Source organism: Cucumis sativus, unplaced genomic scaffold (assembly GCF_000004075.3).
Source record: "Cucumis sativus cultivar 9930 unplaced genomic scaffold, Cucumber_9930_V3 scaffold127, whole genome shotgun sequence".
NCBI classification, from domain to species: Eukaryota; Viridiplantae; Streptophyta; class Magnoliopsida; order Cucurbitales; family Cucurbitaceae; genus Cucumis; species Cucumis sativus.
In genome coordinates, this window is record NW_022279531.1 from 1161 (window position 1) to 73249 (window position 72089).

Sequence of the window (72089 nt, forward strand, 5' to 3'; positions counted from 1 at the left end):
CTCGGCGCGCATTTTACTTGACCTAAGCGGCTGGCTTGGCTCCCTTTTTTTTTTCTCTCCTCTCTACCGGCTGCCATGCTGGGTGAAGAACTCTAAGGACCTACTAGGCGGGGTCGGGTTTTGCTTAGGCAAGAAAAGCGGAGAGGATCCCCACGAAAATTCTGAAACCGGGGATCTCGGCGCGCATTTTACTTGACCTAAGCGGCTGGCTTGGCTCCCTCTTTTTTTTCTCTCTCCCTCTCTACCGGCTGCCATGCTGGGTGAAAACTCTAAGGACCTACTAGGCGGGTCGGGTTTTGCTTAGGCAAGAAAAGCGGAGAGGATCCCACGAAAATTCTGAAACCGGGGGATCTCGGCGCGCATTTTACTTGACCTAAGCGGCTGGCTTGGTTCCCTCTTTTTTTTCTCTCTCCCTCTCTACCGGCTGCCATGCTGGGTGAAAAACTCTAAGGACCTACTAGGCGGGTCGGGTTTTGCTTAGGCAAGAAAAGCGGAGAGGATCCCCACGAAAATTCTGAAACCGGGGATCTCGGCGCGCATTTTACTTGACCTAAGCGGCTGGCTTGGCTCCCTCTTTTTTTTCTCTCTCCCTCTCTACCGGCTGCCATGCTGGGTGAAAACTCTAAGGACCTACTAGGCGGGTCGGGTTTTGCTTAGGCAAGAAAAGCGGAGAGGATCCCCACGAAAATTCTGAAACCGGGGATCTCGGCGCACATTTTACTTGACCTAAGCGGCTGGCTTGGCTCCCTCTTTTTTTTCTCTCTCCCTCTCTACCGGCTGCCATGCTGGGTGAAAAACTCTAAGGACCTACTAGGCGGGTCGGGTTTTGCTTAGGCAAGAAAAGCGGAGAGGATCCCCACGAAAATTCTGAAACCGGGGGATCTCGGCGCGCATTTTACTTGACCTAAGCGGCTGGCTTGGCTCCCTCTTTTTTTTCTCTCTCTCTCTCTACCGGCTGCCATGCTGGGTGAAAAACTCTAAGGACCTACTAGGCGGTCGGGTTTTGCTTAGGCAAGAAAAGCGGAGAGGATCCCACGAAAATTCTGAAACCGGGGGATCTCGGCGCGCATTTTACTTGACCTAAGCGGCTGGCTTGGCTCCCTCTTTTTTTTCTCTCTCCCTCTCTACCGGCTGCCATGCTGGGTGAAAAACTCTAAGGACCTACTAGGCGGGTCGGGTTTTGCTTAGGCAAGAAAAGCGGAGAGGATCCCCACGAAAATTCTGAAACCGGGGGATCTCGGCGCGCATTTTACTTGACCTAAGCGGCTGGCTTGGCTCCTTTTTTTTTTCTCTCCCTCTCTACCGGCTGCCATGCTGGGTGAAGAACTCTAAGGACCTACTAGGCGGGTCGGGTTTTGCTTAGGCAAGAAAAAGCGGAGAGGATCCCCACGAAAATTCTGAAACCGGGGGATCTCGGCGCGCATTTTACTTGACCTAAGCGGCTGGCTTGGCTCCCTCTTTTTTTTCTCTCTCCTCTCTACCGGCTGCCATGCTGGGTGAAAACTCTAAGGACCTACTAGGCGGGTCGGGTTTTGCTTAGGCAAGAAAAGCGGAGAGGATCCCCACGAAAATTCTGAAACCGGGGGATCTCGGCGCGCATTTTACTTGACCTAAGCGGCTGGCTTGGTCCCTCTTTTTTTTCTCTCTCCCTCTCTACCGGCTGCCATGCTGGGTGAAAAACTCTAAGGACCTACTAGGCGGGTCGGGTTTTGCTTAGGCAAGAAAAGCGGAGAGGATCCCCACGAAAATTCTGAAACCGGGGGATCTCGGCGCGCATTTTACTTGACCTAAGCGGCTGGCTTGGCTCCCTCTTTTTTTTTCTCTCCTCTCTACCGGCTGCCATGCTGGTGAAGAACTCTAAGGACCTACTAGGCGGGTCGGGTTTTGCTTAGGCAAGAAAAGCGGAGAGGATCCCCACGAAAATTCTGAAACCGGGGGATCTCGGCGCGCATTTTACTTGACCTAAGCGGCTGGCTTGGCTCCCTCTTTTTTTCTCTCTCCCTCTCTACCGGCTGCCATGCTGGGTGAAAAACTCTAAGGACCTACTAGGCGGTCGGGTTTTGCTTAGGCAAGAAAAGCGGAGAGGATCCCCACGAAAATTCTGAAACCGGGGGATCTCGGCGCGCATTTTACTTGACCTAAGCGGCTGGCTTGGCTCCCTCTTTTTTTTCTCTCTCCCTCTCTACCGGCTGCCATGCTGGGTGAAAAACTCTAAGGACCTACTAGGCGGGTCGGGTTTTGCTTAGGCAAGAAAAGCGGAGAGGATCCCCACGAAAATTCTGAAACCGGGGATCTCGGCGCGCATTTTACTTGACCTAAGCGGCTGGCTTGGCTCCCTCTTTTTTTTCTCTCTCCCTCTCTACCGGCTGCCATGCTGGGTGAAAAACTCTAAGGACCTACTAGGCGGGTCGGGTTTTGCTTAGGCAAGAAAAGCGGAGAGGATCCCCACGAAAATTCTGAAACCGGGGGATCTCGGCGCGCATTTTACTTGACCTAAGCGGCTGGCTTGGCTCCCTCTTTTTTTCTCTCTCCCTCTCTACCGGCTGCCATGCTGGGTGAAAACTCTAAGGACCTACTAGGCGGGTCGGGTTTTGCTTAGGCAAGAAAAGCGGAGAGGATCCCCACGAAAATTCTGAAACCGGGGGATCTCGGCGCGCATTTTACTTGACCTAAGCGGCTGGCTTGGCTCCCTCTTTTTTTTCTCTCCCTCTCTACCGGCTGCCATGCTGGGTGAAGAACTCTAAGGACCTACTAGGCGGGGTCGGGTTTTGCTTAGGCAAGAAAAGCGGAGAGGATCCCCACGAAAATTCTGAAACCGGGGGATCTCGGCGCGCATTTTACATGACCTAAGCGGCTGGCTTGGCTCCCTCTTTTTTTTCTCTCTCCCTCTCTACCGGCTGCCATGCTGGGTGAAAACTCTAAGGACCTACTAGGCGGGTCGGGTTTTGCTTAGGCAAGAAAAGCGGAGAGGATCCCCACGAAAATTCTGAAACCGGGGGATCTCGGCGCGCATTTTACTTGACCTAAGCGGCTGGCTTGGTCCCTCTTTTTTTCTCTCTCCCTCTCTACCGGCTGCCATGCTGGGTGAAAAACTCTAAGGACCTACTAGGCGGTCGGGTTTTGCTTAGGCAAGAAAAGCGGAGAGGATCCCCACGAAAATTCTCAAACAGGGGGATCTCGGCGCTCATTGATTAACTCATTGTTAAGATTATGTTAGGTATATTTCGATTTCACACTAAGCCAAAAAATTCAAGAGCGATAAATTTAAAATTTGGGGATAGGGATCAACAAGTTATTGAAAATTTTTTCCTCGCCAAGTAGAATTGCTTTATCAATGATTCGGTGAATGTATATATGTTCAGTTCGTGTGTGTACATGTATGAATCAAATTCATTTCGTTAGGATGGGGATCATCAATTTAATTAGGGATCGGTCTTATGATAAAACAATTCATTGCATTGATCAAATCCAATATAAAAAACCATTTTACCTATACTCATTAGATAAATCCAGTTCCTCAATGAGCCCTAAGCCCTAAAAGCCCTAAGCCTTAAGCCCTAAGCCCTAAGTCCTAAGCGCCCTTAGCGCTGTAAAAGCCCTAAAAGTCCTAAAAGCGCAAAGCACAAGCCCTAAAACCCTAAAATCCCAAAGCCCAAAGCACAAGCCTTAAAAGCCCAAACCCTAATCCCTAAAAGACCTAAAAGCCCTAAGCGCCCTAAGCCCTAAAACCTAAAAGCCCTAAGCGTCGTAAAAGCCCTAAAAGCCCTAAAAGGCCAAAGCCCAAGCCCTAAGCCCTAAAATCTCAAGCCCTAAGTCATAAGCCAAAACCCCTAAGCCCTAAAAGCCCTAAGCCCTAAACGACTTAAGCGCCCTAAAAGCCCTAAACGCCCTAAAAGCCCAAAGCCCAAGCCCTAAAAACCCAAGCCCTAAAAGCCCAAGCCCTAAGCCATCAGCCCTAAGCCCTACAAGCCCTAAGCTCTAAGCAATAAAAGCACAAGAACTAAGCCCTAAACCCTAAACCCTAAACCCTAAACCCTAAGCCCTAAGCCCTGAGCCCTCAGCCCTAAGGCCTAAGCCCTAAGGCCTCAGCCCTAAAAGCCCTAAGGCCTCAGCCCTAAAAGCCCTAAAAGTCGTAAAAGCCGTAAAAGCCGTAAAAGCCCTAAGCCCTAAGCGCTAAGCCCTAAAAGCCATAAGCCCTAAAAGCCCTAAGCCCTACAACCTAAAAGCCCTAAGCGTCCTAAAAGCCATAAGCCCTAAAAGCCCTAAGCCCTACAACCTAAAAGCCCTAAGCGTCCTAAAAGCCCTAAAAGCCCTAAACGCCCAAAGCCCAAGCCCTAAAAGCCCTAAAAGCCTAAGCCCTAAGCCCTAAGCCCTAAAAGCCCAAAAAGCCCTAAAAGCCCTAAAAGCCCGAAAAGCCCTAAAAGCCCGAAAAGCCCAAAGCCCAAAGCCTTAAAAGTCATAAGCCCTAAGCCCTAAGCCCTAAGCCCTAAACCCTAAGCCCTAAGCCCTGAGCCCTGAGCCCTCAGCCCTAAGGCCTAAGCCCTAAGGCCTCAGCCCTAAAAGCCCTAAAAGTCGTAAAAGCCGTAAAAGCCCTAAGCCCTAAGCGCTAAGCCCTAAAAGCCATAAGCCCTAAAAGCCCTAAGCCCTACAACCTAAAAGCCCTAAGCGTCCTAAAAGCCCTAAACGCCCAAAGCCCAAGCCCTAAAAGCCCTAAAAGCCTAAGCCCTAAGCCCTAAGCCCTAAAAGCCCAAAAAGCCCTAAGCCCTAAAAGCTAAAAGCCATAAGCGCCCTAAAAGCCCTAAAAGTCCTAAAAGCCCTAAAAGCCCTAAAAGCCCTAAAAGCCCAAAGCCCTAAGCCTTAAGAGTCATAAGCCCTAAGCGCCCAAAAAGCCCTAAGAGCACTAAAAGTCCTAAAAGCCCAAAGAGCCCAAAGCCCGAGCCCTAAAAGCCCAAGCCCTAATCCCTAAGCCCTAAAAGCCCCAAAAGCCCTAAATGCTTTAAAAGCCCTAAAATCCCTTATCCCTAAATACCCTTAAAGCCCTTAAGGCCCTAAGCCCTAAGCCCTAAGCCCTAAAAGCGCTAAGCCCTAAGCCATAATCCTAAAAGCCCTAAGCCCTAAAACTAAAATCCCTAAGCGCCCTAAAATCCCTAAAAGCCTAAGCGCCTAAACCCTAAACCCTAAACCCTAACCCTAAACCCTATACCCTAAACCCTAAAGCCATAAGCCCTAAAAGCCCTAAGCCCTAAAACCTAAAAGCCCTAAGCGCCCTAAAAGCCCTAAGCCATAAGCCCAAAAAGCCCTAAGCCCTAAAAACCCAAACCCCAAACCACTTGTAGCCTAGTTTCTTCATGGAAGATTGTTTGCAAAGATCCCAAGTTTGGTTATATTTCATTTCTTTTTATTCCTACAAAAAGAAAACAAGAATTTCCATCGAATTTTATTCAATAGGTTAAACTAAAAATTTTAGAAAAATGAGCGGAATTGTTTAAGCTCGGTTGCATTTTCTAAGTATCACTTGAATTATCAAAACGACCTAACAAATATTCAATACAAGTTCATAAGTCATAAACTAGCAAAAAGTTCAAAATTTTTAAAAAAAGCACTCCAAAACCCAAAATGTCAAGTGTGTAAGTGCAACGAACTTAGTTCTATACAAACCTAACAAGTATTCAAAACACGTATAAGTTTTCAAGCAACCTAACAACGCTTAAGTGTAAGTTTATAACTCATAACTTACCAAAAATTTCAAAAAGTGTGAAAAAAAATCTTTCAAGACTCAAAATGGCAACCATGGCTGTATGTAAAACTAACTTAGTTTGTAACAACCTAAAAGGTGTTCAAAAAATGTTTAAGTATCACTCGAACTTTAAAAACGACCTAATAATGCTTTAGTCTTACTTCATAAATCATAACCTACCAAAATGTTCAAAAAATGTAGAAAAAGCACTCCAAAATCCAAAATGGCAACCAAGTGTGTAAGTGCAACAAACTTAGTCTCAACTTTAAAATTAGTGCGAGTTGAGAAATGTATTAACTCAAGCATGATGTACAAACTTGAAACAACTTAAATATTTATTCACCATCACATAAAAACAGTAATTAAATATAGATAACATGTGTAAATAAAGGGAGAATCACCTTTCTAGCAGTAGCTTTTGAGTAAGACCAAACACCATCCTCCTACTTGTAAATCTGCTCGATTGTCTACACTCGTCATTTCACCGTCTCAGGCCATCCATTGAATTGGCCACCCAGCCTTGGCATACAAGAGTATGTCTCAGCCTGTTAACAAATACCACTAAAACTAAGCAAGACAAAGAAAAAAGTTTTCAAAAAATTACCTAACTTTTAGGTTTTCATGTGACCTTTAAGTTCTTCTGTCTTCTCCTTCAACTCTTTGACAGATTGATGAAATTATGTGTTTCTGCAATGTTTACCAGAACATGAAAGATTCATTACGAAAATAAATACCATGAATACAAACCATGAAGAAATAGTAAAACAGTCAATACAAGAAGAAAAAAGTTCACTTCAAAACGACCTAAAACAGTATCACTTGAACAAAATGTGTCTAAGTATCACTTGAACTTTCAAAACGACCTAAAACAGCTTACGTGTAGATTCGTAACTCATAACCTACGAAAAAGTTCAAATAGTGTGAAAAAAGTACTACAAGACCCAAAATGGCTACCAAGTGTGTAATTGTAACAAACTTAGTTCAAACCAACCTAGAACGTGCTCAAAACGTGTCTAGGTATTACTTGAGTTTTCAAAACGACCTAGCAAATCCTAAATGTAGGTTCGTAATGATCTACCAAAAAGGTTGAAAAAAGCATTTCAAGACCAAAAATGACAACCAAGTGCAACAAAATCAATCTAACCTAAAATGTATTCAAAACATGTGTACGTATCACTTAAACTTTCAAAACCACCAAACAATGCTTAAGTGTAAGTTTGTAACTCACAACCAAAATTTCAAAAAGTGTAAAAAAAGCACTTCAGACCCAAAATGGCAACGAAGTATGTAAGTGCAACGGACTTAGTTTCAAGCCATCCTAAAAAGAGTGCAAAACGTGTCTAAGATTTCAAACCGACCAAACAATACTCAAGCGTAAGTTCGTAACTCACAATCTAAAAAAATTTCAAAAAGTGTGAAAAAAAGTACTTCAAGACCCAACATTTCAATCCAATGTGTAAGTGCAACAAACTTAGTTTCAAACCAACGCAAAATGTGTTTAAAACGACCTAACAATCGTTAAGTGTAAGTTCGTAACTCACAAACTAACAAAAAAATCAAAATGCGTGAAAAATGCACTTTGAGACCTAAAATGGCAACCAAGTATGCAAGTGAAACAAACTTAGTCTTAAACAAATCTAAAAAATTTCAAACCGTGTTTAAGTATCACTTGAACTTTCAGAACGACCTAAGAATGTTTATTTGTAAATTCATCACTCATAACCTACCAAAAAGTTCAAGAAGTATGGAAAAAAAGGAAACACTACACGACCCAAAATGGCAACCAAGTGCGCAAGTGCAACAAACTTAGTTCCAAACCAACCTAAAAAGTGGTCAAGGCGTGTCTAAGTATCACTTGGACTTTCAAAACAACCTAACAAAGTTTAAGTGTAAGTTGGTAACCCATAGCCTACCAAAAAGTTCAAAAAGTGTGAAAAGGGCACTTCAAGACCGAAAATGGCAACCAATTGGATAAGGTCAACAAACTTAGTTTCAAACTAACCTAAACCGAGTTTAAAATGTGTCTAAGTATCACTTGAACTTTCAAAATGTCCTAAAACAGCTTACGTGTAGGATCGTAACTCATAACCTACGAAAAAAGTTCAAATATTGTGAAAAAAGCACTACAATACCCAAAATGGCAACCAAGTGTGTAAGTGCAACAAACTTAGTTCAAACCAACCTAAAACGTGCTCAAAACGTGTCTATGTATTACTTGAGTTTTCAAAACGACCTAGCAAATCCTAAGTGTAAGTTCGTAACTCATAATCTACCAAAAAGTTTGAAAAAAGCATTTCAAGACCAAAAATGACAACCAAGTGCAACAAACTCAATCTAACCTAAAATGTATTCAAAACGTGTGTAACTATCACTTGAATTTTCAAAACAACCAAACAATGCTTAAGGGTAAGTTTGTAACTCACAACCTACCAAATTTCAAAAAGTGTGAAAAAGGTACTTCAAGACCCAAACGGCAACGAAGTATGTAAGTGCAATGAACTTAGTTTCAAGTTATCTTAAAAAGAGTTCAAAATGTGTCTAAGCTTTCAAACGGACCAAACAATACTCAAGCGTAAGTTCGCGACTCACAACCTACCAAAATTTCAAAAAGTGTGGAAAAAAGCACTTGGAGACCCAACATGTCAATCAAATGTCTAAACAAACTTAGTTCCAAAAAACACAAAATGTGTTTGAAACGACCTAACAATGCTTAAGTGTAAGTTCGTAACTCACAAACTAACAAAAAGTTCAAAATGAGTGAAAATGCACTTTGAGACCTAAAATGGCAACCAATTGTGCAAGTGAAACAAACTTAGTGTTAAACAAATCTAAAAAATGTGCTTAAAACTACTCTAAAGCACACACAAACACTCTCCATCTCACTCTCTATCTGCCCTGTTTCCAATTTAATCCGGTATTCATTTGGGGTTATTGTAGGTTCATATTTAGAAATAGTCATTCAAAGTTGGTTTGAACATAATCAGCTAACATTTCAAAATAAAGCTTCCTCTTGGACAACTCGAGTCGAAATGGCTAGAATCAATGCTTCTTCTTGATGCTCTCTTTCAAAAGATTTCAAAGATTTCTCCATACAAGATATAAGTCATAATTGGCCGACTTTCATTTTTAATTCTTAGTCCACTACAGTACTCTTATTTTATTTCTTTTGGATTTCTAGTGGTCTTAAATCTATGTTGTATAGTTATTGGGCAGTTTGTATGATCTATTCCAAACCTTGTCGTTGGTTTAGTCTTTTGGTTTAAGTCTCGATATGGTGAGAATGCTAAGTAGGTGTCAACATAGATGAGATGTCCTAGTGCACTCACTGATCCTAGGGCTTCTTTGTATTACCTTTTGTCTTGTCTATTCATTTTCAGCTTAATGAAGAGGCTCCTTTCCTACTTCAAAAAAGAAAAAAAGGTAAATGTGTGATTCTTATAAAGTAAATTATCCTACAGATTAAAAGTTTGAACTTATTCCAAGTGCTTCACCAAATCTTAAATATTTGAACCAACAACACCAACTTTGCACAACACAACAATGTAAAACACATTAACTACTTTCTCTTTTATGCACATTATATATCAAATAAAAATATTAGAAGGGAAAAAATGGAAAAAAAAAAACATACTAACAACGATAAAATATAATAAGCTTCAATCGAAGAGAGAAGGTTTGAAGAACATAATTCAAAGGTTCCCAAAATCATATCATAATTAGAAAGCCAATACCAACACCAATTCAAAGAGAACACCTAATCTACCATACAAAAGTCTAAATATAACTTTTTTTTAATCTTGTGTTTTAGTGTATGATGCAAGTGAAGCAAAACAACATTACAATATAAGATCTTTTTACCCTGATATTTAATAATCAACTAAGAAAAATTCGCATTCAAAGTTGACCAAGAATCCAAGACCTTCAATAGGCAAAGATAATATTCTCAACATGGTAATTGGATGTGTTCCCTTTAGCATAGTATCTTAAATAATCACTTTTTGTTATTTGAGAAAAACTCCATTTTCTCTTATTAATGAAAAAGGACTTGATAATAGGCAAGTATAATTTAATAGAAATTCTAACTAAAGAGAACTAATTATAAAAAATAACGTCTAAAAAGAATAATTAAAAAATAACTAAGGCAACTATACAATACAAATCTACACTTTGTAATCACAACTTTCGATCTTCCTTGTATGGAGTAACATATTAAAGAGGCCGAACTAAGATAGATCTAAGCAAAAACTTCATTGATGGCCTAAGAAAGATGGATGGAAACCTTATAATGATACAGGTAACAAACCTTTTCAATTGAGGTTTAGATGCAAAACATGTAATATAGTTCAACATTATTTTGCCAAAGTTAGTCATTAAACTCAAGCGAATCATAAAACAGAAAAAGAATGTAGATTTAAGAGGACTATGTAATATATCAACTAGGAATGAAATAGGCGAAGATAAAAGCAAGTATTAAGAACAAAACAAAGCATAACAAAAGAGGAAGGCCAGTTTACTATTCAAAAAAGCAAAGGAGTTCCACATCACTTGCAAGATAGCCTGTGGAACATTGCTATAGAACTATCTTGGGAACTTTGGCAGAGTTGTGTTTGGAAATTACAATGATGTTTAGCAAAAATGTTTACAATAATAAAACTATACCATAAATGTTTCATAGTGTTGGAAGAAATTTGTAAGGCCCCCTATTATCCATACATACAAAAGGAGGGGTAAAAACGTAAAAGCTCATGCAGCAGAAAAGGGGAGAATATTAGGAAAAGAACATGAGAGTGGGGCCCACGGGGAAGAATGAGAAAAGAGCTATAAATAAGGCCTTATCGGGATTGGGGGTAGGTTAACTTTTTGTCTTCATTTGGTCTGTAGAGGCTGCTAGGTCTAGGAAGGACTACTATCTTTTCCTGGGGAGGTTTGACATGATATTATCATCTTTATTGCTTTCTTTTATATTTCCTTCTACTGTATCTCTTGGCATTTATATATAAATAAAGATCTACAGAGTGCTGTCTCTGTTTGCCAACTGTTTGGGTAATTTAGTATTTTATTTGTGGAGTCTCTACAACTGGTATCAGAGCCCAAATGCTGGGGGTGGTGACGCGACTGATGGCGCAAAGGCAAATAGAAGAAAGAATAGATGGAACAGAGAAAGAAATACTGGGCTTGAAGGAAATGATTCTGGAAATGAAGAAATCCATGGATAGACTGACTGATGAAATGAAAAAAACAGCAGCTACAAAAGGCGAGATGAATCCGGAACTTCTGATGGATCAGTCATGAAGTTAAAAGGAAAATGGGAAGAAGCCGACAATCTAGGGGAAAACAATGTAGTAACTGTCGACCGAAGCAAATATAAGAAACTGGAAATGCCGATTTTTACCGGGGAAAATCCTGAGTCATGGGTGTTTAGAGCTGAGCATTTTTTCGAAATTAATAGCCTACCGGAAGCAGAAAAAGTGAAAGTAGCGTGGTTAGTTTCGGACAAGATGAAATCGATTGGTACCGTTGGAGTAACCATAGAAAGAAGGTGGAAGGATGGGAAGATTTGAAGGTAAGGATGTTTGAATTTTTTCGAGATTCTGGGCAGAAAGCTTAGGTGCAAGGCTGATTCGAATAGAACAAGATGGATCCTATAATGATTATGTCAAGAAATTCGTACAATATTCTGCACCACTACCGCACATGGCTGAAAGCGTGCTCTTAGATGCATTCGTGACAGGTCTAGAACCGGCTCTTCAAGCAGAAGTTATTAGTAGACATCCTCAAACCTTAGAGGAATGTATGAAGGAGGCACAACTGGTAAGTGGCAGAAACCTAGCCTTGAAATTAGCCAAGGCAGAATGGGTAAACAGTGTGACTAGGGAAGGAGGAGGCTCAAGCAAGGGACAAAGCAGTCAAGATAAAAGTTCACCAAAGAAGACTGAGTTCCCCATGAAGCAAGTCACTATTCCCATTAAAGGAAACTACCAGAAAAATGAACCTCCAGTTAAAAGACTCTTGGACACGGAATTCAGAGCAAGATTGGACAAGGGTTTGTGTTTTAGATGCAATGAGAAGTACTCACCGGGACACCGATGCAAGATGAGAGAGAAAAGGGAATTAATGTTATTTATACTTAACGAAGAAGAGAGTGGCGGGGAGGAAGTCAAAATGGAAGAGACCGAAGAAGTAATGGAGCTGAACCAGTTAGTTGTTGCTGAAACCACCGAAATTGAATTGAAGACACTCACGGGGTTAACATCCAAAGGGACAATGAAACTGAAGGGGCATGTAAAAGGAAGGGAGGTGGTGATTCTCATCGACAGTGGAGCTACGAACAACTTCATCCATGAAGCAGTGGCAATGGAAGGAGGGTTGAACATTGAACCCGGTACACAATTTGGAGTGACTATTGGAGACGGGACCCGCTGTAAAGGGAAAGGTATTTGCAGAAAGGTGGAACTGAGATTGAAAGAAATGACAGTTATAACTGATTTTCTAGTGGTGGAACTAGGAAATATTGACGTGATTTTAGGGATGCAATGGCTAGATACCACCGGCACAATGAAGGTACATTGGCCATCATTAACCATGACCTTTTGGGCAAAAGACAAGCAAATCGTGTTAAGAGGAGATCCATCCTTAGTGAAACCTGAATGTTCTTTGAAGACATTGGAAAAAACGTGGGATATAGTGTAAGACCTCCAGTTATTCATACATATCAAAGGAGGGGCAGAAAAGTAATTGGACAAATTAATAATGAGGAAGGAAAAAGAGGAGGAGATCCTGCAGGTGGGGCCCAGGCACAGAAATAAGAGAAAGATGAGAGAAGGAATATAAATAGGTTTTTTAGGTCTAGGGGAGGTAGGTTTTATTTTTATCCTGAAGTTGGCGGCTGCTTAGCCTAGAGGAATATCCAGTCTTTCCCTAGAGGAAGCTGGGTTTGTCTTCATTATTCCTTGTTTTTCTTGAATCTTTATGTTTTTCTGTACTCATTTTGGCTATATATAAATAAAGATAGCAGAGGGCTACCTCTGTTTTTGGCCATTGTAAGGGAGAAATAGTGAAGTAAGCAAGTTGAATCCTTACATATAGAAGACCAAGGCTTCCTCTTAGAATTCCAGAATTATGAGATGGAAGTAGAGAATGAATATGAACTGGGGACAAGATTAAAAGGAGATGAGGAGGAAATATCTATGATCCGATCCCTGCTCAAGTATTATGCGGAGATATTTGAGACACCGAAGAAATTACCTCCAAAAAGAGCTATTGATCACCGAATATTAACCCTACCTGACCATAAACCTATCCCTTACTCCAGCCCGGTGTTGTTAGTGAAGAAAAAAGATGGTGGATGGAGATTTTGTGTCGATTACCGCAAGTTAAATCAGGCGACAGTATCGGATAAGTTCCAATTCCTGTGATAGAGGAATTATTAAATGAGCTGAATAGGGCAACGGTTTTCTCGAAATTAGATCTGAAATCTGGTTATCACCAGATTAGAATGAAAGAGGAAGATGTGGAGAAAACTGTGTTCCGCACACATGAAGGGCACTATGAGTTTCTAGTAATGCCGTTTGTCTCACGAATGCTCTGGCAACCTTCCAATCTTTGATGAACCAGGTATTTAAACCTTTCCTTCGGCGCTGTGTTTTGGTGTTCTTTGATGATATACTGGTTTATAGTGCGGATATAGATGAACACGCAAAGCATTTGGGCATGGTATTCAATGTTTTGAAGGATAACCAGCTGTTTGCTAACAAAAAAAAATGCGTTATAGCCCATTCTCAAATACAGTACTTCATATGATATCCAAAAGAGGAGTTGAGGCAGATGAGGATAAGATCAAGAAGATGATTAATTGGCCACCACCAACGAATATATCTGGTCTGCGGGGCTTCTTACAGGATATATTATAGGAGGTTTGTCAAGGGTTATGGAGAGATCGCTGCACCGCTAACCAAGTTATTACAGAAGAATGCTTTTAAGTGGAATGAAGAAGCAAATACTGCCTTCGAAAATTTGAAGCTAGCAATGACTACTCTACCAGTGTTGGCATTACCAGATTGGAACATTCCCTTTATTATCGAAACTGATGCATCTGGCGTAGGGTTAGGAGCGGTGATCTCTCAAAATGGCCACCTGATTGCCTTTTTCAGTCAGAAGTTATCCACAAGGGCTCAAAACAAATCCATCTATGAAAGAGAGTTGATGGCTGTAGTTCTATCAGTTCAAAAATGGAGGCATTATTTGCTGGGCAGGAAGTTCACCATACTTTCAGATCAAAAGGCTCTTAAATTCTTGCTTGAACAGAGAGAGGTACAACCCCAATTCCAGAAATGGTTGACAAAGCTCCTTGGATATGATTTCGAGATTTTATATCAACCCGGACATCAGAACAAGGCAGCGGACGCCCTATCTAGAATGGAGCAACCGGTGGAGCTGCACAGCTTGACAACTACTGGAATCATTGATGTGAAACTAATCGAGCAGGAAGTTGAGAATGATGCTGAACTTAAGAAAATTATGGAAAATCTGAAGAAAAATGCAGAAGAAGGAAGCAAGTTTCAAGTGGAAAAAGGAAGATTGCTCTATAAGGGGAGAATGGTAGTATCTCAAACTTCTACACTTATACCCAAGATCCTACATACTTTCCACGATTCTATCCTCGGGGGACATTCTGGATTTTTAAGAACTTACAAGAGGATCAGTGGAGAACTATATTGGAGGGGTATGAAGGCTGAAATAAAGAAATATGTGGAACAATGCGAGATCTGCCAGAGAAACAAATACGAAGCAACCAAACCAGCTGGGGTACTTCAACCAATTCCAATTCCTGACAGAATCTTAGAAGATTGGACCATGGACTTTATTGAGGGGTTGCCACTAGCTGGAGGGTTAATGTGATCATGGTGGTAGTTGATCGGCTGAGTAAGTATTCTTACTTTATATCATTGAGACATCCGTTTTCAGCCAAGCAAGTTGCTTCCATATTCATCGACAGAATAGTAAGCAAGCACGGCATTCCTAAGTCGATTATCACAGATCGGGATAAAATCTTTCTTAGTAATTTTTGGAAGGAACTGTTTGCAACCATGGGAACTATTCTAAAGAGGAGTACCGCGTTTCACCCACAAACTGATGGGCAGACAGAAAGGGTAAATAGATGTCTCGAAACTTATCTGCGATGCTTCTGTAATGAACAACCAAAAAAATGGATAGACTGATTCCATGGGCAGAATTGTGGTATAATACCACCTTCCATGCATCCACCAAAATGACCCCTTTCCAGACGGTATACCGCAGACCGCCTCCTCCCCTGTTATCCTATGGTTACAAGAAAACTCCTAATAATGAGGTTGACACGCTGCTGAAGGAACGTGACTTAGCCATCAATGCCTTAAAAGAACACCTGTGTGTAGCCTAGAACAGGATGAAGAAAATGGCTGATCGAAATAGAAGAGAGTTAAAATTTAAGGTAGGAGATGAAGTCTACTTGAAATTGAGACCTTACCGGCAACGCTCCTTGGCTCGGAAGAAGTGTGAAAAGTTAGCACCTAAATATTACGGACCCTACAAAATTACTGAAGAAATAGGAGCAGTTGCGTACAGATTGATGTTACCGCCGGAAGCCAGTATCCACAATGTGTTCCATATTTCTCAGTTAAAACTGAAACTGGGTAGTCAACAAGCTGTTCAACACCAGCAACCTAGGCTAACGGAAGAGTTTGAGTTACAATTATGGCCGGAAACAGTGTTGGGAGTCCGTTGGAATCGGGAATTGGGAGGAAATGAATGGTTAATTAAGTGGAAAGGGCTGCCGGACAGTGAAACAACTTGGGAATCTGTTTTCCAAATGAACCAACAATTCCCTGACTTTCACCTTGAGGACAAGGTGAACCTGGAACCGAGGGGTATTGTAAGGCCCCCTATTATCCATACATACAAAAGGAGGGTAAAAACGTAAAAGCTCACGCAGCAGAAAAGGGGAGAATATTAGGAAAAGAACATGAGAGTGGGGCCCACGGGGAAGAATGAGAAAAGAGCTATAAATAAGGCCTTATCGGGATTGGGGGCTAGGTTAACTTTTTGTCTTCATTTGGTCTGTAGAGGCTGCTAGGTCTAGGAAGGACTACTATCTTTTCCTGGGGAGGTTTGACATGATATTATCATCTTTATTGCTTTCTTTTATATTTCCTTCTACTGTATCTTTTGGCATTTATATATAAATAAAGATCTACAGAGTGCTGTCTCTGTTTGCCAACTGTTTGGGTAATTTAGTATTTTATTTGTGGAGTCTCTACAAAATTATAGCAATTCATTGCAAATAAGATGCAGTACCTTGATTTTATGGTTAAAGGTTCCAATTTTTTCTTTTTAAGCTCTTATTTAGAAGGATTCACCTGCTACAAGTTGAAATGTTTGTTGGAAAAATTGGACAAGAAGTTATAACCTTACAAGAAAATGATCCTTATAGAAAGAACTAACTTGATTCAAGCAAAATATCTTCAAGAACAAAATTGCAATTACACGAACACTTATTAACACAAATAAAAAATGCAAATCAGACTATTGAGTACAATGAAATACAACATGATAACAAGACAGAGATGCAACATATACATAAACATACAAATCAGAAAAGAAGTTGATTCTTGACAACAAAGTAAAATAAATACAAAACATAATAAATTTCTATGACCATTAGGACTCTGTAGAGAAATGCCTACTTTCGACATAAGCATTTCATCAAATTCCATCTAAAGCGAGAGGTTGCCCATGCAAGCTCTGATACCAGGCAATCTCGACCGCATTTTACTTTACCTAAGCAGCTGGCTTGACTCCCTCTTTTTTTTCTCCCTCCCTCTCTACCGGCTGCCGTGCTAGGTGAAGAACTAAAAGGACCTACTAGGCGGGGTCGGGTTTTGCTTAGGCAAGAAAAGCGGAGAGGATCCCCACGAAAACTCTGAAACCGGGGATCTCGGCACGCATTTTACTTGACCTAAGCGGCTGGCTTGGCTCCCTCTTTTTTTTCTCTCTCCCTCTCTACAGGCTGCCATGCTGAGTGAAGAACTCTAAGAACCTACTAGGCGGGGTCGGGTTTTGCTTAGGCAAGAAAAGCGGAGAGGATCCCCACGAAAATTCTGAAACGGGGATCTCGGCGCGCATTTTACTTGACCTAAGCGGCTGGCTTGGCTCCCTCTTTTTTTTTCTCTCCCTCTCTACCGGCTGCCATGATGGGTGAAAACTCTAAGAACCTACTAGGCGGGGTCGGGTTTTGCTTAGGCAAGAAAAGCGGAGAGGATCCCCACGAAAATTCTGAAACCGGGGATCTCGGCGCGCATTTTACTTGACCTAAGCGGCTGGCTTGGCTCCCTCTTTTTTTTCTCTCTCCCTCTCTACCGGCTGCCATGATGGGTGAAAAACTCTAAACCTACTAGGCGGGTCGGGTTTTGCTTAGGCAAGAAAAGCGGAGAGGATCCCACGAAAATTCTGAAACCGGGGGATCTCGGCGCGCATTTTACTTGACCTAAGCGGCTGGCTTGGCTCCCTCTTTTTTTTCTCTCTCCCTCTCTACCGGCTGCCATGCTGGGTGAAAAACTCTAAGGACCTACTAGGCGGGTCGGGTTTTGCTTAGGCAAGAAAAGCGGAGAGGATCCCCACGAAAATTCTGAAACCGGGGATCTCGGCGCGCATTTTACTTGACCTAAGCTGGCCTGGTTCCCTCTTTTTTTTCTCTCTCCCTCTCTACCGGCTGCCATTGGGTGAAAAACTCTAAGGACCTACTAGGCGGGTCGGGTTTTGCTTAGGCAAGAAAAGCGGAGAGGATCCCCACGAAAATTCTGAAACCGGGGATCTCGGCGCGCATTTTACTTGACCTAAGCGGCTGGCTTGGCTCCCTCTTTTTTTTCTCTCTCCCTCTCTACCGGCTGCCATGCTGGGTGAAAAACTCTAAGACCTACTAGGCGGGTCGGGTTTTGCTTAGGCAAGAAAAGCGGAGAGGATCCCCACGAAAATTCTGAAACCGGGGGATCTCGGCGCGCATTTTACTTGACCTAAGCGGCTGGCTTGGCTCCCTCTTTTTTTTCTCTCCCCTCTCTACCGGCTGCCATGCTGGGTGAAAAACTCTAAGGACCTACTAGGCGGGTCGGGTTTTGCTTAGGCAAGAAAAGCGGAGAGGATCCCCACGAAAATTCTGAAACCGGGGGATCTCGGCGCGCATTTTACTTGACCTAAGCGGCTGGCTTGGCTCCCTCTTTTTTTTCTCTCTCCCTCTCTACCGGCTGCCATGCTGGGTGAAAAACTCTAAGGACCTACTAGGTCGGGTTTTGCTTAGGCAAGAAAAGCGGAGAGGATCCCCACGAAAATCTTAGAGATGGGAGGTTCGATCCTTCATACCTCGATTGTTGTACTTAAAAACTCGTGGTTCACTCTCTGTTAGTAGTATTCACTTGTTTTTCTTCATACATATATCATAAATCCCTCCCGAAATGAAGAAATATAAAAGGAGAAAAACTCCCTAGAAAGGAATTCCCAAATGAAGAAGACAAACTACTTGATTATAGGACAACTTTGTTCTACTAAACCCCAACATAAGTTGGAAAACCAAGGTGTGACTTAAGTAATTGACTATGACATTAGCATATGATACTCGTCTCATGCATGGATTGACCAATTGAAAGACATTGGAAAGCACCCAACCCTAACTGGGTTCCCAATCACGAATAATTCAACCAGTCCCACCCTCTATGAGTGTTCTCCAACCATGCAACATCAACATTCATCTTCTAGGAACGCTTCTTTGCAGCTTCCAACGACTAAAAACCATGTTAATGCTCAAATTGTTCTAAAAGCCATGTTAATGCTCAAATTGATTCTAGGAAGGCAGCTTCCTTCTTGAAATAAAGATTCTCCAAAAAGCTTTTTCTACATCAAATTGACAGCTTGAAACAAATTCACTATCTTTTAAATAATTTATGCCCCTACGCTTGGAAGGTTGTATAATTTAAATCAATATGGATTTAGTAATCTAATCAATAAACTCCATAAGCTTATAAATTTACGTCCTTGACTTGGTTTGAAAATATCATGCAAAACATGAGAATCAATTTAGTATTTGTTACGATTACAAATTCTATTCTAACACATTTTGTAGACTCGTCAAATTTTAAGAAAATCTCAATAAGATTCTAGAAGTGATTCTTAATTAAATTGGAACCAAGGCTTAACCAATAGAAGAAAACAAATTCTTATATTATCCAACTTTAGTCCAACAAACTTTGTACATCTCCTTGATCACAAAATAATTCTTATCTTTAAAAAAAGTTTACTAGAGGATAATTAATAATTTGAACTCGGGTGAATCACAAAATATTTTTAAACATGAACATGCATCTCATAAACTAAATGTAGAAGATTTACAATAGTAAACTCACTTAGTCGCATAGTAAAAGTAACTCAAAATATATTTAGAAACAAAAATACTTTACCTTACAACAAACTATAGCCGTTCGATGAATAGACTACTAAAGAAAAACAATACTTTATCCTTTGACAAACATCTAAGTATTCTTCTGACCATTCCTCACTCTCTTAAGCTTCATTTCTTGAAGTTCCTCAAACAATGAAAACCAAGTTGGTATGAGAGAAACCACACAATTCACACTTGTTTTTGCAGCCTCTCCATTTCTTTAGCTCTCTCATTCCAAAGCTTCAACACTTTCACCCATCAAAAAAAGCTATGGCCTTACCAATCTCTTCCCTCTTAATAATTTCTGGTTCTCTCCCAAATGCACCATTTCTTTGACCCAACTCCCACTCCAATCTTCACCACTTCAATCAACAACTTCTCATTGTAAAACTGTTCAGCAAACAATGGCCATGTGATCATTGGTAAGCCTGAACTTATTCCTTCAAGAATTGAGTTCCAACCACAATGAGTCAAAAACCCTCCAACACTTTGTGCTCTAATATCATCAATTGTGGAGCCCATCCCTTTATTATCAAACCCTTTTTGGTTCTACTCATTCTCTCCTCAAACCCTTTTTGTAACCCTTTGTTTACTATGTCGTCATCGTTGTCTTCGTCGTTCTTTTTTATGACCCAAATGAAACTTTGACTGGATTCTTGAATCGCATGTGCTATTTCGGTTATTTGGTTACGACTCATCTGAATCAAGCTTCCGAAGTTGATGTAGAGAACTGAATTTGGTTCTTTCTCATTGAGCCATTGGAGTAAGTTGGTGGTTTGAATGTTGGGGTTTCCACCTCTTGATTCTTTATCTTCAATTTCATTGTTTGCCAACAATGATACTGGCCCTATGATCCATGTTTTGATCCCTATAATCTATCAAACAATAATAATAATAATAAAAACAAATCCTCGAAGTCTCGAATCAATTCAAAAATATTTGGGTGCATCTTGAGCTCCATCTATTTTGTATAGCTTATTCAATGTCCAGATTACACGTTACCACGTGACAAACTTCTCTTTTTTAAAAACGATAATTTGAATATTTTTTTCTTCTTTGCGACCGAAGGAGATATACAAGGCTGGGTGCAACAGGCCAACGTAATGATAATTTTTTATTTATCACATGTCTATTTCTATATATTATTAGTGTTTATTAGACAATAAAATTTCATGCTACATAAGTAAATAATTTGTCTCATGTTGTATTATTTGACAACAACCTTTTAAAAACACGTTCTTAAAGTAAAATTTGTAGTTTTCTTGAAAAACTTTAACTTAGAATTCAAGTGTGTTTTAAAAATATGTGAATAAGCTTAATTAACAACTTCTAAAAATCAAGCTTCTAAACAAATATATACTTCAAGATGTAATTTTTGTTCTCAAATATTCTCTTTTTTTAAAAAAATATGAATAATATAATTCTAACGAAATCGTGATCATAAATCAAGTACAAAATTTCAAAACCAAAAGATTACGTTAAGAAACGAGTAATGTGTAGTTATATACAATGGTTTGAGGTAAACCTCACCTTATTCAAGTGTTCTTCATATGAGGCTTCCAATTCATGAAAGCGATTCATCAACATTCCATAGCATCGTTTCTCTGATTCTCTAATGACATCAAGCAATTGTGAGAAACCATCTGGTTTATGTCTAGTGATCCAACTTGGCAACTCAGATCTCACCATTTCAATAACATCAGGCAACCCCGGAAGTTTGAACTTTTCATTGTTGGATTCAACTTCAAGATGTGGCTTATGCTCCTTTATACATTGTTCCGCACAATAACTGAAGAAGCTTGAACCGTTGAAGGCAAGCCGTGGGATTCTGAGCTCGGCTGCCACATCACTCGTCCATGGGTAAAAGACGTCAGAAACGATACAATCTGGCTGCATCTCGTGGATAAGGTCTACGAGTTGGGGTTGGAGCATGAGAAACGCTTGGAAAACCTTGGTCATCTTCATCGATGTGGCAGTACTAAGATTTTGAATAGCAGGAGAGAGACCGACCTGTTAAGAATATGAACGAAAAGATCACTTCGTTTCATACATGACGACTTAAAAAGAATCTTTCGTTTAAAGATAATTGTCATAGATAAGTTGATAACAAAAGTATTTTCAAAAGTAAAAATGTGAACGGTAAGAAACGACAATGAGATTTATGCGATTATTCACTAACATATAGTTAAATTTGTTCACGAATAGAGGAAATTAACAATTGTATTATAGATCCAGACGCAAAGGCCTGAAAGATTAAAGAGTTCATTTACGACGCTTCTCTAAAGTCTAAACTCTAGACTCAAAATCGTGACTAACCTAAAATGTATATATAATTTAGGTTTCTATGGCATTAGCAAATATGTCACAAAACCACGTGATTTATAAATACGATGATATTTTAAATTGTTAGTCCATCACTTGTGTATTAGTTATAGATTTTCATTATCGATAGACCATTTTACCAATATTGATGTAATTCAAGTTGGATTGATTTTTCAAAAGAATTCTCTGCCATATTTCAGGCTAGGAGACTGTTATATATTGATATCTCAAGGTTAGTTACAAGGTTGTTTTATTTAGTTAGTTAAAAGGTTGTTTTATTTAGTTAGTTACAAGACTGTTTTAGAAAGTTAGTTACAGCTGTATTTCTAATTAGTTAGGGATTTTTACTAACTAACTAGCTATAGTTTACATCATTCCACCCCCTAAGGATGGACTTGTCCCAGGGTCCATCAGTCAGCAAGCCTGAAACGATCTGGTGCATGGTATGGCTTTAGATCAGCAACATTGAAGACTGGGTGTATGTGTATGTCTTGTGGTAGATCGATCTTGAAGGCATTATCTCCGTATTTCTCTAATATAGGGAATGACCCAATTTGTCTGTCTTTCAGCTTGTTGTAGGTGCCAGTAGGAAATCTGCTCTTTTTCAGGTGTACCATTACTAGGTCTCCTTTATTGAAGTGGGCTTGTCTTCTTTTTTATCTGCTGCCTTTTTGTAGGAGTCTGTTGTCTGTATAAGATGATCATGGACTTCCTTGGGTAGTTTTTTGATATTTTCTGCCATGCATTCTGCTTCGTTGTTGAGATCCACGGTTGTGGGGAGTGTAGTGAGATCAAAGGTTAATCGTGGTAGTTTGGTATAAACTACTTCGAAGGGGGACTTTCCTGTTGATCTGTTCTTCATATTATTGAAGGCGAATTCAGCTTGAGCCAATGCTAGATCCCATTGTTTTGGTTTTGACCCGCTAAGGCAGCGTAGCAGATTACCGAGGGTCCTGTTTGTTACTTCAGTTTGTCCATCTGTCTGTGGGTGGGCTGTGGTGCTGAATTTCAGTGTTGTGTCAAACTTCTTCCACAGTGTTCGCCAAAAGTGACTCAGGAACTTGACATCTCTGTCTGATACTATGCTTTTAGGTACTCCATGTAGTCGTACTACTTCTTTAAAGAAGAGGTTGGCTATGTAGATTGCATCATTTGTCTTTTTGCATGCTACGAAATGTGTCATTTTGCTGAATCTGTCCACTATGACCATTATTGAGTCAAATTGTCTTTGTGTTTTTGGTAATCCAATCACGAAGTCAATTGATAAATCTTCCCAAATTGAGGTCGGGATGGGTAGTGGCGAGTATAATCCTGGATTCGTGCTGGAGCCTTTGGTTCTTTGGCAGATGGGGCATCTTTTTACGAAATTATTGGAGTCTTTTCTTATTTGCGGCCAGTAGTATCGTTTGGAAGTGATCTCCAATGTCTTGTTCTGTCCGAAATGTCCAGCTAGCCCTCCAGAATGTGCTTCCTTTATTAAGGCTTCACGTAGTGAGGTGTGCGGGATGCATAATTGTTCTCCTTTAAATAGATATCCTTCAACAATGTGGTAGTCATCAGCGTCTAAGAAGTTGGAGCATTTGTACCAGATATCCTTGAAGTCAGTATCACCTTCGTATAAGTCGGGTAAATGTTTGAATGCTATGATTTCCGAGGACAGTATTGTGAGTAGGGAGCCTTTTCTGCTTAGAGCATCGGCCACCTTGTTCTCTTTGCCTGATTGGTGTTTGATCACGAAGTCAAACCTTTGGAGGAAGGATATCCAGCGTGCTGCATCCTACTGATATTCTTTTGAGCTTGAAAGTATTTTAGTGAGAAATGGTCAGTTAGGAGTACAAATTCTTTAGAGATCAGGTAGTGTTCCCATTGTTCTAGTGCTCGGACGAGGGCATACAGCTCTTGTTCGTATGTGCTCCAGGTCTGTCTTGCGGTGCTGAGTTTTTCACTGAAGTATTCGATAGGATGTCCTTGTTGTACTAGGACAGCTCCAATCCCTGTACAGCATGCATCAACTGCTACTTCAAAAGGTGAAGAGAAATCTGGTAATTTAAGGATAGGGCTGGATGTGAGCTTCTTTTTGATATCTTCAAAGCTTTCTTGTTGTAATGGGGTCCATTTGAAGTTTCCTTTCTTTAGACAGTCAGTTAGTGGTGCGGCTAAAGAGCTGAAATTTCTGATGAATTTCCTGTAAAACGAAGCCAGGCCGAGGAAGGCTTGTATTTCTTTAATGGAGGCAGGAGTCGGCCATGTATGGATGGCTTCGATTTTCTTTGGTTCCATGCTTATGCTTCCTTGTTTGATTATAAAGCCGAGGAATGCAATTTCTTTTTTCATAAACATGCTTTTCTTAGTATTTATGTAGAGTTCCGCCTCTGTTAAGACTTGAAACAGCTTCCTTAGGTGTAGTAAATGCTCATCATTGTTTGTGCTGTAAACAAGTATGTCATCGAAGTAAACTACTATGAATTTGTTGAGAAATGGGTGAAGTACCTGGTTCATCAATCTCATGAAGGTGCTGGGTGCATTAGAAAGGCCGAATGGCATGACCATCCATTCAAATAATCCTTCGTTTGTCTTGAGGGCTGTCTTCCATTCGTCGCCAGGTCTTACCCGTATTTGATGATAGCCACTTTTCAAGTCAATTTTCGAAAAGATACTGGCTTTACCGAGTTGATCTAGCAGGTCACTAATCCTTGGAATGGGAAATCTATACTTTACCGTGATGCGGTTGATGGCTCTGCTGTCAACGCACATTCTCCAGCTTCCATCTTTCTTTGGCGTGAGAAGTGCTGGTACTGCACACGGGCTGAGGCTAGGTTTGATGTGCCCTTTCTTTAGTAATTCCTCAATATGATCATGAAGTATTTTGTACTCCTGGGGGCTCATCCTATAGTGAGCCAAATTTGGTAGTGATGCTCCCGGAATCAAGTCTACGTGGTACTGTATATCTCGAAGGGGTGGGAGTCCCTTCGGTTCTTCCTTTATATGAGGGAACTCATGAAGGAGCTGCTGTAATTTGGGTTCTATGTCTTCAACCTGTTTTTCTTTGGTTTTTTCAATAACAACCAGTCCTAGGATGTCTTCTTCCCTTTCTTTAAGCATGTTTTTCCCACTAACAGTGATGAATAACTGTTTCTCACCTCTTAACCCTTCGTTAATCTTTTTCGTTATAGGGAGTAAGACTACCTTTCTTCCCATCCATTGAAACTCATATGTGCTTCAGCCTTTAGATTCAAGACTGTTACTAATTTCTTTGCTACGAAGTTTTCGCTGCTGCCGCTGTCTATGATTACCTCACATACTCTTCCGTTTATGGTGCATCTTGTCTTGAAAAGACAGTGGCGTTGCAGGTTCTTTTCTTCCTTGGGCGTAATTAGTAACCGTTGGATAACACAAGAGACCCTTTCCCCATCATCTGCTTCAATCAGTTCAGTTTCTTCCTCTGCTTCTATACTGTCTTCACTTGTCTGTCCTCCTTCTTCGGCTATTGCAATGGTTTTTCTTTGCGGACAGTTGTTGGACAGGTGGCCAGTTTGGCCACATCGGAAGCATTTTCCTAATGACGGGCGGAGTAGCTGTTCTGACCACTAGGCTTGAACGTCTGTTCTTTCTTTCTTTCAACGGCTACTTCTTGATTATCAATCTCTTTCCCTTTTGCTTTTGTTGAGGTTGAAGGTTGGTCGTTTGTTTTGCTTTTTGTCGAATTTGTTTCCCATGCTGATCTTCTATTTAGATTCTTGGATCGGATTGCAATCATCTCCTCTACCGTTTCTGCAAATGATATTGCTTCAGATAGGAAACGGAATGGTTGTAGTCTGACCTTTTCCTTGATGTCGAATCGAAGGCCTCCCACAAATCTTGCAACCTGGTGCTGTTCATTTTCGCTTAGGTTTGTTCTTGCACTCAGGCGGTGGAATTCTTCAATGTACTCAGCTACTGTCCGGACACCTTGGCGGCAGTTTTGGTACTGATTGTATAAAGTTTGTTCGTAGTTTGGTGGTAAGAATCTTGCCTTCAGCAATTTTTTCATCTTTTCCCATGAGCGAACCGGTTGTTTCCCGCATCTTTGTCTATTGATTTCTAACTGATCCTACCAAGCTGATGCACCAGCCCTTAATTTTAAGGCTACCAGGTGGACTTTCTTGCGTTCAGGCGTATCCATGTAGTTGAAGAAGTTTTCAGTACTCTTTATCCAGTCCGAGAATGCTTCTATGTTTCGTTTGCCATCATACATGGGAAGGTCAATCTTCATCTTATAATCGTGGTATTCTCCTCTTCTGGCCTCAATTCTTCGGTTATTTCTTCCTGCTCGTGCTTCATCATTGAAGTTCCACATGTTTCCTTGTTCATCCCCGCTTGAAGAATCATCTTCTTGGGTTTCTTGCCAAGCTTCTTGATCTTCTTGAAAGTCTTCGTCAAGTTGTTGCTGTATAGCGTAACCGGGTCTCCTTCTTTGAAGTCCTCGTGGGTTGTTCATGTTTCTAATGTATCCCCTTGCTCGCCGGCCTCTTGCTTCACCAAAACGTTGGTCGTTTTGGAAGTTAATTTCATTCCGTGGTGGTGGCTGTGGGAATTCTCCTCTTCGGTTTAACAGTTCGACACTTTCCATCAACCTATCAAATTTGTTGTGGAGATCTCCCAAAGATTCTTCAACAGCCAGCAAGCGAACTGTTGATGTCTTTGGAGAGAGGACGGTGATTTCCTCCGCCGCTTCTTGCACACGGTTTTCCCCCGTGGCAGGGTTGTTAACTCTTCGGCCAGCCATTCCGTCCAAGAATCGGGGCTGCTCTGATACCAATTTGATGTAATTCAAGTTGGATTGATTTTTCAAAAGAATTCTCTGCCATATTTCAGGCTAGGAGACTGTTATATATTGATATCTCAAGGTTAGTTACAAGTTAGTTACAAGGTTGTTTTATTTAGTTAGTTACAAGACTGTTTTAGGAAGTTAGTTACAGCTGTATTTCTAATTAGTTAGGGATTTTTACTAACTAACTAGCTATAGTTTACATCAAATATACTAATAGATTTATCAAAAAACAAAAAAATAGGAAGTTAAATATTGTTTTTCAGAAACAAATCTATCAAAATTGTGATTAGGAAAGGAATTGAATCGTAGAGTACAACCTCTGCTGCTGGCCATGGAATGGTGTGTAAGCAAATGCACCCGACCCAATATTTTTAATGATACAGGTAACAAATCATGGAAACCTTATAATGATACAGGTAACAAACCTTTTCAATTGAGGTTTAGATGCAAAACATCTAATATAGTTAAACATTATTTCGCCAAAGTTAGTCATTAAACTCAAGTGAATCATAAAACAGAAAAAGAATGTAGATTTAAGAGGACTATGTAATATATCAACTAGGAATGAAATAGGCGAAGATAAAAGCAAGTATTAAGAATAAAACAAAGCATAACAAAAGAGGAAGGCCAGCTTACTATTCAAAAAAGCAAAGGAGTTCCACATCACTTGCAAGATAGCAGTGGAACATTGCTATAGAACTATCTTGGGAACTTTGGCAGAGTTGTGTTTGGAAATTACAATGATGTTTAACAATAATAAAACTATAACATAAATGTTTCATAGTGTTGGAAGAAATTTGTAAGGCCCCCTATTATCCATACATACAAAAGGAGGGGTAAAAACGTAAAAGCTCAGGCAGCAGAAAAGGGAGAATATTAGGAAAAGAACATGAGAGTGGGTCCCACGGGGAAGAATGAGAAAAGAGTTATAAATAAGGCCTTATCGGGATTGGGGGCTAGGTTAACTTCTTGTCTTCATTTGGTCTATAGAGGCTGCTAGGTCTAGGAAGGACTACTATCTTTTCGTGGGGAGGTTTGACATGATGTTATCATCTTTATTGCTTTCTTTTATATTTCCTTCTACTGTATCTTTTGGCATTTATATATAAATAAAGATCTACAGAGTGCTGTCTCTGTTTGCCAACTGTTTGGGTAATTTAGTATTTTATTTGTGGAGTCTCTACAACTGGTATCAGAGCCCAAACGTTGGGGGTGGTGACGCGACTGATGGCGCAAAGGCAAATAGAAGAAAGAACAGCTGGAACAGAGAAAGAAATACTGGGATTGAAGGAAATGATTCTGGAAATGAAGAAATCCATGGATAGACTGGCTGATGAAATGAAAGAAAACAGCAGCTACAAAAGGCGAGATGAATCCGGAACTTCTGATGGATCAGTCATGAAGTTAAAAGGAAAATGGGAAGAAGCCGACAATCCAGGGGAAAACAATGTAGTAACTGTCGACCGAAGCAAATATAAGAAACTGGAAATGCCGATTTTCACCGGGAAAATCCTGAGTCATGGGTGTTTAGAGCTGAGCATTTTTTCGAAATTAATAGCCTACCGGAAGCAGAAAAAGTGAAAGTAGCAGTGGTTAGTTTTGGACAAGATGAAATCGATTGGTACCGTTGGAGTAACCATAGAAAGAAGGTGGAAGGATGGGAAGATTTGAAGGTAAGGATGTTTGAATTTTTTCGAGATTCTGGGCAGAAGAGCTTAGGTGCAAGGCTGATTCGAATAGAACAAGATGGATCCTATAATGATTATGTCAAGAAATTTGTACAATATTCTGCACCACTACCGCACATGGCTGAAAGCGTGCTCTTAGATGCATTCGTGACAGGTTTAGAATCGGCTCTTCAAGCAGAAGTTATTAGTAGACATCCTCAAACCTTAGAGGAATGTATGAAGGACGCACAACTGGTAAGTGACAGAAACCTAGCCTTGAAATTAGCCAAGGCAGAATGAGTAAACAGTGTGACTAGGGAAGGAGGAGGCTCAAGCAAGGGACAAAGCAGTCAAGATAAAAGTTCACCAAAGAAGACTGAGTTCCCCATGAAGCAAGTCACTTTTCCCATTAAAGGAAACTACCAGAAAAATGAACCTCCAGTTAAAAGACTCTCGGACACGGAATTCAGAGCAAGATTGGACAAGGGTTTGTGTTTTAGATGCAATGAGAAGTACTCACCGGGACACCGATGCAAGATGAGAGAGAAAAGGGAATTAATGTTATTTATACTTAACGAAGAAGAGAGTGGCGGAGAGGAAGTCAAAATGGAAGAGACCGAAGAAGTAATGGAGCTGAACCAGTTAGTTGTTGCTGAAACCACCGAAATTGAATTGAAGACACTCACGGGGTTAACATCCAAAGGGACAATGAAACTGAAGGGGCATGTAAAAGGAAGGGAGGTGGTGATTCTCATCGACAGTGGAGCTACGAACAACTTCATCCATGAAGCAGTGGCAATGGTAGGAGGGTTGAACATTGAACCCGGTACACAATTTGGAGTGACTATTGGAGACGGGACCCGCTGTAAAGGGAAAGGTATTTGCAGAAAGGTGGAACTGAGATTGAAAGAAACGACAGTTATAACTGATTTTCTAGTGGTGGAACTAGGAAATATTGACGTGATTTTAGGGATGCAATGGCTAGATACCACCGGCACAATGAAGGTACATTGGCCATCATTAACCATGACCTTTTGGGCAAAAGACAAGCAAATCGTGTTAAGAGGAGATCCATCCTTAGTGAAACCTGAATGTTCTTTGAAGACATTGGAAAAAACGTGGGATATAGAAGATCAAGGCTTCCTCTTAGAATTCCAGAATTATGAGATGGAAGTAGAGAATGAATATGAAATGGGGACAAGATTAAAAGGAGATGAGGAGGAAATACCTATGATCCGATCCCTGCTCAAGTATTATGCGGAGATATTTGAGACACCTAAGAAATTACCTCCAAAAAGAGCTATTGATCATCGAATATTAACCCTACCTGACCATAAACCTATCAACGTAAGACCTTACAAATACGGTCATGTGCAGAAAGAAGAAATAGAAAAACTGGTGGTCGAGATGCTTCAAGCCGGGGTTATTCGCCCTAGTCATAGCCCTTACTCCAGCCCGGTGTTGTTAGTGAAGAAAAAAGATGGTGGATTGCGATTTTGTGTCGATTACCGCAAGTTAAATCAGGCGACAGTATCGGATAACTTCCCAATTCCTGTGATAGAGGAATTATTAGATGAGCTGAATGGGGCAACGATTTTCTCGAAATTAGATCTGAAATCTGGTTATCACCAGATTAGAATGAAAGAGGAAGATGTGGAGAAAACTGCGTTCTGCACACATGAAGGGCACTATGAGTTTCTAGTAATGCCGTTTGGTCTCACGAATGCTCCGGCAACCTTCTAATCTTTGATGAACCGGTATTTAAACCTTTCCTTCGGCGCTTTTGGTTTCTTTGATGATATACTGGTTTAGCGGATATAGATGAACACGCAAAGGATTTGGGCATGGTATTCAATGTTTTTAAGGATAAGCAGCTGTTTGCTAACAAAAAAAAAAAAAGCGTTATAGCCCATTCTCAAATACAGTACTTGGGACATATGATATCCAAAAGAGGAGTTGAGGCAGATGAGGATAAGATCAAGAAGATGATTAATTGGCCACCACCAACGAATATATCTGGTCTGCGGGGCTTCTTAGGACTAACAGGATATTATAGGAGGTTTGTCAAGGGTTATGGAGAGATCGCTGCACCGCTAACCAAGTTATTACAGAAGAATGCTTTTAAGTGGAATGAAGAAGCAAATACTGCCTTCGAAAATTTGAAGCTAGCAATGACTACTCTACCAGTGTTGGCATTACCAGATTGGAAAATTCCCTTTATTATCGAAACTGATGCATCTGGCGTAGGGTTAGGAGCGGTGATCTCTCAAAATGGCCACCCGATTGCCTTTTTCAGTCAGAAGTTATCCACAAGGGCTCAAAACAAATCCATCTATGAAAGAGAGTTGATGGCTGTAGTTCTATCAGTTCAGAAATGGAGGCATTATTTGCTGGGCAGGAAGTTCACCATACTTTCAGATCAAAAGGCTCTTAAATTCTTGCTTGAACAGAGAGAGGTACAACCCCAATTCCAGAAATGGTTGACAAAGCTCCTTGGATATGATTTCGAGATTTTATATCAACCCAGACTTCAGAACAAGGCAGCGGACGCCCTATCTAGAATGGAGCAACCGGTGGAGCTGCACAGCTTGACAACTACTGGAATCATTGATGTGAAACTAATCGAGCAGGAAGTTGAGAATGATGCTGAACTTAAGAAAATTATGGAAAATCTGAAGAAAAATGCAGAAGGAAGCAAGTTTCAAGTGGAAAAAGGAAGATTGCTCTATAAGGGGAGAATGGTAGTATCTCAAACTTCTACACTTATACCCAAGATCCTACATACTTTCCACGATTCTATCCTCGGGGACATTCTGGATTTTTAAGAACTTACAAGAGGGTCAGTGGAGAACTATATTGGAGGGGTATGAAGGCTGAAATAAAGAAATATGTGGAACAATGCGAGATCTGCCAGAGAAACAAATACGAAGCAACCAAACCAGCTGGGGTACTTCAACCAATTCCAATTCCTGACAGAATCTTAGAAGATTGGACCATGGACTTTATTGAGGGGTTGCCACTAGCTGGAGGGGTTAATGTGATCATGGTGGTAGTTGATCGGCTGAGTAAGTATTCTTACTTTATATCATTGAGACATCCGTTTTCAGCCAAGCAAGTTGCTTCCATATTCATCGACAAAATAGTAAGCAAGCACGGCTGATGGGAACTATTCTAAAGACCTACTAGGCGATTATCCTAAGTAATTTTGTCGATTATCACAGATCGGGATAAAATCTTTCTTAGTAATTTTTGGAAGGAACTGTTTGCAACTATGGGAACTATTCTAAAGAGGAGTACCGCGTTTCAGTCACAAACTGATGGGCAGACAAAAAGGGTAAATAGATGTCTCGAAACTTATCTGCGATGTTTCTGTAATGAACAACCAAAAAAAACGGGATAAACTGATTCTATGGGCAGAATTGTGGTATAATACCACCTTCCATGCATCCACCAAAATGACCCCTTTCCAGACGGTATACCGCAGACCGCCTCCTCCCCTGTTATCCTATGGTTACAAGAAAACTCCTAATAATGAGGTTGACACGCTGCTGAAGGAACGTGACTTAGCCATCAATGCCTTAAAAGAACACCTGTGTGTAGCCCAGAACAGGATGAAGAAAATGGCTGATCGAAATAGATGAGAGTTAACATTTAAGGTAGGAGATGAAGTCTACTTGAAATTGAGACCTTACCGGCAACACTCCTTGGCTCGGAAGAAGTGTGAAAAGTTAGCACCTAAATATTACGGACCCTACAAAATTACTGAAGAAATAGGAGCAGTTGCGTACAGATTGATGTTACCGCCGGAAGCCAGTATCCACAATGTGTTCCATATTTCTCAGTTAAAACTGAAACTGGGTAGTCAACAAGCTGTTCAAAGCCCAAGCCCTAAAAGCGCTAAGCGCTAAAAGCCTTAAATCCTAAAACCTTATTTAGGCTATATGTACCCCAATATTACATCTTGCTCCTTAAATTCAAAATATCGTTTGTACTACAAAGTGGGTCGCATCCATAGTTTCTCTAAATAAGGTGTCCAACCTTTATTCATATACTATAGACTATTTAGGCTATATGTCAAAACTTGATCTACGTTTATGTTTACACATAAAGTTCAAGTTTATTCAAAAAATAGCCTTGGAACTTGATTTATTGGATTTAGGATTATAATATTTTTCTCAATAACAACTTTATTGAAACAGAATATAATCAAACTACGAGTTTTAGGACAAAAAATTCCAACAATTCTTACCCTTCTAATAGACATTATGATATAAGTCTATCAAATTTTATCTTGAGAAAATCTAAAATTTTGCCATATTATTATAAATATTTTAATTTGTTTTGCTATTTTTAAAAGTGACCTTACATCAAAAACTAGACAAACCAAACAACAAAGCTAGAAAAATAATAAATAAGAATGTAATAAAAAGAAACTAAACAGACGGCAAAATGGTGAAAATATTTTGAACCATCCAAGAAAAATAAATTACACAAGTAAAAAAAAAAAGAAAAAAATTTTGAACCACACCAAGAGATCATAAACGGAAAAAGAAAAAAATCATCCACCAAAAGTAAATAAATAAAATTTAATTATCTACTTTAAAATAAAGTAGCAAATGATGAGAAGAAAAATAAAATGTACGAAGAAAAAGTAAACTAAAAAATAAATCCATAATGTAAAGGAAAAATACCTTGAAAGCGCCCCATGCAACAAACAAGGAAAGAAAGAAAGTATTTGGTGCAAATAAAACTACGAAATGTACCAAAATAATAATATACAAGAAGTCAAACTAAAGAATATAATGTAATTTAAAGGTTTAACTAAGAGAACAAAAACTAAATGGTTCTCGAATTTGGAGCATCGACATGAGATGTAACAAGAAAAATTGATTTTTCAACCATCAAGTTTTCTTTAATCACCTCATATCTTTCTAAGATCATATTGGATGTTATACAACAATTGCAATTCACATAGAAATTCACGAAAAAGGTCATAAAACAGATCCCATAATGGTAAAGAGAGAAATGAATACAAAAGTAAAAAATCACTCATATACCTGCGTCAAATTGAGGAAATGATGATTCCTATAAACTACACCTCGGCAAACTTTTTCTCCTCCTTTTGCTTGATTTTTCAATGTTAGGATTTTAATGTTTATTTCATCATCTATAATACTCCTGAAAGTAGCTTTCTAATGATAGAACATTCAGCATATTGCAAATAGATAATTAAAAGTGGTTTCGCAGTAGAAGTATAGGAGTGTCTGTTAAAGTTCTACGAAAACCACAAATGCGTATAGTTCAAAATATGAAAGACATGAAAAGGTTGCAAAAAGATTGAGGACAAGAACGCATACTCACATAGATAATGAGCACAGAATTACAAAGAACATAAATCATGTATGTCAGAGCCCAGATTTCACTCTAAATAATCATTGCCACACTTCAGAATTACTTATAACAACTAATAACCAACTATAATAATATAAAATCACTTCCAGACATAACAACTAATACAAATTTTACCTGCAAAAGCATCAAACATTGTCTTGTAAGGTGTACCCCCTTCATTTGCAGCATCTGCCTTTTCTCAGTGCCCAAAGGATAGAAAAACATCATTGTGGCTTAGCTAGGGAAGCCGAAAGCAAGGCTTTGAATGTTTCAGTTACCCTTGTATACACAAAATTATAGTCAAGGAACATGGTATTTATTTTTATTGAATACAACACAAGAAAGAAATAACGAGTGCCTATAAGTCAAAAATGCAAAAGTTCATGGCAGGCAATGGAAGGAGCTCTGCAGAAAAGGTCCGGTCCAAGACCCACTGTAGTAAGATGTTAGCATCCTTGAGGCAATGTAGAAACCGAAAAATTGTCCATTATTTGCATATGAAGAATCTTTCAGCCAATATTACACAATTGATTGTTTTTTAATTTTCAGATATAGGTAGGGCAAAAGTCAACAAACCTTGGATGCTGTTTAAAATCCAGGGTCAAGTACTGTCACGCATGGCCTCAAAACATCTAAAGAAATTCTTTGGCTAAATATCAATTTATATTCTTCAATTTTGAGGGTTGTATCAACTCAAACCCTAAACTAATAAATATATGAACCGAAAAAGAAAAGAGAACCAAGAGAATAGAATGGGCAAAAAAACAAAAAATCACCCATACGGCAAAAATAAATAACTTCTACCAAGATAACAAAGATATAAAATTTGACAATCTACTCTACAAAAGTAGAAAAATTCAAGAAAGAAGAAAATGTTGAAAGAAAAACTAAAAGAAAAATAAATCCATCAAAGGAAGTAAAATAAAAATACATGTAAAGCGTCCAGTGCTAACATAGAAAAATCAATCAGAATTAGAAATTAATGATAGTCAAATAATTACTGGACATTGTAACAAAGAAGTTATCCATCGTTATAAAAAAAACATATAATTTTGTGCAAATAAAACATAGAAATGTACCAATAATAATATACAAAGAAGTCAAACTAAAATATAATATAATTCTGGAACATATAACTGAAGATAGAATGAGTGTTTATAGACTTAATTTCAAGAAAAAAAAAATAGAAAAGCCAAACGGCAACCATAGGGGGATTTGGGTCGGGTGATGATGAAATAGAAAAAAGTGATTTTCGGACAATCAGATTTCCTTTAATCACCTAAGATTTTTCTAAATTGATAAATGTTATACAACGATTGCAATTTATATAGAAATTTACAAGAAAAGTTATAGAACAGATCCAATAATTATGAAGAGATACATGTAAGATAGAGAATAATACACAAAAGTGAAAATTCACTCTTAAATATTATTTAAACAGGGAATTTATTATGCAAAATCTACATTGGAGAGAAAATGTGTTTTTTATAAATTGAAAATGTGTTTCAGGAAGAGTTTTTTAAAGAGAAAAAAGAGAAGAAAATTAAGACAATATTATGTAAGGGGCCTTTTAAAGTTTGTTTGACCGCCTGTGCCACAATGGCACCAAGGCTGTGTCTTCCATGCATCGATTGTATGCTGTCTTGCTCGTGGAATATACTGACAGTTCAATGAAATGCCTTTTTTCATTCTAAAAGAAAAGTTGACGACAAAAGTTCAAGAAAATATTCTGAAACGAGTTTACAAACAAAATTTGAAGTGAGAAAACTTTTAGAAAATGTTATTGAATAGGCCTTTTAAACTAAAATTTTGACCTGTGAGTGACCAACACCCTTGCTCTTTCAATTTTTCGAAAGTTTTATGAAATGTATTCTTTTTGAAAGAAAAAAAGGAAAACAAAAGTTCAAGAAATATTTTGGAAAGAGATTGTGAACAGGATTCGAAGTAAGAAAACTTTTAGAAAATGCTTTTGGATAGACCTTTAAACAAGAGATTTTGCAAATATCTATGTATATAAACACACATATATACATATGTTCTGAAAAGAGTTTCTAGAAGAAAAGAGGAAGAAAAAAAGTTTGCTAAATGTTTTGTAAATGACATTTGAAAGTTTGCTTCCACATGTGCAAAGATGGCACCAAGACAACATCTTCCGCGCACCGTGTGCATGTTGCCTTGTTGCTCATTGCCCTGTGTGTTGTGGCCAACACCCTTGCTCATGCGGTTTTCGGAAAGTTTTGTGAAATGTTTTCTTTTTTAGAACAAAAAAACAAAAAGGAAGACAAAAGTTCAAGAAATATTTTGGAAAGAGTTCGAAAACAGAATTTGAATCGAGAAAACTTTTTAGAAAATTCTTTTGATTAGACCTTTCAAAAAAGAAATTTTGCAAATATCTATGTATATAAACACACATATATACATATGTTTTGAAAAGAGTTTCTAGAAGAAAAGAGGAAGAAAAAAAAAGTTTGCAATGATGTTTTGTAAATGACACTTGAAAGTTTGCTTCCACATGTGCAAAGATGGCACCAAGACAACATCTTCCGCGCACCGTGTGCATGTTGCCTTGTTGCTCATTGCCCTGTGTGTTGTGGCCAACACCCTTGCTCATGCGGTTTTTTGAAAGTTTTGTGAAATGTTTTCTTTTTTAGAACAAAAAACAAAAACAAAAAGGAAGACAAAAGTTCACGAAATATTTTGGAAAGAGTTCGAAAACAGAATATGAATCGAGAAAACTTTTAGAAAATTCTTTTGAATAGACCTTTCAAACAAGAGATTTTGCAAATATCTATGTATATAAACACACATATATACATATGTTCTGAAAAGAGTTTCTAGAAGAAAAGAGGAAGAAAAAAAGTTTGCTAAATGTTTTGTAAATGACATTTGAAAGTTTGCTTCCACATGTGCAAAGATGGCACCAAGACAACATCTTCCGCGCACCGTGTGCATGTTGCCTTGTTGCTCATTGCCCTGTGTGTTGTGGCCAACACCCTTGCTCATGCGGTTTTTTGAAAGTTTTGTGAAATGTTTTCTTTTTTAGAACAAAAAAACAAAAACAAAAAGGAAGACAAAAGTTCAAGAAATATTTTGGAAAGAGTTCGAAAACATAATTTGAATCGAGAAAACTTTTAGAAAATTCTTTTGAATAGACCATTCAAACAAGAAATTTTGCAAATACCTATGTATATAAACACACATATATACATATGTTCTGAAAAGAGTTTCTAGAAGAAAAGAGGAAGAAAAAAAAAATTTGCAATGATGTTTTGTAAATGACATTTGAAAGTTTGCTTCCACATGTGCAAAGATGGCACCAAGACAACATCTTCCGCGCACCGTGTGCATGTTGCCTTGTTGCTCATTGCCCTGTGTGTTGTGGCCAACACCCTTGCTCATGCGGTTTTTTGAAAGTTTTGTGAAATGTTTTCTTTTTTTGGAACAAAAAACAAAAACAAAAAGGAAGACAAAAGTTCACGAAATATTTTGGAAAGAGTTCGAAAACAGAATATGAATCGAGAAACTTTTAGAAAATTCTTTTGAATAGACCTTTCAAACAAGAGATTTTGCAAATATCTATGTATATAAACACACATATATACATATGTTCTGAAAAGAGTTTCTAGAAGAAAAGAGGAAGAAAAAAAGTTTGCTAAATGTTTTGTAAATGACATTTGAAAGTTTGCTTCCACATGTGCAAAGATGGCACCAAGACAACATCTTCCGCGCACCGTGTGCATGTTGCCTTGTTGCTCATTGCCCTGTGTGTTGTGGCCAACACCCTTGCTCATGCGGTTTTCTGAAAGTTTTGTGAAATGTTTTCTTTTTTAGAACAAAAAAACAAAAACAAAAAGGAAGACAAAAGTTCAAGAAATATTTTGGAAAGAGTTCGAAAACAGAATTTGAATCGAGAAAACTTTTTAGAAAATTTTTTGATTAGACCTTTCAAAAAAGAAATTTTGCAAATATCTATGTATATAAACACACATATATACATATGTTCTGAAAAGAGTTTCTAGAAGAAAAGAGGAAGAAAAAAAAAGTTTGCAATGATGTTTTGTAAATGACATTTGAAAGTTTGCTTCCACATGTGCAAAGATGGCACCAAGACAACATCTTCCGCGCACCGTGTGCATGTTGCCTTGTTGCTCATTGCCCTGTGTGTTGTGGCCAACTCCCTTGCTCATGCGGTTTTTTGAAAGTTTTGTGAAATGTTTTCTTTTTTAGAACAAAAAACAAAAACAAAAAGGAAGACAAAAGTTCACGAAATATTTTGGAAAGAGTTCGAAAACAGAATATGAATCGAGAAAACTTTTAGAAAATTCTTTTGAATAGACCTTTCAAACAAGAGATTTTGCAAATATCTATGTATATAAACACACATATATACATATGTTCTGAAAAGAGTTTCTAGAAGAAAAGAGGAAGAAAAAAAGTTTGCTAAATGTTTTGTAAATGACATTTGAAAGTTTGCTTCCACATGTGCAAAGATGGCACCAAGACAACATCTTCCGCGCACCGTGTGCATGTTGCCTTGTTGCTCATTGCCCTGTGTGTTGTGGCCAACACCCTTGCTCATGCGGTTTTCTGAAAGTTTTGTGAAATGTTTTCTTTTTTAGAACAAAAAAAACAAAAACAAAAAGGAAGACAAAAGTTCAAGAAATATTTTGGAAAGAGTTCGAAAACAGAATTTGAATCGAGAAAACTTTTAGAAAATTCTTTTGAATAGACCTTTCAAACAAGAAATTTTGCAAATATCTATGTATATAAACACACATATATACATATGTTCTGAAAAGAGTTTCTAGAAAAAAGAGGAAGAAAAAAAAAGTTTGCAATGATGTTTTGTAAATGACATTTGAAAGTTTGCTTCCACATGTGCAAAGATGGCACCAAGACAACATCTTCCGCGCACCGTGTGCATGTTGCCTTGTTGCTCATTGCCATGTGTGTTGTGGCCAACACCCTTGCTCATGCGGTTTTTTGAAAGTTTTGTGAAATGTTTTCTTTTTTAGAACAAAAAAAAAAACAAAAAGGAAGACAAAAGTTCACGAAATATTTTGGAAAGAGTTTGAAAACAGAATATGAATCGAGAAAACTTTTAGAAAATTCTTTTGAATAGACCTTTCAAACAAGAGATTTTGCAAATATCTATGTATATAAACACACATATATACATATGTTCTGAAAAGAGTTTCTAGAAGAAAAGAGGAAGAAAAAAAAAGTTTGCTAAATGTTTTGTAAATGACATTTGAAAGTTTGCTTCCACATGTGCAAAGATGGCACCAAGACAACATCTTCCACGCACCGTGTGCATGTTGCCTTGTTGCTCATTGCCCTGTGTGTTCTGGCCAACACCCTTGCTCATGCGGTTTTCTGAAAGTTTTGTGAAATGTTTTCTTTTTTAGAACAAAAAAACAAAAACAAAAAGAAAGACAAAAGTTCAAGAAATATTTTGGGAAGTGTTCGAAAACAGAATATGAATCGAGAAAACTTTTAGAAAATTCTTTTGAATAGACCTTTCAAACAAGAGATTTTGCAAATATATATATATATATACATATGTGTATATACATATGTTCTGGAAAGAGTTTCTAGAAGAAAAGAGAAGAAAAAATCTGCTGGAAAGACCTTTTAGAAAAGTGTTCTGTCATTATATGATTAGTAAGATGGATAAAGTTAGTGCACACCTTCACATAAAAGAAGATTATGTAATCATATCGAATAAACAGTTATGTAGTTCTTCATCCTCCTAAAACCACAATTACTCAGACAGTAACAATGTTATTGAAGGTAAATCAACCTTAATAAACTGGGAAACACAAGGAAGTTGTGTGATTGTGTAAGTTGGTTATGAACTTATCACCTACATGTCAGAAAGAGTATTTGGTAATGATGCCAAAAGAAACATTAGAAAAGTAAAATGACATTACCTATAAAAGTTCACATAAATGCACGATTAAAAAGAATTGCATTTAACAGAACCTAACTTAAAGCTCACAAGCAAAAATTCAAAAGTGGAACAGTTGTACCTTTTGCTTCGGTCAAGTCTTGCTCCAAAATAGAAAGCCACAGAGAGCAAACAGGAATCACCATGTACAGCAACAAGAGGTCGCCAATATTTTCTGTCCATGCCATCTGTTGCAAAATTAATTCCAAGTGCAGGCTCTAGAAGCTCCGGTGGAACCTCTGCCTACTGGAAGAACCATTTCCCATGTTTCATTAGGATGTCCATACAGACAAAAAATTTCCTCACCTGAAAAAGTAGTAATCAAAGTTTAAAATATATGAGAAGCTTCGTCATAAAACGATAGTAAATCCCAACTCTCAGAGAAGAATTGAAATAGAAAACCGATCCTGGTACACACCAGTTACTGTCTAATTAAAATAAACGTAAGTCGGTAAGTGTATTTGAAAACAATTCCAGGATCTCGAATTCAAGGAAAAAACATTAAATCTGAAGCAACTCCCAATCCTTTGTCACTAAAAGAGACTAGAATATAATACCTCTACTCATTATCTCGTTTAAATTCGCCAGAAATTAACAGTAAATATCATTTATTAAAAAAAAATCATCTAGATAAAAACGCTGCAGAAATTATAAAAATTGAACACTTCGAATTCAAGAAACAAACATTTAATCTGAATCAATTGCCAATACTATGTAATCAAAAGTGATTAGGAAACAATACGCATCAAAAGCTTGTCAAACGAGCCCTAAATTTGACATTTAGCGAAAAACAGTAAAAAAAAAAAAAAGACACGAAGCAAAAACGATGTAGAAAGATAGTGCCCAGAATTTAGAAAGCCGCATCACCTGAATCACAAAGGCCGTAGAATTCACAAACGTCTGATAATGAGAAGAAGAAAAGGAAAAGGAAAAGGAAAATCAGTATTAGGGTTCAGAGGTTAGACCAGCGTGCACTGAGGCGGAAAAAGAAAATTCTGGAGAAAATTGGTTTGCGATGGAGGTTATCTGTAAAGTTAAATAATGAAGTAAGTAAACCTAAAAATGTAGCCGTTGGATGCCGTTGACGCCATTAAGTTTCAAACTAAGACAGCTGGCTAAAGCTTTATTATAATTAATCTTTCCATTAAACCGCACTGAGTACTCACCCATACCATTTATAAAAATAAATAAAAAAGGATGTTGTAAATTACAATGCAATGTAAATGACATTATAAATTAAATAATAATGTAGCAATTTACCAACTCTTATTTACACAGAATAATTTATGCTTTTTTTAATGTATTAACGTGAATTTTTTAAATTTTAGAAAAATGAAAATCAAATTGAGCTATATATAATATTTTTGTGAAATTTTCTATTTTTGACCATTGCTCTAAAAAAAATTTTATAGTCTACTAGTATTTGTAAGATAACAATAAATTGAAAAAAAATTATATACTTATAATTTTTTAGTTTTAATAATTTATTTATTTTAATATTATATTTCTCCAATATTTGTGTTTAACCTTCCCTAGTTTATTATAAATCATAAAATATTCTAGTATTATAATTATAACAAATATTTAACCTAAAACATGTTTATAAATAAATTTGTTGTCCATTAATATTTAGGGAGTAACATCCACTAATTTAATCATTTATAAATATAATATCAAACACATTATAAACAACTTAACTGAATGAGAAAAAAGTATTAAAATATCAGCCCTAATCCCTAAAAGCCCTAAGCGCCCAAAAAGCCCTAAGAGCACTAAAAGCCCTAAAAGCCAAAGAGCCCAAAGCCCGAGCCTTAAAAGCCCAAGCCCTAATCCCTAAGCCCTAAGCCAAAGGCCCTAAGCCCTAAAAGCCCTAAAAGCTCCAAAAGCCCTAAATGTCCTAAAAGCCCTAAAATCCCTTATCCCTAAATACCCTTAAAGCCCTTAAAGCCCTAAGCTCTAAGCCCTAAGCCCTAAAAGCGCTAAGCCCTAAAAGCCCTAAGCCATAATCCCTAAAAGCCCTAAGCCCTAAAACCTAAAAGCCCTAAGCGCCCTAAAATCCCTAAAAGCCTAAGCGCCCTAAACCCTAAACCCTAAACCCCTAAACCCTATACCCTAAACCCTAAAGCCATAAGCCCTAAAAGCCCTAAAAGCGCTAAAAGCCCTAAGTCATAAGCCCAAAAAGCCCTAAGCCCTAAAAACCCAAACCCCAAACCACTTGTAGCCAAGTTTCTTCATGGAAGATTGCTTGCAAAGATCCCAAGTTTGGTTATATTTCATTTCCTTTTATTCCTACAAAAAGAAAACAAGAATTTCCATCGAATTTTATTAAATAGGTTAAACTAAAATTTTTAGAAAAATGAGCGGAATTGTTTAAGCTCGGTTGCATTTTCTAAGTATCACTTGAATTATCAAAACGACCTAACAAATATTCAATACAAGTTCATAAGTCATAACCTAGCAAAAAGTTCAAAATTTTTGAAAAAAAACTACAAGACCCAAAATGGCAACCAAGTGTGTAAATGCAACGAACTTAGTTCAAACCAACCAAAACGTGCTCAAAACGTGTCTAGCTATTACTTGAGTTTTCAAAACGACCTAGCAAATCCTAAGTGTAAGTTCGTAACTCATAATCTACCAAAAAGTTTGAAAAAAAGCATTTCAAGAGCAAAAATGACAACCAAGTGCAACAAACTCAATCTAACCTAAAATGTATTCAAAACGTGTGTAACTATCACTTGAATTTTCAAAACGACCAGCAATGCTTAAGTGTAAGTTTGTAACTCACAACCTACCAAAATTTCAAAAAGTGTGAAAAAAGTACTTCAAGACCCAACATGTCAATCAAATGTGTTTAAAACTTAGTTTCAAACCAACCTAAAACGAGTTCAAAACGTGTCTAAGTATCACTTGAACTTTCAAAACGACCTAAAAAGCTTAGTGTAGGTTCATTACTCAAAACCTACGAAAAAATTTCAAATATTGTGAAAAAAGCACTACAAGACCCAAAATGGCAACCAAGTGTGTAAGTGCAACAAACTTAGTGCAAACAACCTAAAACGTGCTCAAAACGTGTCTATGTATTACTTGAGTTTTCAAAACGACCAAGCAAATCCTAAGTGTAAGTTCGTAACTCATAATCTACCAAAAAGGTTGAAAAAAGCATATCAAGACAAAAAATGACAACCAAGTGCAACCAACTCAATCTAACCTAAAATGTATTCAAAACGTGTGTAAGTATCACTTGAATATTCAAAACTACCAAGCAATGCTTAAGTGTAAGTTTGTAACTCACAACCTACCAAAATTTCAATATGTGTGAAAAAAGTACTTCAAGACCCAGCATGTCAATCAAATGTGTTTAAAACATAGTTTGAAACCAATCTAAAACGAGTTCAAAACGTGTCTAAGTTTCACTTCAACTTTCAAAACGACCTAAAACAGCTTACGTGTAGATTCATAACTCATAACTTACGAAAAAAGTTCAAATAGTGTGAAAAAAGCACTACGAGACCCAAAATGGCAACCAAGTGTGCAAGTGCAACAAACTTAGATCAAACCAACCTAAAACATGATCAAAACGGGGCTAGGTATTACTTGAGTTTTAAAAATGACCTAGCAAATCCCAAGTGTAAGTTCGTAACTCATAATCTACCAAAAAGGTTGAAAAAAGCATTTCAAGACCAAAAATGACCATCAAGTGCAACAAATCAATCTAACCTAAAATCTAATCAAAACGTGTGTAAGTATCACTTGAATTTTCAAAACCACCAAGTAATGCTTAAGTGTAAGTTTGTAACTCACAACCTACCAAAATTTCAAAAAGTGTGAAAAAAGTACTTCAAGACCCAACATGTCAATCAAATGTGTTTAAAAGTTAGTTTCAAACCAACCTAAAACATGTTCAAAAGTGTCTAAGTTTCACTTCAACTTTCAAAACAACCTAAAACAGCTTACGTGTAGATTCATAACTCATAACTTACGAAAAAAGTTCAAATAGTGTGAAAAAAGCACTACAAGACCCAAAATGGCAACTAAGTGTGTAAGTGCAACAAACTTAGTTCAAACCAACCTAAAACATGCTCAAAACGTGTCTAGGTACTACTTGAGTTTTCAAAACGACCTAGCAGATCCTAAGTGTAAGTTCGTAACTCATAATGTACCAAAAAGGTTGAAAAAGCATTTCAAGACCAAAAATGACCATCAAGTGCAACAACTCAATCTAACCTAAAATGTAATCAAAACGTGTGTAAGTATCACTTGAATTTTCAAAACGACCAAGTAATGCTTAAGTGTAAGTTTGTAACTCACAACCTACCAAAATTTCAAAAAGTGTGAAAAAAGTACTTCAAGACCCAACATGTCAATGAAAGTGTTTAAAATTTAGTTTCAAACAAACCTAAAACGAGTTCAAAACGTGTCTAAGTTTCACTTGAACTTTCAAAACGACCTAAAACAGCTTACGTGTAGATTCCTAACTGATAACTTACGAAAAAAGTTCAAATAGTGTGAAAAAAGCACTACAAGACCCAAAATGGCAACCAAGTGTGTAAGGGCAACAAGCTTAGTTCAAACCGACCTAAAACATGCTCAAAACGTGTCTAGGTAGTACTTGAGTTTTCAAAACGATCTAGCAAATCCTAAGTGTAAGTTCGTAACTCATAATCTACCATAAAGGTTGAAAAAGGCATTTCACGACCAAAAATGACAACCAAGTGCAACAAACTCAATCTAACCTAAAATGTATTCAAAACGTGTGTAAGTATCACCTGAATTTTCAAAACGACCAAGCAATGCTTAAGTGTAAGTTTGTAACTCACAACCTACCAAAATTTCAAAAAGTGTGAAAAAAGTACTTCAAGACCCAACATGTCAATGAAATGTGTTTAAAACATAGTTTGAAACCAATCTAAAACGGGGGATCTCGGCGCGCATTTTACTTGACGTAAGCGGCTCGCTTGGCTCCCTCTTTTTTTTTTCTCTCCCTCTCTACCGGCTGCCATGATGGGTGAAGAACTCTAAGGACCTACTGGCGGGGTCGGGTTTTGCTTAGGCAAGAAAAGCGGAGAGGATCCCCACGAAAATTCTGAAACCGGGGGATCTCGGCGCGCATTTTACTTGACCTAAGCGGCTGGCTTGGCTCCCTCTTTTTTTTTCTCTCTCCCTCTCTACCGGCTGCCATGCTGGGTGAAAAACTCTAAGGACCTACTAGGCGGGTCGGGTTTTGCTTAGGCAAGAAAAGCGGAGCGGATCCCCACGAAAATTCTGAAACGGGGATCTCGGCGCGCATTTTACTTGACCTAAGCGGCTGGCTTGGTTCCCTTTTTTTTTTCTCTCTCCCTCTCTACCGGCTGCCATGCTGGGTGAAAAACTCTAAGGACCTACTAGGCGGGTCGGGTTTTGCTTAGGCAAGAAAAGCGGAGAGGATCCCCACGAAAATTCTGAAACCGGGGGATCTCGGCGCGCATTTTACTTGACCTAAGCGGCTGGCTTGGCTCCCTCTTTTTTTTTCTCTCCCTCTCTACCGGCTGCCATGCTGGGTGAAAAACTCTAAGGACCTACTAGGCGGGTCGGGTTTTGCTTAGGCAAGAAAAGCGGAGAGGATCCCCACGAAAATTCTGAAATCGGGGGATCTCGGCGCGCATTTTACTTGACCTAAGCGGCTGGCTTGGTTCCCTCTTTTTTTTCTCTCTCCCTCTCTACCGGCTGCCATGCTGGGTGAAAAACTCTAAGGACCTACTAGGCGGTCGGGTTTTGCTTAGGCAAGAAAAGCGGAGAGGATCCCCACGAAAATTCTGAAACCGGGGATCTCGGCGCGCATTTTACTTGACCTAAGCGGCTGGCTTGGTTCCTCTTTTTTCTCTCCCTCTACCGGCTGCCATGCTGGGTGAAAACTCTAAGGACCTACTAGGGGGGTCGGGTTTTGCTTAGGCAAGAAAAGCGGAGAGGATCCCCACGAAAATTCTGAAACCGGGGGATCTCGCGCGCATTTTACTTGACCTAAGCGGCTGGCTTGGCTCCCTCTTTTTTTTCTCTCCCCTCTCTACCGCTGCCATGCTGGGTGAAAAACTCTAAGGACCTACTAGGCGGGTCGGGTTTTGCCTTAGGCAAGAAAAGCGGAGAGGATCCCCACGAAAATTCTGAAACCGGGGGATCTCGGCGCGCATTTTACTTGACCTAAGCGGCTGGCTTGGTTCCCTCTTTTTTTTCTCTCTCCTCTCTACCGGCTGCCATGCTGGGTGAAAAACTCTAAGGACCTACTAGGCGGGTCGGGTTTTGCTTCGGCAAGAAAAGCGGAGAGGATCCCACGAAAATTCTGAAACCGGGGGATCTCGGCGCGCATTTTACTTGACCTAAGCGGCTGGCTTGGCTCCCTCTATTTTTTTTCTCTCCCTCTCTACCGGCTGCCATGATGGGTGAAGAACTCTAAGGACCTACTAGGCGGGTCGGGTTTTGCTTAGGCAAGAAAAGCGGAGAGGATCCCACGAAAATTCTGAAACGGGGGATCTCGGCGCGCATTTTACTTAACCTAAGCGGCTGGCTTGGCTCCCTCTTTTTTTTCTCTCTCCTCTCTACCGGCTGCCATGCTGGGTGAAAAACTCTAAGGACCTACTAGGCGGGTCGGGTTTTGCCTAGACAAGAAAAGCGGAGAGGATCCCCACGAAAATTCTGAAACCGGGGGATCTCGGCGCGCATTTTACTTGACCTAAGCGGCTGGCTTGGTTCCCTCTTTTTTTTCTCTCTCCCTCTACCGGCTGCCATGCTCGGTGAAAAACTCTAAGGACCTACTAGGCGTGTCGGGTTTTGCTTAGGCAAGAAAAGCGGAGAGGATCCCCACGAAATTTCAAAACAGGGGGATCTCGGCGCTCATTGATTAACTCATTGTTAAGATTATGTTAGGTATATTTCGATTTCACACTAAGCCAAAAAATTCAAGAGCGATAAATTTTAAAATTTGGGGATAGGGATCAACAAGTTATTGAAAATTTTTTCCTCGCCAAGTAGAATTGCTTTATCAATGATTCGGTGAATGTATATATGTTCAGTTCGTGTGTGTACATGTATGAATCAAATTCATTTCGTTAGGATGGGGATCATCAATTTAATTAGGGATCGGTCTTATGATAAAACAATTCATTGCATTGATCAAATCCAATATAAAACCATTTTACCTATACTCATTAGATAAATCCAGTTCCTCAATGAGCCCTAAGCCCTAAAAGCCTAAGCCTTAAGCCCTAAGCCCTAAGTCCTAAGCGCCCTTAGCGCTGTAAAAGCCCTAAAAGTCCTAAAAGCGCAAAGCACAAGCCCTAAACCCTAAAATCCCAAAAGCCCAAAGCACAAGCCTTAAAAGCCCAAACCCTAATCCCTAAAAGACCTAAAAGCCCTAAGCGCCCTAAGCCCTAAAACCTAAAAGCCCTAAGCGTCGTAAAAGCCCTAAAAGCCCTAAAAGGCCAAAGCCAAGCCCTAAGCCCTAAAATCTCAAGCCCTAAGTCATAAGCCAAAACCCCTAAGCCCTAAAAGCCCTAAGCCCTAAACGACTTAAGCGCCCTAAAAGCCCTAAACGCCCTAAAAGCCCAAAGCCCAAGCCCTAAAAACCCAAGCCCTAAAAGCCCAAGCCCTAAGCCATCAGCCCTAAGCCCTACAAGCCCTAAGCTCTAAGCAATAAAAGCACAAGAACTAAGCCCTAAACCCTAAACCCTAAACCCTAAACCCTAAGCCCTAAGCCCTGAGCCCTCAGCCCTAAGGCCTAAGCCCTAAGGCCTCAGCCCTAAAAGCCCTAAGGCCTCAGCCCTAAAAGCCCTAAAAGTCGTAAAAGCCGTAAAAGCCGTAAAAGCCCTAAGCCCTAAGCGCTAAGCCTAAAAGCCATAAGCCCTAAAAGCCTAAGCTACAACCTAAAAGCCCTAAGGTCCTAAAAGCCCTAAGCGTCCTAAAAGCCTAAAGCCCTAAGCCCTACAACCTAAAAGCCTAAGCGTCCTAAAAGCCCTAAGCGTCCTAAAAGCCTAAGCCCTAAACGCCAAAGCCCAAGCCCTAAAAGCCCTAAAAGCCTAAGCCCTAAGCCCTAAGCCCTAAAAGCCCAAAAAGCCCTAAAAGCCCTAAAAGCCGAAAAGCCCAAAAGCCCGAAAAGCCAAAGCCCAAAGCCTTAAAAGTCATAAGCCCTAAGCCCTAAGCCCTAAGCCACTAAACCCTAAGCCCTAAGCCCTGAGCCCTGAGCCCTCAGCCCTAAGGCCTAAGCCCTAAGGCCTCAGCCCTAAAAGCCCTAAAAGTCGTAAAACCCGTAAAAGCCCTAAGCCCTAAGCGCTAAGCCCTAAAAGCCATAAGCCCTAAAAGCCCTAAGCCCTACAACCTAAAAGCCCTAAGCGTCCTAAAAGCCCTAAACGCCCAAAGCCCAAGCCTAAAAGCCCTAAAAGCCTAAGCCCTAAGCCCTAAGCCCTAAAAGCCCAAAAAGCCCTAAGCCCTAAAAGCTAAAAGCCATAAGCGCCCTAAAAGCCCTAAAAGGCCTAAAAGCCCTAAAAGCCCTAAAAGCCCTAAAAGCCCTAAAAGCCAAAGCCCTAAGCCTTAAGAGTCATAAGCCCTAAGCGCCCAAAAAGCCCTAAGAGCACTAAAAGTCCTAAAAGCCCAAAGAGCCCAAAGCCCGAGCCCTAAAAGCCCAAGCCCTAATCCCTAAGCCCTAAAAGCCCTAAAAGCCCCAAAAGCCCTAAATGCCCTAAAAGCCCTAAAATCCCTTATCCCTAAATACCCTTAAAGCCCTTAAGGCCCTAAGCCCTAAGCCCTAAGCCCTAAAAGCGCTAAGCCCTAAGCCATAATCCCTAAAAGCCCTAAGCCCTAAAACCTAAAATCCCTAAGCGCCCTAAAATCCCTAAAAGCCTAAGCGCCCTAAACCCTAAACCCTAAACCCCTAAACCCTATACCCTAAACCCTAAAGCCATAAGCCCTAAAAGCCCTAAGCCCTAAAACCTAAAAGCCCTAAGCGCCCTAAAAGCCCTAAGCCATAAGCCCAAAAAGCCCTAAGCCCTAAAAACCCAAACCCCAAACCACTTGTAGCCTAGTTTCTTCATGGAAGATTGTTTGCAAAGATCCCAAGTTTGGTTATATTTCATTTCTTTTATTCCTACAAAAAGAAAACAAGAATTTCCATCGAATTTTATTCAATAGGTTAAACTAAAAATTTTAGAAAAATGAGCGGAATTGTTTAAGCTCGGTTGCATTTTCTAAGTATCACTTGAATTATCAAAACGACCTAACAAATATTCAATACAAGTTCATAAGTCATAAACTAGCAAAAAGTTCAAAATTTTTTAAAAAGACACTCCAAAACCCAAAATGTCAAGTGTGTAAGTGCAACGAAGTTCTATACAAACCTAACAAGTATTCAAAACACGTATAAGTTTTCAAGCAACCTAACAACGCTTAAGTGTAAGTTTATAACTCATAACTTACCAAAAATTTCAAAAAGTGTGAAAAAAAATCTTTCAAGACTCAAAATGGCAACCATGGCTGTATGTAAAACTAACTTAGTTTGTAACAACCTAAAAGGTGTTCAAAAAATGTTTAAGTATCACTCGAACTTTAAAAAACGACCTAATAATGCTTTAGTCTTACTTCATAAATCATAACCTACCAAAATGTTCAAAAAATGTAGAAAAAGCACTCCAAAATCCAAAATGGCAACCAAGTGTGTAAGTGCAACAAACTTAGTCTCAACTTTAAAATTAGTGCGAGTTGAGAAATGTATTAACTCAAGCATGATGTACAAACTTGAAACAACTTAAATATTTATTCACCATCACATAAAAACAGTAATTAAATATAGATAACATGTGTAAATAAAGGGAGAATCACCTTTCTAGCAGTAGCTTTTGAGTAAGACCAAACACCATCCTCCTACTTGTAAATCTGCTCGATTGTCTACTTTGTTCTACACTCGTCATTTCACCGTCTCAGGCCATCCATTGAATTGGCCACCCAGCCTTGGCATACAAGAGTATGTCTCAGCACTGTTAACAAAATACCACTAAAACTAAGCAAGACAAAAAAAGTTTTCAAAAAATTACCTAACTTTTAGGTTTTCATGTGACCTTTAAGTTCTTCTGTCTTCTCCTTCAACTCTTTGACAGATTGATGAAAATATTTGTGTTCTGCAATGTTTACCAGAACATGAAAGATTCATACGAAAATAAATACCATGAATACAAACCATGAAGAAATAGTAAAACAGTCAATACAAGAAGAAAAAAGTTCACTTCAAAAACGACCTAAAACAGTATCACTTGAACAAAATGTGTCTAAGTATCACTTGAACTTTCAAAACGACCTAAACAGCTTACGTGTAGATTCGTAACTCATAACCTACGAAAAAAGTTCAAATAGTGTGAAAAAAGTAACTACAAGACCCAAAATGGCTACCAAGTGTGTAATTGTAACAAACTTAGTTCAAACCAACCTAGAACGTGCTTCAAAACGTGTCTAGGTATTACTTGAGTTTTCAAAACGACCTAGCAAATCCTAATGTAGGTTCGTAATGATCTACCAAAAAGGTTGAAAAAAGCATTTCAAGACCAAAAATGACAACCAGTGCAACAAAATCAATCTAACCTAAAATGTATTCAAAACATGTGTACGTATCACTTAAACTTTCAAAACACCAAAACAATGCTTAAGTGTAAGTTTGTAACTCACACAATACCAAAATTTAAAAAGTGTAAAAAAAGCACTTCAGACCCAAAAATCGCAACGAAGTATGTAAGTGCAACGGACTTAGTTTCAAGCCATCCTAAAAAGAGTGCAAAACGTGTCTAAGATTTCAAACCGACAAACAATACTCTCAAGCGTAAGTTCGTAACTCACAATTCTAAAAAAATTTCAAAAAGTGTGAAAAAAAGTACTTCAAGACCCAACATTTCAATCCAATGTGTAAGTGCAACAAACTTAGTTTCAAACCAACGCAAAATGTGTTTAAAACGACCTAACAATCGTTAAGTGTAAGTTCGTAACTCACAAACTAACAAAAAAATCAAAATGCGTGAAAAATGCACTTTGAGACCTAAAATGGCAACCAAGTATGCAAGTGAAACAAACTTAGTCTTAAACAAATCTAAAAAAATTTCAAACCGTGTTTAAGTATCACTTGAACTTTCAGAACGACCTAAGAATGTTTATTTGTAAATTCATCACTCATAACCTACCAAAAAGTTCAAGAAGTATGGAAAAAAAGGAAACACTACACGACCCAAAATGGCAACCAAGTGCGCAAGTGCAACAAACTTAGTTCCAAACCAACCTAAAAAGTGGTCAAGGCGTGTCTAAGTATCACTTGGACTTTCAAAACAACCTAACAAAGTTTAAGTGTAAGTTGGTAACCCATAGCCTACCAAAAAGTTCAAAAAGTGTGAAAAGGGCACTTCAAGACCGAAAATGGCAACCAATTGGATAAGGTCAACAAACTTAGTTTCAAACTAACCTAAACCGAGTTTAAAAGTGTCTAAGTATCACTTGAACTTTCAAAATGTCCTAAAACAGCTTACGTGTAGGATCGTAACTCATAACCTACGAAAAAAGTTCAAATATTGTGAAAAAAGCACTACAATACCCAAAATGGCAACCAAGTGTGTAAGTGCAACAAACTTAGTTCAAACCAACCTAAAACGTGCTCAAAACGTGTCTATGTATTACTTGAGTTTTCAAAACGACCTAGCAAATCCTAAGTGTAAGTTCGTAACTCATAATCTACCAAAAAGTTTGAAAAAAGCATTTCAAGACCAAAAATGACAACCAAGTGCAACAAACTCAATCTAACCTAAAATGTATTCAAAACGTGTGTAACTATCACTTGAATTTTCAAAACAACCAAACAATGCTTAAGGGTAAGTTTGTAACTCACAACCTACCAAAATTTCAAAAAGTGTGAAAAAGGTACTTCAAGACCCAAAACGGCAACGAAGTATGTAAGTGCAATGAACTTAGTTTCAAGTTATCTTAAAAAGAGTTCAAAATGTGTCTAAGCTTTCAAACGGACCAAACAATACTCAAGCGTAAGTTCGCGACTCACAACCTACCAAAATTTCAAAAAGTGTGGAAAAAAGCACTTGGAGACCCAACATGTCAATCAAATGTCTAAACAAACTTAGTTCCAAACAAACACAAAATGTGTTTGAAACGACCTAACAATGCTTAAGTGTAAGTTCGTAACTCACAAACTAACAAAAAGTTCAAAATGAGTGAAAATGCACTTTGAGACCTAAAATGGCAACCAATTGTGCAAGTGAAACAAACTTAGTGTTAAACAAATCTAAAAAATGTGCTTAAAACTACTCTAAAGCACACACAAACACTCTCCATCTCACTCTCTATCTGCCCTGTTTCCAATTTAATCCGGTATTCATTTGGGGTTATTGTAGGTTCATATTTAGAAATAGTCATTCAAAGTTGGTTTGAACATAATCAGCTAACATTTCAAAATAAAGCTTCCTCTTGGACAACTCGAGTCGAAATGGCTAGAATCAATGCTTCTTTTGATGCTCTCTTTCAAAAGATTTCAAAGATTTCTCCATACAAGATATAAGTCATAATTGGCCGACTTTCATTTTTAATTCTTAGTCCACTACAGTACTCTTATTTTATTTCTTTTGGATTTCTAGTGGTCTTAAATCTATGTTGTATAGTTATTGGGCAGTTTGTATGATCTATTCCAAACCTTGTCGTTGGTTTAGTCTTTTGGTTTAAGTCTCGATATGGTGAGAATGCTAAGTAGGTGTCAACATAGATGAGATGTCCTAGTGCACTCACTGATCCTAGGGCTTCTTTGTATTACCTTTTGTCTTGTCTATTCATTTTCAGCTTAATGAAGAGGCTCCTTTCCTACTTCAAAAAAGAAAAAAAAGGTAAATGTGTGATTCTTATAAAGTAAATTATCCTACAGATTAAAAGTTTGAACTTATTCCAAGTGCTTCACCAAATCTTAAATATTTGAACCAACAACACCAACTTTGCACAACACAACAATGTAAAACACATTAACTACTTTCTCTTTTATGCACATTATATATCAAATAAAAATATTAGAAGGGAAAAAATGGAAAAAAAAAACATACTAACAACGATAAAATATAATAAGCTTCAATCGAAGAGAGAAGGTTTGAAGAACATAATTCAAAGGTTCCCAAAATCATATCATAATTAGAAAGCCAATACCAACACCAATTCAAAGAGAACACCTAATCTACCATACAAAAGTCTAAATATAACTTTTTTTTAATCTTGTGTTTTAGTGTATGATGCAAGTGAAGCAAAACAACATTACAATATAAGATCTTTTTACCCTGATATTTAATAATCAACTAAGAAAAATTCGCATTCAAAGTTGACCAAGAATCCAAGACCTTCAATAGGCAAAGATAATATTCTCAACATGGTAATTGGATGTGTTCCCTTTAGCATAGTATCTTAAATAATCACTTTTTGTTATTTGAGAAAAACTCCATTTTCTCTTATTAATGAAAAAGGACTTGATAATAGGCAAGTATAATTTAATAGAAATTCTAACTAAAGAGAACTAATTATAAAAGGAAATAACGTCTAAAAAGAATAATTAAAAAAATAACTAAGGCAACTATACAATACAAATCTACACTTTGTAATCACAACTTTCGATCTTCCTTGTATGGAGTAACATTTAAAGAGGCCGAACTAAGATAGATCTAAGCAAAAACTTCATTGATGGCCTAAGAAAGATGGATGGAAACCTTATAATGATACAGGTAACAAACCTTTTCAATTGAGGTTTAGATGCAAAACATGTAATATAGTTCAACATTATTTTGCCAAAGTTAGTCATTAAACTCAAGCGAATCATAAAACAGAAAAAGAATGTAGATTTAAGAGGACTATGTAATATATCAACTAGGAATGAAATAGGCGAAGATAAAAGCAAGTATTAAGAACAAAACAAAGCATAACAAAAGAGGAAGGCCAGCTTACTATTCAAAAAAGCAAAGGAGTTCCACATCACTTGCAAGATAGCCTGTGGAACATTGCTATAGAACTATCTTGGGAACTTTGGCAGAGTTGTGTTTGGAAATTACAATGATGTTTAGCAAAAATGTTTACAATAATAAAACTATACATAAATGTTTCATAGTGTTGGAAGAAATTTGTAAGGCCCCCTATTATCCATACATACAAAAGGAGGGGTAAAAACGTAAAAGCTCATGCAGCAGAAAAGGGGAGAATATTAGGAAAAGAACATGAGAGTGGGGCCCACGGGGAAGAATGAGAAAAGAGCTATAAATAAGGCCTTATCGGGATTGGGGGCTAGGTTAACTTTTTGTCTTCATTTGGTCTGTAGAGGCTGCTAGGTCTAGGAAGGACTACTATCTTTTCCTGGGGAGGTTTGACATGATATTATCATCTTTATTGCTTTCTTTTATATTTCCTTCTACTGTATCTCTTGGCATTTATATATAAATAAAGATCTACAGAGTGCTGTCTCTGTTTGCCAACTGTTTGGGTAATTTAGTATTTTATTTGTGGAGTCTCTACAACTGGTATCAGAGCCCAAATGCTGGGGTGGTGACGCGACTGATGGCGCAAAGGCAAATAGAAGAAAGAATAGATGGAACAGAGAAAGAAATACTGGGCTTGAAGGAAATGATTCTGGAAATGAAGAAATCCATGGATAGACTGACTGATGAAATGAAAGAAAACAGCAGCTACAAAAGGCGAGATGAATCCGGAACTTCTGATGGATCAGTCATGAAGTTAAAAGGAAAATGGGAAGAAGCCGACAATCTAGGGGAAAACAATGTAGTAACTGTCGACCGAAGCAAATATAAGAAACTGGAAATGCCGATTTTCACCGGGGAAAATCCTGAGTCATGGGTGTTTAGAGCTGAGCATTTTTTCGAAATTAATAGCCTACCGGAAGCAGAAAAAGTGAAAGTAGCGGTGGTTAGTTTCGGACAAGATGAAATCGATTGGTACCGTTGGAGTAACCATAGAAAGAAGGTGGAAGGATGGGAAGATTTGAAGGTAAGGATGTTTGAATTTTTTCGAGATTCTGGGCAGAAAAGCTTAGGTGCAAGGCTGATTCGAATAGAACAAGATGGATCCTATAATGATTATGTCAAGAAATTCGTACAATATTCTGCACCACTACCGCACATGGCTGAAAGCGTGCTCTTAGATGCATTCGTGACAGGTCTAGAACCGGCTCTTCAAGCAGAAGTTATTAGTAGACATCCTCAAACCTTAGAGGAATGTATGAAGGAGGCACAACTGGTAAGTGGCAGAAACCTAGCCTTGAAATTAGCCAAGGCAGAATGGGTAAACAGTGTGACTAGGGAAGGAGGAGGCTCAAGCAAGGGACAAAGCAGTCAAGATAAAAGTTCACCAAAGAAGACTGAGTTCCCCATGAAGCAAGTCACTATTCCCATTAAAGGAAACTACCAGAAAAATGAACCTGCAGTTAAAAGACTCTTGGACACGGAATTCAGAGCAAGATTGGCAAGGGTTTGTGTTTTAGATGCAATGAGAAGTACTCACCGGGACACCGATGCAAGATGAGAGAGAAAAGGGAATTAATGTTATTTATACTTAACGAAGAAGAGAGTGGCGGGGAGGAAGTCAAAATGGAAGAGACCGAAGAAGTAATGGAGCTGAACCAGTTAGTTGTTGCTGAAACCACCGAAATTGAATTGAAGACACTCACGGGGTTAACATCCAAAGGGACAATGAAACTGAAGGGGCATGTAAAAGGAAGGGAGGTGGTGATTCTCATCGACAGTGGAGCTACGAACAACTTCATCCATGAAGCAGTGGCAATGGAAGGAGGGTTGAACATTGAACCCGGTACACAATTTGGAGTGACTATTGCAGACGGGACCCGCTGTAAAGGGAAAGGTATTTGCAGAAAGGTGGAACTGAGATTGAAAGAAATGACAGTTATAACTGATTTTCTAGTGGTGGAACTAGGAAATATTGACGTGATTTTAGGGATGCAATGGCTAGATACCACCGGCACAATGAAGGTACATTGGCCATCATTAACCATGACCTTTTGGGCAAAAGACAAGCAAATCGTGTTAAGAGGAGATCCATCCTTAGTGAAACCTGAATGTTCTTTGAAGACATTGGAAAAAACGTGGGATATAGTGTAAGACCTCCAGTTATTCATACATATCAAAGGAGGGGCAGAAAAGTAATTGGACAAATTAATAATGAGGAAGGAAAAAGAGGAGGAGATCCTGCAGGTGGGGCCCAGGCACAGAAATAAGAGAAAGATGAGAGAAGGAATATAAATAGGTTTTTTAGGTCTAGGGGAGGTAGGTTTTATTTTTATCCTGAAGTTGGCGGCTGCTTAGCCTAGAGGAATATCCAGTCTTTCCCTAGAGGAAGCTGGGTTTGTCTTCATTATTCCTTGTTTTTCTTGAATCTTTATGTTTTTCTGTACTCATTTTGGCTATATATAAATAAAGATAGCAGAGGGCTACCTCTGTTTTTGGCCATTGTAAGGGAGAAATAGTGAAGTAAGCAAGTTGAATCCTTACATATAGAAGACCAAGGCTTCCTCTTAGAATTCCAGAATTATGAGATGGAAGTAGAGAATGAATATGAACTGGGGACAAGATTAAAAGGAGATGAGGAGGAAATATCTATGATCCGATCCCTGCTCAAGTATTATGCGGAGATATTTGAGACACCGAAGAAATTACCTCCAAAAAGAGCTATTGATCACCGAATATTAACCCTACCTGACCATAAACCTATCCCTTACTCCAGCCCGGTGTTGTTAGTGAAGAAAAAAGATGGTGGATGGAGATTTTGTGTCGATTACCGCAAGTTAAATCAGGCGACAGTATCGGATAAGTTCCCAATTCCTGTGATAGAGGAATTATTAGATGAGCTGAATAGGGCAACGGTTTTCTCGAAATTAGATCTGAAATCTGGTTATCACCAGATTAGAATGAAAGAGGAAGATGTGGAGAAAACTGTGTTCCGCACACATGAAGGGCACTATGAGTTTCTAGTAATGCCGTTTGGTCTCACGAATGCTCTGGCAACCTTCCAATCTTTGATGAACCAGGTATTTAAACCTTTCCTTCGGCGCTGTGTTTTGGTGTTCTTTGATGATATACTGGTTTATAGTGCGGATATAGATGAACACGCAAAGCATTTGGGCATGGTATTCAATGTTTTGAAGGATAACCAGCTGTTTGCTAACAAAAAAAAATGCGTTATAGCCCATTCTCAAATACAGTACTTGGGACATATGATATCCAAAAGAGGAGTTGAGGCAGATGAGGATAAGATCAAGAAGATGATTAATTGGCCACCACCAACGAATATATCTGGTCTGCGGGGCTTCTTAGGACTGACAGGATATTATAGGAGGTTTGTCAAGGGTTATGGAGAGATCGCTGCACCGCTAACCAAGTTATTACAGAAGAATGCTTTTAAGTGGAATGAAGAAGCAAATACTGCCTTCGAAAATTTGAAGCTAGCAATGACTACTCTACCAGTGTTGGCATTACCAGATTGGAACATTCCCTTTATTATCGAAACTGATGCATCTGGCGTAGGGTTAGGAGCGGTGATCTCTCAAAATGGCCACCCGATTGCCTTTTTCAGTCAGAAGTTATCCACAAGGGCTCAAAACAAATCCATCTATGAAAGAGAGTTGATGGCTGTAGTTCTATCAGTTCAAAAATGGAGGCATTATTTGCTGGGCAGGAAGTTCACCATACTTTCAGATCAAAAGGCTCTTAAATTCTTGCTTGAACAGAGAGAGGTACAGCCCCAATTCCAGAAATGGTTGACAAAGCTCCTTGGATATGATTTCGAGATTTTATATCAACCCGGACATCAGAACAAGGCAGCGGACGCCCTATCTAGAATGGAGCAACCGGTGGAGCTGCACAGCTTGACAACTACTGGAATCATTGATGTGAAACTAATCGAGCAGGAAGTTGAGAATGATGCTGAACTTAAGAAAATTATGGAAAATCTGAAGAAAAATGCAGAAGAAGGAAGCAAGTTTCAAGTGGAAAAAGGAAGATTGCTCTATAAGGGGAGAATGGTAGTATCTCAAACTTCTACACTTATACCCAAGATCCTACATACTTTCCACGATTCTATCCTCGGGGGACATTCTGGATTTTTAAGAACTTACAAGAGGATCAGTGGAGAACTATATTGGAGGGGTATGAAGGCTGAAATAAAGAAATATGTGGAACAATGCGAGATCTGCCAGAGAAACAAATACGAAGCAACCAAACCAGCTGGGGTACTTCAACCAATTCCAATTCCTGACAGAATCTTAGAAGATTGGACCATGGACTTTATTGAGGGGTTGCCACTAGCTGGAGGGGTTAATGTGATCATGGTGGTAGTTGATCGGCTGAGTAAGTATTCTTACTTTATATCATTGAGACATCCGTTTTCAGCCAAGCAAGTTGCTTCCATATTCATCGACAGAATAGTAAGCAAGCACGGCATTCCTAAGTCGATTATCACAGATCGGGATAAAATCTTTCTTAGTAATTTTTGGAAGGAACTGTTTGCAACCATGGGAACTATTCTAAAGAGGAGTACCGCGTTTCACCCACAAACTGATGGGCAGACAGAAAGGGTAAATAGATGTCTCGAAACTTATCTGCGATGCTTCTGTAATGAACAACCAAAAAAATGGGATAGACTGATTCCATGGGCAGAATTGTGGTATAATACCACCTTCCATGCATCCACCAAAATGACCCCTTTCCAGACGGTATACCGCAGACCGCCTCCTCCCCTGTTATCCTATGGTTACAAGAAAACTCCTAATAATGAGGTTGACACGCTGCTGAAGGAACGTGACTTAGCCATCAATGCCTTAAAAGAACACCTGTGTGTAGCCTAGAACAGGATGAAGAAAATGGCTGATCGAAATAGAAGAGAGTTAAAATTTAAGGTAGGAGATGAAGTCTACTTGAAATTGAGACCTTACCGGCAACGCTCCTTGGCTCGGAAGAAGTGTGAAAAGTTAGCACCTAAATATTACGGACCCTACAAAATTACTGAAGAAATAGGAGCAGTTGCGTACAGATTGATGTTACCGCCGGAAGCCAGTATCCACAATGTGTTCCATATTTCTCAGTTAAAACTGAAACTGGGTAGTCAACAAGCTGTTCAACACCAGCAACCTAGGCTAACGGAAGAGTTTGAGTTACAATTATGGCCGGAAACAGTGTTGGGAGTCCGTTGGAATCGGGAATTGGGAGGAAATGAATGGTTAATTAAGTGGAAAGGGCTGCCGGACAGTGAAACAACTTGGGAATCTGTTTTCCAAATGAACCAACAATTCCCTGACTTTCACCTTGAGGACAAGGTGAACCTGGAACCGAGGGGTATTGTAAGGCCCCCTATTATCCATACATACAAAAGGAGGGGTAAAAACGTAAAAGCTCACGCAGCAGAAAAGGGGAGAATATTAGGAAAAGAACATGAGAGTGGGGCCCACGGGGAAGAATGAGAAAAGAGCTATAAATAAGGCCTTATCGGGATTGGGGGCTAGGTTAACTTTTTGTCTTCATTTGGTCTGTAGAGGCTGCTAGGTCTAGGAAGGACTACTATCTTTTCCTGGGGAGGTTTGACATGATATTATCATCTTTATTGCTTTCTTTTATTTCCTTCTACTGTATCTTTTGGCATTTATATATAAATAAAGATCTACAGAGTGCTGTCTCTGTTTGCCAACTGTTTGGGTAATTTAGTATTTTATTTGTGGAGTCTCTACAAAATTATAGCAATTCATTGCAAATAAGATGCAGTACCTTGATTTTATGGTTAAAGGTTCCAATTGTTTTTTCTTTTTAAGCTCTTATTTAGAAGGATTCACCTGTTACAAGTTGAAATGTGTTGGAAAAATTGGACAAGAAGTTATAACCTTACAAGAAAATGATCCTTATAGAAAGAACTAACTTGATTCAAGCAAAATATCTTCAAGAACAAAATTGCAATTACACGAACACTTATTAACACAAATAAAAAATGCAAATCAGACTATTGAGTACAATGAAATACAACATGATAACAAGACAGAGATGCAACATATACATAAACATACAAATCAGAAAAGAAGTTGATTCTTGACAACAAAGTAAAATAAATACAAAACATAATAAATTTCTATGACCATTAGGACTCTGTAGAGAAATGCCTACTTTCGACATAAGCATTTCATCAAATTCCATCTAAAGCGGAGAGGTTGCCCATGCAAGCTCTGATACCAGGCAATCTCGACGCGCATTTTACTTTACCTAAGCAGCTGGCTTGACTCCCTCTTTTTTTTCTCCCTCCCTCTCTACCGGCTGCCGTGCTAGGTGAAGAACTAAAGGACCTACTAGGCGGGGTCGGGTTTTGCTTAGGCAAGAAAAGCGGAGAGGATCCCCACGAAAACTCTGAAACCGGGGATCTCGGCACGCATTTTACTTGACCTAAGCGGCTGGCTTGGCTCCCTCTTTTTTTTCTCTCTCCCTCTCTACAGGCTGCCATGCTGAGTGAAGAACTCTAAGAACCTACTAGGCGGGTCGGGTTTTGCTTAGGCAAGAAAAGCGGAGAGAATCCCCACGAAAATTCTGAAACCGGGGATCTCGGCGCGCATTTTACTTGACCTAAGCGGCTGGCTTGGCTCCCTCTTTTTTTTTCTCTCCCTCTCTACCGGCTGCCATGATGGGTGAAGAACTCTAAGAACCTACTAGGCGGGTCGGGTTTTGCTTAGGCAAGAAAAGCGGAGAGGATCCCCACGAAAATTCTGAAACCGGGGGATCTCGGCGCGCATTTTACTTGACCTAAGCGGCTGGCTTGGCTCCCTCTTTTTTTTCTCTCTCCCTCTCTACCGGCTGCCATGATGGGTGAAAACTCTAAGACCTACTAGGCGGGTCGGTTTTGCTTAGGCAAGAAAAGCGGAGAGGATCCCCACGAAAATTCTGAAACCGGGGGATCTCGGCGCGCATTTTACTTGACCTAAGCGGCTGGCTTGGCTCCCTCTTTTTTTTCTCTCTCCCTCTCTACCGGCTGCCATGCTGGGTGAAAAACTCTAAGGACCTACTAGGCGGGTCGGGTTTTGCTTAGGCAAGAAAAGCGGAGAGGATCCCCACGAAAATTCTGAAACCGGGGGATCTCGGCGCGCATTTTACTTGACCTAAGCGGCTGGCTTGGCTCCCTCTTTTTTTTCTCTCTCCCTCCTACCGGCTGCCATGCTGGGTGAAAACTCTAAGGACCTACTAGGCGGGTCGGGTTTTGCTTAGGCAAGAAAAGCGGAGAGGATCCCCACGAAAATTCTGAAACCGGGGATCTCGGCGCGCATTTTACTTGACCTAAGCGGCTGGCTTGGCTCCCTCTTTTTTTCTCTCTCCCTCTCTACCGGCTGCCATGCTGGGTGAAAAACTCTAAGGACCTACTAGGCGGGTCGGGTTTTGCTTAGGCAAGAAAAGCGGAGAGGATCCCCACGAAAATTCTGAAACCGGGGATCTCGGCGCGCATTTTACTTGACCTAAGCGGCTGGCTTGGCTCCCTCTTTTTTTTCTCTCCCCTCTCTACCGGCTGCCATGCTGGGTGAAAAACTCTAAGGACCTACTAGGCGGGTCGGGTTTTGCTTAGGCAAGAAAAGCGGAGAGGATCCCCACGAAAATTCTGAAACCGGGGGATCTCGGCGCGCATTTTACTTGACCTAAGCGGCTGGCTTGGCTCCCTCTTTTTTTTTCTCTCCCCTCTCTACCGGCTGCCATGCTGGGTGAAAAACTCTAAGGACCTACTAGGCGGGTCGGGTTTTGCTTAGGCAAGAAAAGCGGAGAGGATCCCCACGAAAATTCTGAAACCGGGGGATCTCGGCGCGCATTTTACTTGACCTAAGCGGCTGGCTTGGCTCCCTCTTTTTTTTTCTCTCCCCTCTACCGGCTGCCATGATGGGTGAAGAACTCTAAGGACCTACTAGGCGGGTCGGGTTTTGCTTAGGCAAGAAAAGCGGAGAGGATCCCCACGAAAATTCTGAAACCGGGGGATCTCGGCGCGCATTTTACTTGACCTAAGCGGCTGGCTTGGCTCCCTCTTTTTTTTCTCTCTCCCTCTCTACCGGCTGCCATGCTGGGTGAAAAACTCTAAGGACCTACTAGGCGGGTCGGGTTTTGCTTAGGCAAGAAAAGCGGAGAGGATCCCCACGAAAATTCTGAAACCGGGGGATCTCGGCGCGCATTTTACTTGACCTAAGCGGCTGGCTTGGCTCCCTCTTTTTTTTCTCTCCCTCTCTACCGGCTGCCATGATGGGTGAAAAACTCTAAGGACCTACTAGGGGGTCGGGTTTTGCTTAGGCAAGAAAAGCGGAGAGGATCCCCACGAAAATTCTGAAACCGGGGGATCTCGGCGCGCATTTTACTTGACCTAAGCGGCTGCTTGGCTCCCTCTTTTTTTTCTCTCACCCTCTCTACCGCTGCCATGCTGGGTGAAAAACTCAGAAGAATAGTTCTTGCAATGGTAAAGCTCCTAACCCCGATCAGGAAACCCATGAAAGAGCAGACTCAACGGATAAGTCTTCATCAACCCTATCTAGCTGCTGAGTCAGAGTACGAGGGCTAGGCCCAGGCAAAGGCGAGACCAGTAGCAGCTCTTTCTTCAGTTTCAGTTGTTGTCGTTGAGTCAAGCTATTTATTCTCTCAAAATGTAGATTTAGAAGCTGCCCATAAATTTACCTGAAACCCTATCTCTTCCTTCGACTTCTACTGAATTTCGACTTCTACTTTCTGAAGTGAATCCCCTCCACAAAGGTACCGCCCGGAAGTTGCTCCATTTCAATCTACTAAGATCCCAGATGCAAAGACGGTTCTTTCCCCCCGAAATGGAATGGAGGCTAAAAGCTTGATAAAGTCCGACGGAATATACAAAGGGATAATAAGATAAGAGTCCAAGAAAGCGCCAAGAATTGGAAGCAGGACCTACTAGGCGGGTCGGGTTTTGCTTAGGCAAGAAAAGCGGAGAGGATCCCCACGAAAATTCTGAAACCGGGGGATCTCGACGCGCATTTTACATGACCTAAGCGGCTGCCTTGGCTCCCTCTTTGTTTTCTCTCACCCTCACTACCGGCTGCCATGATGGGTGAAGAACTCTAAGGACCTACTAGGCGGGGTCGGGTTTTGCTTAGGCAAGAAAAGCGGAGAGGATCCCCACGAAATATTCTGAAACGGGGATCTCGACGCGCATTTTACTTGACCTAAGCGGCTGGCTTGGCTCCCTCTTTTTTTCTCTCTCCCTCTCTACCGGCTGCATGCTGGGTGAAAACCTCTAAGGACCTACTAGGCGGGTCGGGTTTTGCCTAGGCAAGAAAAGCGGAGAGGATCCCCACGAAATTCTGAAACCGGGGGATCTCGGCGAGCATTTTACTTGACCTAAGCGGCTGGCTTGGCTCCCTCTTTTTTTTCTCTCCCCTCTCTACGGCTGCCATGCTGGGTGAAAAACTCTAAGGACTACTAGGGGGGTCGGGTTTTGCTTAGGCAAGAAAAGCGGAGAGGATCCCACGAAAAATTCTGAAACCGGGGGATCTCGGCGCGCATTTTACTTGACCTAAGCGGCTGCCTTGGCTCCCTCTTTTTTTTCTCTCACCCTCTCTACCGGCTGCAATGCTGGGTGAAAAACTCTAAGGACCTACTAGGCGGGTCGGGTTTTGCTTAGGCAAGAAAAGCGGAGAGGATCCCACGAAAATTCTGAAACCGGGGGATCTCGGCGCGCATTTTACTTGACCTAAGCGGCTGCCTTGGCTCCCTCTTTGTTTTCTCTCACCCTCTCTACGGCTGCAATGCTGGGTGAAAAACTCTAAGGACCTACTAGGCGGGTCGGGTTTTGCTTAGGCAAGAAAAGCGGAGAGGATCCCCACGAAAATTCTGAAACCGGGGGATCTCGGCGCGCATTTTACTTGACCTAAGCGCTGCCTTGGCTCCCTCTTTGTTTTCTCTCACCTTCTCTACCGGCTGCCATGCTGGGTGAAAAACTCTAAGGACCTACTAGGCGGGTCGGGTTTTCCTTAGGCAAGAAAAGCGGAAGGATCCCACGAAAATTCTGAAACCGGGGGATCTCGGTCCGCATTTTACTTGACCTAAGCGGCTGGCTTGGCTCCCTCTTTTTTTTCTCTCTCCCTCTCTCCCGGCTGCCATGCTGGGTGAAGAACTCTAGTGACCCACTAGGCGGGGGTCAGGTTCTGCAACTCTAAGCAGCTTGGTCGTATTGCTTTGTTTTTATCGGCTGTTATGTTGGGTGAAGAACTCTAAGAACTTGCTGACTTTGCTTTCTACTTGACCTAACAATCTTATTTTGCTTTCAAACAATCTTATACAAATGTGTATTGCCAAAAGAGGGATTTAAAATTAATATAAAAAAGGCAGTAGAAGATGGCAAAAAAGGGGATTAAAATTGAGATAAAAAAGGCAACCGCACATATTATTATGTACATAATTCACAATATTCAGAAAATGAACCAAGTGTTCTACTCATTTCTAAGCTATCAGTATATGCATTTTCAACATATGTAACATATTCAACTAACAAATACAATCACAAATCCGAGCTCTGTTCTCATGGGTTAGGCATATATGCTTTTTTATGCTAAAAAGCGAAGTAGACATGGTACTTATTCTAAGCATAGAGCATTGCAAAAGTTTCTAAATTTTGACATTTTAGAAAAATTTGCAAAATGAAAATTTCCCAAAGGACATGGAATGTGCAAGGCTACAACCCACCCCCCACTTAAAAATTTGCATTGTCCTTAAAGCATTTTAAGCAAGATTCTACGGATGGAAAGAAAAAAAAGGAGAACAGAAGACTCCCCTTGTAACCTAGTTTCTTCATGGAAGCTTGCTTGCAAAGATCCAAGTTTGGTTATATTTCATTTTCCTTTATTCCTACAAAAAGAAAACAAGAATTTCCTTTCGAATTTTATTAAAGAGGTTAAACTAAAAATTTTAGAAAAATGTGCAGAATTGTTTAAGCTTGGTTGCATTTTCTAAGCATCACTTGAATTTATTAAAACGACCTAACAAATATTCAATACAAGTTCGTAATTCATAACCTACCAAAAGTTCAAAAAGATTGTTGTAAATTACATACATCAATAAACTTACTTTCAACATTCATTTGGGGTATTGTACGTTCATATTAAAAAGTTCATTCATGTGTGATGCAAAGGCCCTTTTTATGTATCTAAAACTAAAATCACGAAAATCATCGTGGACATGCAGCACAACAAACTGAATTTCCATGGGAAGCCTTTTGCTAACAAAATGGTTGACAATAATTACTCAGACAAGAGAGAATGACTATAATTAATTAACAGAAGTACAAATCAATATAGGTGCACAACCACCAAGCCCCAACAAAAGGAACAATAAATTTCAATAACAAAGAAAGGTAGTATCAGGACTATCCTTACTTGTTATCGAAGAAGATACCTTGGCTCCGGTAAGCCCAATGCTCTGCCTTACAACGTTCAATTACCTCAGTACTGCAGCGTTTCTTCAAAGTTTGGGAATCTACCTAAAACATAAATATATATTCCAACTTGAAAACCTCCATGTCAGAAACTTTACTTTATTTATCAACACAGATGCTATGCAAGAATTAGTTAGCAGAAATACAACATAAATAGTAATGATATTCTTGGGGAGGGGATAAAAGCATCTTTCATCTTAGAAATAAGCTTAGCAGTTAGCACTAACCTTTATATAAGAAGTTAACACCGGTTTGATTGCTTCTTAAAGTTCAGCTACGAAATCTGGTAAAGAGAAAGACCTAATCCATAATGTTAAAGAGGAAAAGACCAAGTCAGATTCCTTTATTCAAACAGGTTAGTATCACATCTCCAAAGGAAAAAACTTACGGACCTCTACGACGAATTTCCTTGAATGATGTAGCAGCACCTGATTCTTCAAACACAGTTTCATTTATGCTGTGAAAAATAAGATTGATAAATAAACTTTCGGCTACAATGAGCCACATAAACATAAAGCTGTGACAGGAAAACAAAAGCTAACAGATAATTAACTATACAGTTTGTAAGCAAAATACCAAATAGCCCATAATCAAGATCACAACTGAAGCAAACAATAATGTGTAGTTTATCATTTCCAACCAAATAATTCAATAACAAATAAGGTCAAATGGCCAAATAATATGTCCTTTCACATAAATATTTACTCCTGAATTTTTTGAAGGATAATGTTACCGCTTCTCTCCCACGTTTCACAAAAATTCTTTTACATATTATATTTTTTTTACATATTCCTATTGAAGAATCTCATTTGAGCATTTGTGGTCAATTTGACTTGAAAGAAACGGCCAAACTTTCAATAAGAAAGAAGCAAGATGGCCCAATTACGAAAATAATACCATGAATACAAACCATGAAGAAATAGTAAAACAGTCAATACAAGAAGAAAAAAGTTCACTTCAAAACGACCTAAAACAGTATCACTTGAACAAAATGTGTCTAAGTATCACTCGAACTTTCAAAACGACCTAAAACAGCTTACGTTGAGATTTGTAACTCATAACCTACGAAAAAAGTTCAAATAGTGTGAAAAAAGCACTACAAGACCCAAAATGGCTACCAAGTGTGTAATTGTAACAAACTTAGTTCAAACCAACCTAGAACGTGCTCAAAACGTGTCTAGGTATTACTTGAGTTTTCAAAACGACCTAGCAAATCCTAAATGTAGGTTCGTAATGATCTACCAAAAAGGTTGAAAAAAGCATTTCAAGACCAAAAATGACAACCAAGTGCAACAAAATCAATCTAACCTAAAATGTATTCAAAACATGTGTACGTATCACTTAAACTTTCAAAACCACCAAACAATGCTTAAGTGTAAGTTTGTAACTCACAACCTACCAAATTTTCAAAAACTGTAAAAAAGCACTTCAAGACCCAAAATGGCAACGAAGTATGTAAGTGCAACGGACTTAGTTTCAAGCCATCCTAAAAAGAGTGCAAAACGTGTCTAAGATTTCAAACCGACCAAACAATACTCAAGCGTAAGTTCGTAACTCACAACCTAAAAAAATTTCAAAAAGTGTGAAAAAAAGTACTTCAAGACCCAACATTTCAATCCAATGTGTAAGTGCAACAAACTTAGTTTCAAACCAACGCAAAATGTGTTTAAAACGACCTAACAATCGTTAAGTGTAAGTTCGTAACTCACAAACTAACAAAAAAATCAAAATGCGTGAAAAATGCACTTTGAGACCTAAAATGGCAACCAAGTATGCAAGTGAAACAAACTTAGTCTTAAACAAATCTAAAAAAATTTCAAACCGTGTTTAAGTATCACTTGAACTTTCAGAACGACCTAAGAATGTTTATTTGTAAATTCATCACTCATAACCTACCAAAAAGTTCAAGAAGTATGGAAAAAAAGGAAACACTACACGACCCAAAATGGCAACCAAGTGCGCAAGTGCAACAAACTTAGTTCCAAACCAACCTAAAAAGTGGTCAAGGCGTGTCTAAGTATCACTTGGACTTTCAAAACAACCTAACAAAGTTTAAGTGTAAGTTGGTAACCCATAGCCTACCAAAAAGTTCAAAAAGTGTGAAAAGGGCACTTCAAGACCGAAAATGGCAACCAATTGGATAAGGTCAACAAACTTAGTTTCAAACTAACCTAAACCGAGTTTAAAACGTGTCTAAGTATCACTTGAACTTTCAAAATGTCCTAAAACAGCTTACGTGTAGGATCGTAACTCATAACCTACGAAAAAAGTTCAAATATTGTGAAAAAAGCACTACAATACCCAAAATGGCAACCAAGTGTGTAAGTGCAACAAACTTAGTTCAAACCAACCTAAAATGTGCTCAAAACGTGTCTATGTATTACTTGAGTTTTCAAAACGACCTAGCAAATCCTAAGTGTAAGTTCGTAACTCATAATCTACCAAAAAGTTTGAAAAAAGCATTTCAAGACCAAAAATGACAACCAAGTGCAACAAACTCAATCTAACCTAAAATGTATTCAAAACGTGTGTAACTATCACTTGAATTTTCAAAACAACCAAACAATGCTTAAGGGTAAGTTTGTAACTCACAACCTACCAAAATTTCAAAAAGTGTGAAAAAGGTACTTCAAGACCCAAAACGGCAACGAAGTATGTAAGTGCAATGAACTTAGTTTCAAGTTATCTTAAAAAGAGTTCAAAATGTGTCTAAGCTTTCAAACGGACCAAACAATACTCAAGCGTAAGTTCGTGACTCACAACCTACCAAAATTTCAAAAAGTGTGGAAAAAAGCACTTGGAGACCCAACATGTCAATCAAATGTCTAAACAACTTAGTTCCAAACAAACACAAAATGTGTTTGAAACGACCTAACAGTGCTTAAGTGTAAGTTCGTAACTCACAAACTAACAAAAAGTTCAAAATGAGTGAAAATGCACTTTGAGACCTAAAATGGCAACCAATTGTGCAAGTGAAACAAACTTAGTGTTAAACAAATCTAAAAAATGTGCTTAAAACTACTCTAAAGCACACACAAACACTCTCCATCTCACTCTCTATCTGCCCTGTTTCCAATTTAATCGGTATTCATTTGGGGTTATTGTAGGTTCATATTTAGAAATAGTCATTCATGTTGTGATGCAAAATCCCTTTTATGTATCTAAAACTAAAATCACGAAAATCATCTTGGACATGCAGCACAACAAACTAAATTTCCACGGGAAGCCTTTGCTAACAAAATGGTAGACAATAATTACTCAAACAAGAGAAGGACTATAATTAATTAACAGAAGTACAAATCAATATAGGTGCACAACCACCAAACAAGAGAGAAGGAACAATAAACTTCAATAACAAAAGAAAGGTAGTATCAGGACTATCCTTACTTGTTATCGAAGAAGATACCTTGGCTCCGGTAAGCCCAATGCTCTGCCTTACAACGTTCAATTACCTCAGTACTGCAGCGTTTCTTCAAAGTTTGGGAATCTACCTAAAACATAAATATATATTCCAACTTGAAAACCTCCATGTCAGAAACTTTACTTTATTTATCAAACCAGATGCTATGCAAGAATTAGTTAGCAGAAATACAACATAAATAGTAATGATATTCTTTGGGGAGGGGATAAAAGCATCTTTCATCTTAGAAATAAGCTTAGCAGTTAGCACTAACCTTTATATAAGAAGTTAACACCGGTTTGATTGCTTCTTAAAGTTCACTACGAAATCTGGTAAAGAGAAAGACCTAATCCATAATGTTAAAGAGGAAAAGACCAAGTCAGATTCCTTTATTCAAACAGGTTAGTATCACAGCACCAAAGGAAAAAACTTACGGATCTCTACGACGAATTTCCTTGAATGATGTAGCAGCATTTGATGCTTGAAACACGGTTTCATTTATGCTGTGAAAAATAAGATCGATAAATAAAACTTTTGGCTACAATTAGCCACAGAAACATAAAGCTGTGACAGGAAAACAAAAGCTAACAGATAATTAACTATACAGTTTGTAGGCAAAATACCAAATAGCCCATAATCAAGATCACAACTCAAGCAGACAATAATGTGTAGTTTATCATTTCCATCCAAATAATTCAATCATAAATAAGGTCAAATGGCCAAATAATATGGCCTTTCACATAAATACTTACTCCTGAATTTTTTGAACGATAATGTTATCGCTTCTCTCCCACGTTTCACGAAGGCCCTCAGCCATCTGCCAATTCCAATATAAGAAAATTATTTTACATATTATATTAAACATTGAAAATTCTTTTACATATTATTTTTTTTTTATGTATTCCTATTGAAGAATCTCATTTGAGCATTTTGTGGTCAATTTGACTTGACAGAAACAGCAGAACTTTCAATTAGAAGGAAGCAAGATGCCTAGTTTTTTGAACTGCGGTTTTTTTTTTTTTTTTTTGCTTTAACTTGCTGTAAATTGGAGATGTTTTCCATAACTGCTTCGGCTTGGAGCCCTCTCTCTACTCCTTATGTAATTTCAAGAAATAGATAAAATCCAAGTTAAACTAGATAAGTGGAAAAGATATTGTCTCTTTAGTGGAGGTTGGGACACACTTTGTAAGTCGGTTTTTTCACATATACCTACACACTATATGTCTATATTCTTAATGCCAGAAAAGATGATTCATAAAGTGATTAATTGGAAGGTGGTGTCTTGTTCGCAAGAGGATGGTGGAATCGGCGTCGATGTGTGCAACGTTAAAAAAATGCAACCTTCTTGCTAAATGGGGATGGAGATTTATAAATGAAAAGAATTCCCTTTGGGCTAAAGTGGTGAAGAGTATCCATGGAGAAAGTTAATTTGGATGGCATACTAAAGGAATTGTCACTTGCAGTCTCCATAGTCCCTGGATTAGCATTTCGAGATGCTAGCTTCAAGTGGATTCCTAGGCATTGTTCAAGTTCGGTGATGGTTGAAGAATAGCATTTTGGAATGATTTTTGGGCAGATGTTGTTTCTTTTCAAGATCGTTTAGATTGTCTTTGAACTCTAATAATGGAGATGTAAAGGAGTTTTGGGACTCTTCCACTACTTCATGGGCTCTAAATTTCAGGAGACTTCTAAAAGTTGAAGAAATAGATGAATTTCAAGCCTCCCAAAATAAAAGAACCTAGAAATCAGAATCAAATGGGAGGTTTTTGGTTCATTCATTGGTCAAGCATCTCTCCATTGCCTCCCCAATTGAAAAACATTTATACTCGACAATTTGGAAGACAAAAAAGCCCTAGAAAGAGTGAATATCACGCTTTGGAGAAAGCGAAATGGACTATGAACTGTGCAGAAGTTTTGCAAATGAAACCTTCCTCTCACAGTTTATCTCCTAATATTTGTCCTTGTGTTTGCATGCTTTAGAAGATTTACATCATATTTTCTTCTCCTGCTTACATGAAAAGAAGTGTTGGTTTGACTTACTTGGCTATCTTCATTTGAATTGGGTTTTCGACTATAGATTTAGGAGAACGCGGTCCAGCTTATTTCATGTCCCATTCTCAAGAAGAAACCAAGATTGATTTGGTTAAATGCAGTGAAGGCCATTTTACCAGAAATTTGGTTTGAACATAATCAGCTAACATTTTAAAATAAAGCTTCCTCTTGGACAACTCGAGTCGAAATGGCTAGAATCAATGCTTCTTCTTGATGCTCTCTTTCAAAAGACTTCAAAGATTTCTCCATACAAGATATAAGTCATAATTGGCCGACTTTCATTTTTAATTCTTAGTCCACTACTGTACTCTTATTTTATTTCTTTTGGATTTCTAGTGGTCTTAAATCTATGTTGTATAGTTATTGGGCAGTTTGTATGATCTATTCCAAACCTTGTCGTTGGTTTAGTCTTTTGGTTTAAGTCTCGATATGGTGAGAATGCTAAGTAGGTGTCAACATAGATGAGATGTCCTAGTGCACTCACTGATCCTAGGGCTTCTTTGTATTACCTTTTGTCTTGTCTATTCATTTTCAGCTTAATGAAGAGGCTCCTTTCCTACTTCAAAAAAGAAAAAAAAGGTAAATGTGTGATTCTTATAAAGTAAATTATCCTACAGATTAAAAGTTTGAACTTATTCCAAGTGCTTCACCAAATCTTAAATATTTGAACCAACAGCACCAACTTTGCACAACACAACAATGTAAAACACATTAACTACTTTCTCTTTTATGCACATTATATATCAAATAAAAATATTAGAAGGGAAAAAATGGAAAAAAAAAACATACTAACAACGATAAAATATAATAAGCTTCAATCGAAGAGAGAAGGTTTGAAGAACATAATTCAAAGGTTCCCAAAATCATATCATAATTAGAAAGCCAATACCAACACCAATTCAAAGAGAACACCTAATCTACCATACAAAAGTCTAAATATAACTTTTTTTTTTAATCTTGTGTTTTAGTGTATGATGCAAGTGAAGCAAAACAACATTACAATATAAGATCTTTTTACCCTGATATTTAATAATCAACTAAGAAAAATTCGCATTCAAAGTTGACCAAGAATCCAAGACCTTCAATAGGCAAAGATAATATTCTCAACATGGTAATTGGATGTGTTCCCTTTAGCATAGTATCTTAAATAATCACTTTTTGTTATTTGAGAAAAACTCCATTCTCTTATTAATGAAAAAGGACTTGATAATAGGCAAGTATAATTTAATAGAAATTCTAACTAAAGAGAACTAATTATAAAAGGAAATAACGTCTAAAAAGAATAATTAAAAAAATAACTAAGGCAACTATACAATACAAATCTACACTTTGTAATCACAACTTTCGATCTTCCTTGTATGGAGTAACATTTTAAAGAGGCCGAACTAAGATAGATCTAAGCAAAAACTTCATTCATTGATGGCCTAAGAAAGATGGATGGAAACCTTATAATGATACAGGTAACAAACCTTTTCAATTGAGGTTTAGATGCAAAACATGTAATATAGTTCAACATTATTTTGCCAAAGTTAGTCATTAAACTCAAGCGAATCATAAAACAGAAAAAGAATGTAGATTTAAGAGGACTATGTAATATATCAACTAGGAATGAAATAGGCGAAGATAAAAGCAAGTATTAAGAACAAAAGCATAACAAAAGAGGAAGGCCAGCTTACTATTCAAAAAAGCAAAGGAGTTCCATCACTTGCAAGATAGCCTGTGGAACATTGCTATAGAACTATCTTGGGAACTTTGGCAGAGTTGTGTTTGGAAATTACAATGATGTTTAGCAAAA

General features: G+C 38.8%; 2 protein-coding genes and 2 long non-coding RNA genes across 4 annotated transcripts in view; 2 read left to right on the forward strand and 2 right to left on the reverse strand.

Moving 5' to 3' along the window:
• Positions 1–19669: 19669 nt before the first annotated feature.
• Positions 19670–40371, reverse strand: LOC116405623 (soyasapogenol B glucuronide galactosyltransferase-like). The gene is made up of 6 exons (XM_031889554.1): positions 40207–40371; positions 39422–39645; positions 33525–33668; positions 33056–33190; positions 20730–21209; positions 19670–20074 (listed from the first exon to the last, which is right to left on the reverse strand). Exons 3-6 carry the CDS (start codon positions 33615–33617, stop codon positions 19670–19672), a joined length of 1113 nt encoding a protein of 370 aa, XP_031745414.1. The 5' UTR covers positions 33618–33668; positions 39422–39645; positions 40207–40371.
• LOC116405622 lies at positions 21667–26583 on the forward strand. Its single transcript, XR_004218721.1, has 2 exons — positions 21667–21753; positions 26408–26583. It is a non-coding gene; the product is annotated as an uncharacterized LOC116405622 (long non-coding RNA).
• Positions 40372–58226: 17855 nt separating the features above from the next.
• The window catches only part of LOC116405619, a 14068-nt gene continuing 205 nt past the window's right edge, over positions 58227–72089 (forward strand). Inside the window, exon 1 of the mRNA XM_031889553.1 lies at positions 58227–58728. Within this exon, the coding sequence (XP_031745413.1) occupies positions 58238–58728 (491 nt within the window). The 5' untranslated portion in view covers positions 58227–58237. The remainder of the gene's footprint in view (positions 58729–72089) is intronic.
• On the reverse strand, positions 64776–65323 carry LOC116405621. Its single transcript, XR_004218720.1, has 3 exons — positions 65235–65323; positions 65070–65142; positions 64776–64887 (listed from the first exon to the last, which is right to left on the reverse strand). It is a non-coding gene; the product is annotated as an uncharacterized LOC116405621 (long non-coding RNA).

What these genes read in the sequence shown, in the direction of transcription:
- LOC116405623 (XM_031889554.1), bottom strand. Translation starts at nt 33,617, where the DNA reads ATGATGTTTTTCTATCCTTTGGGCACTGAGAAAAGGCAGATGCTGCAA. An exon ending in AATGTTTGATGCTTTTGCAG is followed by an intron (nt 33,191 to 33,524) that starts GTAAAATTTGTA and finishes TTCTATCATTAG; the next exon opens with AAAGCTACTTTCAGGAGTAT. An exon ending in ATTTCCTCAATTTGACGCAG is followed by an intron (nt 21,210 to 33,055) that starts GTATATGAGTGA and finishes TATTCTTAACAG; the next exon opens with GTCGGTCTCTCTCCTGCTAT.